Below are 55,240 nucleotides of genomic sequence, written 5' to 3'. Positions count from 1 at the left end.
ACGATCTTAATGGGGCTAATTGGGAAAACTGTTGCAGCAAATATATGCAACAATCTCCTGAAACACCGAAAACACAAGATGAGTCTTTTCTCTTCTTCTTGTCGAGTGGCAGCATGGATTTTAGCTAAAAATTATGAAGTGAGATGCTGCTNGCTCTGGAGAGAGTGTGAAGTAAGAGACTTCAAAAGCTGTGATAAACTGTTGCAGCAAATATATGCAACAATCTCCTGAAACACCGAAAACACAAGATGAGTCTTTTCTCTTCTTCTTGTCGAGTGGCAGCATGGATTTTAGCTAAAAATTATGAAGTGAGATGCTGCTGTCTGATCGACCACACGCAGGATGAACAGCTTCTGTTTGAAAGCACGTTTTCTTCATAGGCAGATTCAATTTAAAAGGGACTTTTTTTTCAACAGTCAGAGCAGAGCTGGTTTGATTTAGACGTAATCATTTTTTCTTTCTCGCGTCAATTGTCCTTTTTGAAAAATCAACAACAAACAAAAACAAAGAGCTGAACATGTAAAATGTGTTCTCTTCCTTCGGTTTTATGACTTCTTCATTTCAGATGATAGATCAGGCAGGATTCAAAGTGGTCAGAGTCATTCAGATTCTCAGGCAATGTATTTATTTCTCACTGTGGAGGAGGGACTGGTGCTGAGGGGTGGAGCGTTTCACCGGGAAGAGGGGCGGAGGGCTCTGTGAGTTGCGATACAAGGGAAGAGCAAAAAAAAAGTAACGGATAGATTTTTTTTTTTTTTTTACCTCATTTGAGTGCTCATGTAAAATTATAGTTAACAGGGAAAATAATTCAAATAAAGCTAATACTAGTTATGACTCTGATGAAGATGCAGTTCACATCAAAACGTTAGTCGTTTGCGCCTTCAAGTGAATGGTGTGCTCCAGTATTTTCTTTGGGCGACGCGGCCCACTGAATTGAAAGCTGATACTCGTGTCAAAATGTTAGTACACGATCTTAATGGGGCTAATTGGGACTCACACAAAATATATTTATTCAAATATATGATAATGGCTATTCAGATCTGAGAGCTGAAAAAAACTCTGTTTGAAATAGCGCTGACAATTGATTTGTCAGTTGTCAGAAATTAATTCCTTCATTGATTAAGTAATTTAAGAAGCAAACAGTTGCTGCTTCCGGCTTCTCAAATTTAAGAATTTCCCATTTTTCCTTGTTGTATATCATTGTTTACTGATAGAAGATATTCGTTTGTGAAATTTAGGTCAAATAAAACAAGCTGTTTAAAGATGCCACCTTAGGATTTTTAATTTTTTATAATATTTCTATAGAATAAACAAATAATTGACTACTCACAGGAATAATTATCAGATTACTTAATAATTAAAATACTTGTTGTTAAACAGGCTGAAACTAATTCCTGCTTTCCATTAATGTTAGCTGGGATATTCAACTTGCATTTTTTGATCTATATTTTCCTTAATAAGTAATTATACATTAAGTTGCAGTTCTTTGTGCATTTCACAACTATCAACAAAACCTTGGCATGCACATATGACAGATTCAAATCTCACTGTGGTATTTGCTAAAGTAGTGAGTTTCGCTGTTTGCTGTCAAGAAAATTTGCCATTAAGTTTGGATGCCTGATAACAACATCCGTGCAGTAAGAAGCACACTATTTGCCTTTTTAGTTGTCTTAAATATGTAGCCTCAGTCTGACAGTCTGATAGGTTAACAGCCAGTAAATAAATAATCATTAAGTAAAACAAACCATATAATAAAAGGAAATTTTAAAAAGATTGAGATTAAAGCCTACTAAACAAGCTCATTGTGCTTTAAGTTTAAGCTCACCGTGGAGTACAGGAGTGGTGCTGGAGCTGGAGCTGGAGTGGGCAGCTGGGGTCGCGCCTGGCGGGCAGGGAGGTGAGGGGTGAGCTCCCTGAGGTGGTTGGGACTCAGGGGCCGGAGCAGAAACCGAGGCTGGAGGCGCGGGGCTGGGAGCCGGTTGTGGAGCTGGTGTGGTGGGAGCTTGCTGACTTGCGGTCGCGCCCTGGGGCGGCGGGGCTGAGGCAGCCTGGTTGGCATGAGGGCCCCCTGCCTGGCTGTGCTGCTGGTGCTGAATCTGCTGGAAGTGCTGCTGGCGGGCCCTCATCTCTGCGTATTTCAGCTGCTCCATGTGGAAGGACTGACGGTCAGCCAGCAGCTGCTGACGCTGGTACTCCAACTACACACACAAAGAAATAAAAGTTGAAGGTTTTGTAAGGCAAGGCAGGCAGCTTTATTCGTATAGCACATTTCAAGGTCAAATTCATTACTAAATGATTTAAAAATTCTAAAATAAAAATCACTATTAAAATAGCAAAAGTGCAGACGAGATAAAGTCAAGTTTTAAATATGTTTGCAGTTGAGTACGCAGTGTAAAAAAGGGAACGTTTTTAGCTTTGACTAAAAAGTGGTCAGTTTCGGGGCTTGTCTAACATAATCTGGGAGGTTGTTCCAGGTCTGTGCTGCATGATAAACAAACGTTGCTTCACCATGTTTAGCTCTGACTCTTGGGACGCTCAGTAGGTCGGCCCCAGATGTCCTGAGGGCCCTGGAAGGCTCATATGTCACAAGCATGTCAGAGATATAATTTGGCGTTGAGCCACAGAGTGATTTACAGACAAGCGGCGAGATTTTAAAATCAATGTACTGTATTTCAGTTGACTACTGTCTTGAGAGACAACATATCCCAGAATTCCTCACTCACAGCCTCCCTCTCTCTGTCCATGATGGTTTCCAGTTCTTCAAAGTGTCGCAGTTTTATCTCAAGCTTCTTCATTTGGGTCTCCACCAGCAGAGCCACCAGAGATTTGATCTTCCTCTCTTCCACTGCAGCCAGGTGCTTCCAAGAAAGTACAGAAGATATTTAGATTTGAGAAAATGTGGAGTCAAAAACAAGGGAAAAAAAGGTGAAGATGTATGTAAATTGAAGCCTGGTGAAAATGAACTTTACCTTGGCTTTGACAGCAGCAGCTGCGAGAGCAGACGCAGCAGCAGTGGCCAGGTTCCCCTCTCCCACGTCACGCTCCACCTTCGCCTTCCTCTCTAATTCACTCTCTGCTTCTCTCTGTCCTTCCTCTGTGCCCTCTTTCCCATCCTTCTCCTTCTCCCCATCGCCTAGGAGAGAAGAAACAAGTATGTTTTTTAACCTTTGACAATAACGCCGTATTCCCTCTATCTCACCAAGATATATTTTCATACCCATCTCTGACTCTGTTTTGTCCGCCTCCCTCTCTCCTTCTTGTTCTCGTCCTCTTTCTTCTTCCTTCTTCCCATTTTCTGCCTGCTTCTCCTCTTCCTCCGTCGCTCCATCTTTGCTGTCCTGTGCAGGAAAGCAAACGGGGCACAATGAGCTTTGCAGCAAATCACTCACAAATTAGAGATATACTGTTATCACAAACAGGCGTCATACCTTGGCCTCCCTCTTCTCTTCGCCTGATTGGCTGTCACTCTTACTTTCATCACTGCTTTCATCTAGAAAAAAGACAAGTCACTTTTTCTTTTTCTGTTTAAAGTGCAAAGGTATTTTGTTCTTGCAATTTTGCATACTGTATGTGTGTGTGTCCATTCTACCAGGTCTGTCTCCCTCCTCCAGGCCAGTGCCTGCAATGCCGCTACCCTCCAGGCCGTACAGCGGGTCCTGTCGGCCACTGACCCTTGCTGCCTCCTCCACCCGCCGCACATGAGCCTCAACAAGTGCTGCAGGAACCTCCTCCTTCATACGAGAAAACTCCTCTAAGAGGGAGAGAGAAAGATCGAAGTTATTGGTGTAATGTAACCTATAAATTTGAGGATGAATAATGAGTAATCAATAATGACCAGGAAGAATAAATTAAAATTTCAAAACAAAAATTGGAATCAATATAAGCTTTTTCTCACCCAGAGCAGATTTGGCTGCAGCTGAGGCCACACGCGGGTCGACGACAGAGGCAAGGAAGGCCACTGTGCTCATGACGGGGTTTCCTGCCTGACTGAAAGGGACCGGCTGGTAGGCCAGTGGTCCCAGGGACGAGGAGTGGTCCTCCAAATAAGGGTCTTCAATGGGCAGCCGCAGGAAGTGCAGGATGCACTCGTCCTGCGTACGGCTGCCCACATGTTCTGAAACCTTGTTCCAGTCATCCTTGTACATTTCCAACCCCTGGAGGACAAGAGGAATACATTTAGCTCAACATTTCTGCTATCTCATTTTCACATTTATGAAAGGAATTATCTGCATCATCACACAATAGATTTTAAGAATAATTTGTACCTCAAGTAGTAGTAGTGTTTCTTGTTCTGTCCACTCCCTCATAGAGCTCGCTGTACTCTTGCTCTGTACACAAATATCACCAACACTTTGTTAACACGGTAGCTCAATGTAACCAAAGCAAAAGAACAACTTAGTCATGCATCTTCTGAGGCTTGTACCTTTGCAGAGCCAGTCTTCTTGCTGTACATGTCAGTCCGCAGCCCAAAGTTCTGCAGGTCTGCTGGTTTCTCCTTCACTTTATCAGGGAAGGACATCATCTGCTGGGTAGCAGGGGTCTGCAGGTAAACAACGACAGAGAGACACGTGTAAAATAACCCAGAATACACGTGCATGTGTCTATTTGCCTGTGTGTCTGAGCATATGTGGACCTGGGACGTCTTGGGCTGAAGGGGCACCAGACTGGATGGAGTGTCTGCAAGGACATGGAAGTGAGAGGTGGGTGGGGGACCCATGGGTGTGGGTCGACTCTCGGAGTCCACCTGGTAGTTGATGAGACCCCACTGCTCCAGAAAGGCGTGGACTCTGCAGCAGAAGAAGAAGAAGCACAGAGTAGCGGTTTGACTAAAACAGGTGACTGTGTCAATACAGACAGTAAAACTCAGGATTGAGTAGCAATTTTTACATTCAGTTAGGACTGTCATGATAAGTTCTTTGTTGGATGATGAATTTTCCCAGAAATATTTGCAATTAACAATAATATTGCCATTTTAAGATAAAGAAATAAAACGTAAATACAAATCTATGTTTCTGTGTTTGTGGAGGAGCTTAGCATTGTTTTTTTGTTTTTCATTTGCATTGGGTTTTTTCTGTTCATTTAGCTTTGGCACTGCACCACAGTCTTATAATGGCCTGAAAAACCCTTAAGTTTATTCTGGCATCATGTTGGCTAAAATGTTGGTGACATTCTTACGTCAAAAAATGCATGTAAACACAAGGATAATATCATACAATACATGGGCATGTCCTCGATAAATTTTGCTCACATCAATAAGTCTATAACGTCGTTATCTGACAGGCTTACATTCATCCTCCACTTACCTCATGATTGCACACACATCTCCTGCCAGGTTCCTGCGGCAGGCGGTGGAGGTCAGGTACTCCTGAGGGTTTAGTCGGTAGGTGTCAATCATGAAGTTCCTGTACGCCAGGTAACTGAAAGAAGGAGGCACATAGGAAACTGAGATATTTCATCTTGTTATTGTTCTGTGTGTGATTTCTTTTTCATTGTGTGTCAGATTAATAAAACATCTAATGTTTTATGTGCAGTTCAAATACTTACATCTCCGGGGTTTTGGATTTGTTCTTTCCATTGAAAAACTCTGGCAAGGCTCTGCGCTCAATGGCATGAACACTGGGAGAAAATAATTTTGACATTTTGAGGATTTACAGCTGCGATACATCTGAGTGTCCCACTTTTCACTTTATGAATCATGTCTTATGTAAAATGCTCTCTACTGCTGAGACTACACTAGTTTTAATTTTAATTTCAAAATTTACCCCCATTGATTTCACAAAGGCTCCAATTAAAGATTATGTTTACTGTTGATTAAATATGTTAATTATTTTCCCTATTAATTAGTTGTTTGGTCTGTAAAATGTCAGGATATTTTGAAAAATGTTTTGGTTTACAGTTAAAAAATAGAAAATACTCACATAGAAGAAGCTGGAATCAGATCATTTTGATTTTGTTTTCTTAAAAAATTACACAAATCGATTATAAAATTAGCTGGCATTTAATTTAGTAGCTGACAACAAATGAATAAACTGTTGCAGCTCTAGATTTCACCAAGTGGGTCTCCGTTTTTTCGTACTTTTCCCGTGACTGAATTTTAAAAATACATCACTGTAATGACATCTCTGAAATCTGATTACTTAAAAACAATTTTCAAAAACATTTTTTCTTCTTACCTGTTGTAGTCAAACCAGGCAGCGTAGCTCGGTATAATAATGTGGTGAGTCTGCTCGGTCACGTTGTCTTCATGAAGGTCCGAGCCTTTGACCGGTTCACCCTTCACACTCGGAGAGCCCTCCTCCTCCTCCTGTGTGAACACACACACACACACACACTCTCATGATGATGTTTATGTGTGCGGTCCTCACTGTCCCCATGTTTTCTTGCTCTTTTATTATCTGCTTTACCTTGCCTGTTGTTTCCATGGACTCATCTTCCTGCTCATCTGTTAAAAGCACAAAAGAATGCTAAGTGAATACAAATCGGTAGAGCGCAGAAGCCTTACAGTCAGAAAATTACTTTTGGTTTAAAGAATACACTGAATATAAAAACAAGTGTCAACAGATTAACACCTGAAATTAACATAGAATGTATTTACTGTTTAGAAAGTCTACTTTTCTTCCATGTTTGAAAAGACAACAGTTGTGTGGAAAACAATGTGCCTTTAAATGGAAAAAAAAGCAATCCATGATGAAGTGACGACCAAAACCTGATATTATAAACAAGTCAGACTCTTGATTTCCCACTGTTCAGCATCAGCACCGCACAGATCATGTTTCTCTTCCTCGAGTCAAAAGGCCATTGTGCAATCTACAATTATGTCTTATGTACCATATCTATCCATTATGGTAATACTGTATACATGCATGCTTCTCCCTCCACTTTAAAGCCTCTTGATTCAGTGTATCAGGGGTGATACATTTCTCACTCACCGTCGAGTCTTATATGAAAAGCTGGGATGGTCTTTCATAACAAACAGACGGGTGTAATATTGCATGTTGTGTATTTATGAGGCTTTACTGCAAACACTGCCTTGTTACCGCTGCGCTCTGGTTGCATTTTAAGTTACATTCTCTAATTCCACTTGAACACTTTAAATGTTTGTACTAACGTACTTGAATTCACACTTGCAATTGCCTTTTTTAATTGTATTTATGTGTTATGTGTGTCTGTCAATATGATTAAACTGTATGTTATTTTGTATACAGGTGTTTCTTGAAAAAGAGACTCGGATCTCAACAAGACTACCTGTTTAAATACAAGATTAAATAAATAAAATAAAGGGGCTGTTTTCTTGCAAATGTAGGTGACAGTGGACATGTTGGAGGAACACATGAAAACGTCCTGCTCACCCATATCTGTTCCTCCTTTGACTGGAGTTGAATCAGTGTCTTTCTTGGTGTTATCTGAAATGGAAAGCACAATTTCAGACAATAATAGACATCAACGACTTTAAAGTCTTAAAGGTGACAACTGAGCCTAACGTTAATGGTCATATTTGATTATTTATTTGTATATTTTGAACATCTGAGTACTTGTCTTCGGTGGATTTCCCTCTTCAGATGCTGGAACAGGTGACGCTTCATCCAAGTCTTTACTGAGATCCTCTTGTTCCTCCTCCCTTTGGCCCCGTTTAGACTTGGTGTACGGGGTTGTCGGCCTGTCCGCATACACAAAAAGGACATTATTTAACGATAATGCATAATGTCTCTGATAGAACTGGTTCTACAAAACATCGTTCTTTAATAGCTGATGAGTGTGACACAATTGCATAAAGAGGTGTGGTCACTGACGCTTTTTTGGTATTCTTCTTCTTGCTCTCCTGAGGTGGAGGGGTGGGGGAGGGCGACGGCGACCTCTTCCTCTTCTTGGCACTGCCTGGTTTCTTGTCCCTCCGCTCGTCAGGTGTGGTCACCTCATCTGTAAGGGTCTTGGCTGAGATCCTCTTCCTCTTAGGGCAGCCCTCGCCCACTTCATAGTCTTCCTCATTCATCCACTCATTATACTGGTCCAGGTCTAAAATCCACTTGGCATGGACCTATGAACAGAGAGCATTAAATGTAAGCGACACTGAAATAGTTTTAGTGAACATGTCAGCTGCCTGAGTGAAATGTCACAAACGTATTACACAGTTTAACCCAGCAGTGTTGCACACTTTCAGCAACATCCTCTAGAAACCATCTATTTCATCATGACATCATTTAACCTTCTACACATGGATTCAGATGCCTTGTCTGGAAACTGAATTACAAATTATTTAAATGGACCCACAGCAGAAATGATGTTGCTTAATTATCACTGGGGTGTTTTCTGGGTGCTATGTTGATTTTGTGGCAGAAAAAATACTGTTAAGCAATGATCACTGGATTAAAATAGAAAATAAATAATTTCAATTGATTCTTGAATGATTTATGTTCACGTAAAAACAATTTTACAAAGACTTAAATAATAATATGTAAGCACACTACAGGAACAGTTACTAAAAAAGGACAAATGCAGTTCATCTTAATTATGTCATTCTGAAGCTGTGGTCTGGGGACACATTTTGACTGTGTGTAAACAGAGACGGAGTTCTCAACAGAAAATGAACCCAGTGTGCTGATTTTTGTGTGAACGCAGCTCAAAACATTTGAATGCTTCACTGCTTTTACTATCATGTCCTAGTGAGCGCTGAACGCCCTGAGCAAGTGGTGCTCTGAATACACAACCAGAGCTTCTAACACTGCTTTGAATTTATGGTTCAGCCAAGTGCCACAGTAAGCTCTTTTGCTCCAAGTGCCAATTTGCGACAGCACTTCATTTTTGGATGTTTTGCACAGAGAGAAAAATATGACACGAGTGCTGTTGCCAAACTACAGAGCTATCATCTCTGTGTACACAGTCCCCCCCGGCAGGTTTGTGCAATGAAGAGAAGGCTGAGACATATAAAATTAACTCCCATCATTACAGACTCAAGAGCTACATTTTATATTCTAGCCAACATAAAGACATTTAGCAAAAATGGTGCACATAAAATGATGCAGAGGCATCTTTAATGTTCGATCTAATGTAATGATGCATCATGCACCCATAAAAGAACAGTACATTTGATTTGAATATGTCACTCATAAAGGGCAGGGTTATAATATATAACTACATCACATAAACATCTGTATCTGGTGTAGCTGAACAGTGTGAAAAAGGTGACATATATTTACATAAACTAAAGGCAGGTAAGCAGACATGAAAGAATGATTTGTTACAAATGTTAAGATTTAGAGAGAATAAAGGACACAAGTCGGTAAAACTGAAAATGAATGACAGAAAAATAGAAAAAAAAAACAAAACACAAATAACGACGAAGAAGTTTCTAGAAATGAAATACCTTCCTGGGCTTTTCTGGGCTAGGAGGATCCTCCACAGCTGCCTCGATCTCACTGGCTGGGATCCAGGTATCATAACTACACAGTGAGAAAAGCAAGGTCAAAGGTCAAAGGTCAAGGCAGAGGAAATATTACAAGGTTGGTTTTGTTAAAAAGTCTCAGGTAGACATGTTTAACTTAAGCTTGTAGAATTCAGGCCAAAAAAGATTAGCAGATCCACTCTTCACTGACTTCATTTTCCTCTGAACTGTCTTTTAGTTCCTTGTTCTTTTATGCACCAAATTGTTTTTTGTTGCTGTTTGTTTTGTTTAAAATAATGTTTTTCTGACTTGTCTGTTTTATTCTGCCACCTTGTAACCCTGTTTTGAAAAATGCTTTATAAATCTTATGATTTCATAGGTTTCAAAAGATCCTGCCAAAGAACTACAGTTGAAAATAAGCCAGCTGGCTAACACTGGCACATTTGCAAAAATGTTTATTAATGTGTGTTGTCCATATAAATAAAATAACTGAAATGAAAAATAAATGAAATAGAAACTCCTGTTAATATCATTACAACTGTATTGGACCTCCACAGTTACATGAGGAATCAGTTTTCAGTTTTGTGTTATTGTTTATATCTCTGCAAACTCAGCACCAACCTGTCAGGAAAATATCCCCAGTGGAGCAGCACTTGCTTATCTCTCTTCATCACAGGACGCACCCACTCCTCTGGAACAAAAAGAGATAAGGACACCAGCACAAAGCCAGTAAGTGCAGCAGAATTCACAATAAATAAACACAAAAACTGTGTTTGAACAGAACATGTGAAGCCTCACCTTCCTCCAGGCTGGTGGGAATAGGGACGACAACATGGGAGCTGGAGGCCTTGTCCTCAGTTACTGAGCCCTGCAACCGAGACAGTCGCAGAAAGTGCGGGTTAAGCTTACAACATGGAAATACTTTTTAATCTGACTAAGGGCCTCACACATGCAGGTGAGCTTCCTTTCTGTAATAGTGAGACATTTATCAAAACAAAACAAAAAACACACCTGATGTCTTTTGATGATGTCTTTCAATTTCCCAAGCAGCTTTGGCTCTATGTCAGAGCTCAGGTAGATGACAGGTCGGCTCAGGCAGTTGTTCTGAAATGAAGAAAAGCAGTGTGAATGAATGAAACTCATAAATTCAAATAGGCAGGTACAAAAATATAAATCTACATAAATATCATATCGTATAATCTCAGTTAAAACAAGAAATGTGTCTGTGCTGTTGAGCTCTTCAGATGAGGAGAGCTCGATGATCTTGTAGTGTAACTGCAGGACTAATTAAGTAGGATTACTGTTCGAGTCACATGACTGTGTGCCCTTCATTATTTCTATCTAAAGCTCAGGCAGCCTGATTCTCAGACACTTCACAAATATGATGTAATAACCATAGGAGACATGCAACCTCTCTGATAGAGTATTTTCTTTGCAATCATTTAGCTCTGGTGCCTGCGGCAGCAAACAATCAACAGAAATCTTTCAAACTGACTCCTGCCGGAGCTCACAGTCAAGCCGTTAAAAACAAAAATAAACACTGCTTTTAAACCTCGTCATACTGAAGCTGAAAACATTTACAACTACAATAAAGGACAAGCTCTGACACGAACTCACCTGCACTAAGGACTTCTCGATCGTCATGAACATCTCCACATTTCGGTCCATCCTCGATGGATTCTGGAAGTCAAACCTGCGCCTACCAGGAAATTAGACTGGAGTTACACATGAAGCGGCATCCTAGCCAAAATACAACTGGGAGAACTAAGATAGCATTTATTTTCAGTTTGTCTGTTTGGCCTACATTTAAACCAGCTAGAAAGAAAGTCCTACCATCCCTGGTCACTCTTGAACTTGTAGGCAGCAGCCAGGATGTGGCACAGAGCCCCTCCTGACTTGAAGTCCAGAAAACATTTCATCTGCAGGCACAAAACAAAACAGTTTTAAAATACATCAGTGGGGTAAAATCATCTGTATGCGTGTGCATGACAGAGATAAAGGTGACATACCGGCAGCTTGGTGAGCGGAGGGTTGCTGACATGTCGACCAAACACCTCCTCCTGGAACTGCAGCAGCTGGACCACCAGGCTGGACAGAGACTTGTTGGTGGGGGGTTCGGCCTGGATGTACTGAGAGGACAGCACAAAGAGCCAGTCAGAGATACATAAAAATAAACCTGGTGCTGAAATAAGGGACTGTTAGTTATCTATGAGAAGGGGTGGTTTCAAAGTGGGGGAGGTGGGTCAAATATTTCTCAAGCACTGGGGAGATACTTATGTTTTTTTTATTTTAGGTTAGGGGGTGTGCATACATCTTTAACTTGTTTTTTTTTTAGAAAACATTGAAAAATAGCTAATATCACACCATTTATAACAGATTGCCCCAGGAGTGAGTCCTAAAACCTGGAAATTAGTAAGCATTTTGGCACCCCCAGTTCCCCCATCCTGAAGCCCATTGGTTTTTGGTAAGATGCCTTCAATAAGGACTCTGCGCCACAGAGCTAACTTTTGCATTGGGCGACTAAAAAAAAAAAGTAATCCCTGAGGCACTTTATAACACAAATGAACATGAATATTCAACTTAAAAACAATATGTGGGACAAATCCATCAGATTCCATCAAATAAACAAAAAAAAATATAAATTAAAAAAATCTCAGCTTAAAATAGGGATATCTGATTCAAAATCAATTTATTCTGTCTAATTTACAATGCTGCCAAAACATGCATGAACTAACCAGCATGCTTAACAAAAGTGAAAAAACAAGGGATTTTTTTTAACTTCAGAGTTTAATCTTCAACTTTTCACTTTAAATCATCAAAGGGTGATTTTTAAAGAATGCATTCATGGTAAAGGGAGGGTCATGCGTTCTTAAAGTTACTCAGGGAGTCTCAACAAAAAAATATATATATATATATAAATATATATATACACACACATATATATATATGGTTTCAGTAAGGACAAAAAATAATAATAATATTAATAAATAAACAACCCAGACTCTGATAAATAAAGAACAGTCCCTAAATCCGACGTTTGGTCAGATACGCCGAAAAATGGAGGGAACGTCCTTATTTGTGTCATTATTCAGAGAAATTTAACCCTTATGCTTTGTGATATCTGATATGGGGTTGTTAACTCGTGTGTTTAATCATCTTTAATGGCATGTTTTAACAGAAATAATGCATTTATTTGGTGAAATAATGAGTCTGGACGGCAGCACGCCGCTCAGTGTTATCCTAGACGGGCCATGGCTTCAGTCCGCGCGCCACACAGCCAACATCTGGATCCGAGCTGCATTCACCGTTAGCCGTTTAGCTAACTAGCTAGCTAGCTGGCTGCCCGGCCGGCTTAAGTCACCCGTTTTGCACAAAATCATCCCCGCAGCAGGGGTCGCATGCTGATTCTGCATCCGTTTAGCGACGATAACGTCTGGGGACACCGCCATTCACGGCTGCATGTGCTGTAGCTGTGGGCTCAGCATCCTTTTGTATCCGGCTCGAGTGAATCAAACAGCTGGACGTTGAGCAGCACCCTCCCTCCTCTCTTTGTCACTGCCTCTGCCCAATAGGTAACTGCCCACGTTTCAGGCTGAAAAATGTACGCTCAGCGTGTATGGATACAAAACATGCGGTCAGTACCTTTTTGTAATTCTTTCCCAGCCAGACGCGGACATTATCAAACTGAGAAACGGTGTCAGACGCTTCGAAATATTTTACATTCGGGCCGCCGTCTTTCTTCCGCACCGCCATCTTTGACTGCAGACAACTAGTCGACGTCGCCTGCCGACCAGCGGCCAGACTGCGGTACTGCAGCTGCCGGCGGCGGTAACAACAAGCAGCGTGCAGCAGGTGGAGTACTCATACAGGGAATCATCTTTAACATACTCCATGGTACTTCATCAGCCCCGAAGTTTCTTCTTCTTTTTTTTTTTTTTTACCAGTGTATTTAAATTGTATTTGAAATCCCTAAAACTTATAAAAGGACCAAAAACAACAAAACATATATGATATCTTGAAATACTTTCCCACTGGAGTAAATAAGTACGTTTAGAGTGAATTTACCCCCTTGTATGATAATCTGTTCATTATTTATGTATCCTAATTTTATTTGTTGTATTTTAAATAATTGAATTTATTACTGAAACATTTGAACAGGACTGAAACAATTTGCACTGTACTTAAATGTTTACTTTTTTTTATTTATTCACCTTTTTTTTTTTAAAGCGCTGTTCCCTTTGACACTTATAAAAATAAAAAATAAAAACTACAGACAGAGAAGCAGCAGCATGCACCAGTGGTGGAAAACATTTTTAAAATTATTTAGGCCTACCTAAAAGCATAACTAACCAAACCTTATTCTAAGAATTTAAAGTCCTCCCTTAATATTATCATGTTTTTTAACAGTTGGCAAAAACATGTTCTTCAAGTGTCTAGAACAAAAGTAGCCTACTCATCATGCACAACGGCTTCTGTCATATTGACAGGGGCATAGCGCCAAATTCTGTGCCCTATGCATAATAATGATAATTTTATTTAAATGGCACCTTTAAAAACAGAGTAACAACATGCTTTGACAAGCAAAGCAAAGCAGAAATGGGATACTTAGCAGGTAATTCAACAACAGGAAGCCAAACAGACTTACTGAGCACAAGCGAGACAGAACAAGGGTGGAGTTGGGATAAACATTAAGAGGACACACAATGCAAGATGCAGAACGCAAAATGTCAATACAAAATAATACAAATAAAAGTATTCAGCCAATTTAAACTTAATTAGAAAAAAAAACTTTAAACAAAACTAAACTAACCCCCACACCCTCCTTTTGTGGCCCTGGGTTAATTCCTACTTTTCGCTCCACTACAGCACCTCTGCATTATGGATCATCATTACTGGTGCATGAACATGTAAACAGTAGGGTAGTTAAATGTTGGTCAAGGAGGGGGATGCAGGGGACACGTACCCCTCATTATTTAGAGCATGTGCAAGTATGTATATGACAAAAACATGTTTAGAAAGAGAAAAAAAACTCCTAAATGATAACCTCAAAGGGAACTGCTTTACATACATTATATTCAATATAATAACTTTGAAGAAAAAAAGCTGTACCCCCATAATGAGTGGATCTAGTGAAATACTTTTATACAACACTAATACAAACTGGAATTTCAGCAGACATGAGAGTACAGAAATAACTGAGCAAAATTTAACCGTCAGACTGTTTTCATGTCTCTGACCTTTTTACTGGTTCTCAGTTAGTCAGAGGCTCAAATTAACCTTCATTAACAAAGGAAAAAGAGCATGTGTGTGTGTGTGTGTGTCTGTGTGTGTGTCTTACATGATCCAGGCTAATTTGTGAAGGTCCAGAGACAACACTGAAGAGAGTAGTGCTTGAACTCGTATTCCTCAGGCTGTCTGTGTGTTTGTATTTGCTTACGAACGTGTGTGTGTGTGTGTGTGTATCTGCGTAATGATGTGTGTGTCTGTGTGTGGAGCACCCATCTGTGCTGAAGGAGAGAGAGTGAAGCCTATTGATTATTTTAATCCTCCTATTTGTGAGTCTGTGATCCTCTCGGCTCAGCCTTCCACAGGGGGATTGCTAATGGGGCTGAACACTTCCCTCCTCAGCCCTCTCTCCCTGTCCAATTAACTTAACACTGGAATCTGCAAGGGGGAGCACTGGGACTCAGAGGGTGGTGGTGGTAGTGGTGTGTGTGGCCACACTGCTGAGATACAACCCCACCAACACCCCACCCCCACCCCCCAGTTCAACATCTCCCTAACCTCTTCTTTGCACCACGTACAGGAAGAACTTCCTCACCCGGAATAGCATTACCTCTCACCTTTAATTAAAGATCCATCTGCTTGTTTTATTCTGATCAGATGAGACCTCCCTTCAGCCAGTGTTTCATTTTCACAGTGTGGCTCTGCAGAGGGGAGAAGCAGTTGCAGGTGAAAAAGTAAGTCTCGTAATGGGAAAGCTACATTTCAAAGAAGCGGCTATTACTGTCATTTTGTCCAATTACTGTTTGTGTTAAGCTGCACTTGAAGCTGAAATTTAGAGAGCCAAAACTTTTATAATGGACTTGTTAACAAAGGTCTACATAAGGCTCCTACTTTTACTTTAACATTCATAATTGGCACAAGTCAGAAATGATATTTCAGTTTAGCTCACACCTTTGTGTTCCTTAGTTGATGCAGTGAGGAGGTGGTCAGGTGAGTAGAAATTCCTCGGAAAAGGTCCAGCTCCCAGGAAGTGCACCAGGATTTCAAGCCAATTTTCATGGTGGCCTTAAAAGTGGATTTACAACTCATTAGTACCGTATGTCATGTGATGCCACTGGACCTATGTATTAGGTCCAGATGTATCAAGAGAACAGTGTTTGAGTTGGGTACCTGTATTCCCATGAAAGTTTTTCAGTGGAGCATAAAGCCAAAAAAACTCTCTTTCCGCAGTATGAAAATACTGCTGCTTCTGCATCATTGGGCCTACAGAGCAAGTGCAAAGAGACTCCCCCTGGCTACTTCCGGTTTTGCGCTCCGCTGACCTGAATGGGGATTTAATGACTTCATTTCGCAGCTCTTCTAGACTTTCTAAATATTATCAGACCAAACGAATTAGATCCAGAGAGTGAAATGAGTCAAAAAAAAATGTATCCGCTGATTTACAGACGCTTCCTCTGCCATGTAATTCAATGGGAAAAGACTTTGGGCACAATAGCATCACGTGACGGATTGAGCAGTTGTAATTCTACCATTTGGCCACTACAAAAATTAGTTTCAAAGCACATCCATCGACGTCAATACCATGGATGTATTATAGGGAAGTCTGGATACAGCCATGGGAGCGGGGCCCCATTCATTCCTAAGAGAGCTGCTCTTTGGCGCAGGAAGCATAGAAAGCTCTTTTTCCAGGTGAAGAATTGTGTAAAATACCCAAATCTACTGGCCCATAGAGCATGCGTAGTAGAGGTACACAGCAGACTTAGGGTGTGATGTTTAAATTTGCTCTTATTTTAAGTTATATATCAAGCTTTTTTTCCTGTTTAGATAACGATAACGATACACTGTAACAGCACCTTTAACAGTATTGTACTCATCGCTTTAATTTCTTGTTTATTGACAGAAAATCTTCTGAATACAATTACATTGAACCATCCCTCAATCCTGACTCTGATTCTCATTTACTGTCAACACCTTTAGTATTACTGCAGAAAATGCATCATGGCCTTAAGTAGTGTTCTGGCCAACACTCCCGGTTGAGAGTGGCGATAATTACGACTGGTTCCTCACAGTCAGTTATCAACAGTTATCTCACCTACAAAAGGAGTTGCAACACATTTCATTCTGATAGGTGGAGTAGGCCATTCTGTCACGTAAAAATATCTGTTACAATAGACCACAACCTGTATAAAGATAGTTAAATGGGGAGTAGGTTGTTCTGATAGGTGGAGTAGGGGTCAACCTGAATAAGAAGTATACTCTCCTGTGGTAGGTTTGTACACTCTCCATATATCCAAAAGTGCATAATCTGAGACTAAATTCCACTGGGCAAAAATTTGAATAGACCAAAACCTGTATAAATGTAGTTAAATGGGGATTAGTTCATCATGATAGGTGGAGTAGGTCATTCTGTATGGTACAAATATCTATTAGAATAGATCACAACCTGTATAAATGTATTTAAATGAGAAGTGAATTATTCTGTCAGGTACAAACATGTATTAGAATAGACCACAACCTGTATAAATGTAGCTTGATGGGGAGATTTGGACAGGTGGCGTACGTCATTCTGATAGGTACAAATATCTATTAGAACAGACCACAACTTGTATAAATGTATTTAAATGGGGAGTAGGTCATTCTGTCAGATACAAATATCTACTTGAATAGACCAAAACCTGTATAAGTATAGTTAAACGGGGAGTAGGGCATTCTGATACGTGGAGTAAGACATTCTGTCAAACTGATAATAAAACCAGAAACATAGAGATTGCGTCAATATCCGCAGAGTCACAGTGATTTTATGCAGTTTAAGATAATACGGCTCCACTTAAGATCAGATCCATCCAGCTCACAAAGTGCCAAAAAGCCATCCTCTCCCAAGAAGTGATATGGCCCAGACTGCTGGGTTACTGATATGGGATATGAGATATTTTGTCATCATCACTTGTGCTTATAAAACCATACAGTCATCAATTATTGTGAAAGCCTCTAAAGAACCTCACGTGCTCTCTCACCTCCACCAGCTCTTTTTCTAATTAATGTCTCATTACTGCAACCAGAAGTTGTTAGATATAATCTATACAACTTAATTTTTCTCTGTTGAATGCTATTGTGGCCCACAAATATATAAAATAACATCCAAAACATTAGATTTTTACCATTTTTTTACCATTAAGCATGTTTTATAGCTACTGAAATCCCACTATATAAACAAAAACAGCAACAAATACAGAAATTCTAAATAAGAGCTGTAATGGTTCATGTGGAAAATAATAAAGGAAAAAAAAGAGATTGAACAGGAAGTTTTCAGGCTGAAAAAATGCGAGTCAGAATTGCATTTGGCAAAGTTGAATGATTCTTATTTAAAAATTAAAGCTTCTGAATATAGTCGGAGAAGGCAATTGAGTGAGCCATTGCTCTGTATTACATAATTTTAAAAAATGAGGTTATGCATGCAAAGGAAGAAGGTCCAAATAATTTTTAAGTTTTACTCGAAGTGTATAATTCACTATTTGACTTTGTTTTTATTTAATTGTGCTCAGTGTGATTACAATACAAAAAGCAAGAAGAAATCAGACAAAACATCTGTTGTTGTTTTTCCAGAATGGCTCTGAAATGTCATCTATTTTATGTGTTAAAGATGTGTTTAAAATTACTATATATCCAGCTAACCTATCACTGTGGCATATAATATATCTACATGACTGAGAAGGGAATTGATTGGGTACTCAGGTTGCTTTTTCCTTTTCTTAGCCTTCTCCTGCCTTTTTTGCATCTTTGCATTAATGTGTTCAGATGGCAGGGGGCATATGAATTTTAATGTAATGTTAATTGTAAATGTGATCACCTTAACAAAAATAACAGTAATCAAGAAATAATGTCCACAAAGTCCGACGACTTTCTTTATCAATGGAGGAAATAAAGATATGGCAGGTAATGTTGGCTTGCGTTTCAAGTACTAAGATGTTTGTCAGCTGCTTAAATAGCTTAATTTTGATCTATAATACATTTGACAAATACTAATAAAAGCTTGAGTTCTTTCAAATAAAAAAAAAACAAAAAAAAAAACAAACCTGAGCAGTGAAAACTTATCACGATAGATATCAACGGCTGCTTACTTCAAAGTAGAAAGAGAACACGAAGAAAGCACTTGTTTTACAGCAAAATAATCCTGATTTCTCCTGTATCTTTTTTTTTTATTGTGTTTTATGGTTTTCAAGGGCAGAGAAAAAACTATGCTGATTTCATACATAACAAATACACACAACTCAGCTTGCAAAGTACAGCAACGACAATGAATCCACACTGCTCATGAACAAAGGTAACAGCGCCAGAAAACACACAGTAGGATGCAGCATGGCACAGAGGTTATGTAAAGCCACTCAGGAGGAATTTCGGTGTACAATACATACAAACGTCGGGAGAGTTTTTCAGTCACAGCACAAAATTGATCAAAAAAGTTCACATTCACATCTCATCAGGTTACAGTCATGCTATCAGGCCTCTAAGCTGGATCAGTCGTTGAGCCAGTATGAAGCTCTTTCTTTTTCCGTGGCACTAAAACTACAACAGATGTGCTGATATTAAATTGTACCCGTCTAAGCATTATATCATGAAAAAAATAGAATTGTTTAATATATTAATTCGTTTACATCAACATATTTAGAATTTTTCTGAATGCAACTTTTCAACAACACGAGACATGCTTCTGTTTGTTCCCACAGGTGTTATCCACCATACAGGATGAACCTTGGTCTCCACTTTGGGGGCTTTTATTTACAGCGGTGAGGTACATCCAGTGACATACAAAGATTCACAATCAATGTCAGTTAGCATCTGCATTTTCTTAAATATTTTGCGCGGACTGGTTTTCATCAGAAATCCTCGTCAGATTGCTGTTTGCATGAGCTTGTTCATAAACGCCTGGATTCAACAAGTGTCTCATGCATAAAAAATAAAAAATTAAAAAGATAGTGTAAGGCACAGAAAACCTATAGGTATGGCAGTAAAACATCAACATCAGTCACCTCCATCTGAAAAACATCCTCATTTGAATATATTCACAGTAAAACTAAAGGAATTGTTTGAAAAAACATGCTTATTTGTTTTCTCGCAGAGAGCTCGATGAGAAGATTGATACCACTGTTATATTGGTTTAGTTAATATGAAGCTACAGCCAGCAACCAGTTAGCTTAGCTTAGCATAAAGACTGGAAATGGGGATATAGTTAGCCCGGCTCTGTCAAAAATATGCCAACTAGAAAAATACATAAATTCTCACATATAACCGACAAGGTACAGTATGTTATTTAGTGAGTTTTAAAGGTTCTGGTACGTAGACTGTGTTACCTCTTGACAGAGCCAGGCTAGCTGTAAGGTGGAGTCAGCTAATTAGGAGAAATACTGCTCATATTTGGAAAAAAAAAATCATAAAACCCAAGCGAATACACCTTCTGCAGCAGTGCTCATTCAAAAGTTCAGGTAATATCTCAAATGCTATTTATATTTCATTACTATTCATGGCGTAGCTCCATCCATTGGTGAGAGTGAGGACATGAGAGCGGCAGAATAGCCAGCATCATTTTTTGGAGTGAGCGACTTTGTTTGTTTCCCATTGACGGACCCGTGTATGGACACCAGATTTTTTTTTGTCAGTGCACATTCAGAGCCGACAGCTAATGTAAGCAGAGGAAATATTCACTGAATTTGACAAAAAGTTTATTGGATTAGAATCGCAGACCTTTGCACCTTTAAACTGCCACTATGCTTTCACAATAGTGATTGTCAAAAATCAAATATTTTCAGAAACCTCCTTCTCCCACACCTTTCTGACATCAGATCAGGGTTTCCGATCCCACCTTTTCACCCATCTCACTTCGTGACAGGTGAGCTGTGAGAGCAGCCAAAGTTTTTTAAAAAAATTAGTTTGCAACACAGCTATTTCACTATGAATGTCTTCCAGGAAAAAGTGTGTGATAATGCGTGCCATTAACTCCATATTTAAATACCTTCCACCCCCCACCCCACCCTAACACTGCTGGCCTACTCGGCCTTACAATACATTGTATGAACCACATCTTTTCTAGAATAGCCATGAAATTATCTTTGGGTCCTGAAACTGAAACCAATGCACAAGTGCCTTAAAGCTGCACTCTTTCTAATGGCCAACAGGGGGCTACTACACTGGTTTCAAAAAGAAGACCAATTGTATAGAAGTCTAAGAGTAAATGACCCTACTTCTCATTTGATTTATTACCTTAGGAAACCCTTTTGTAAATGAGTTTATGGTCTCAATTGCTAGTTTCAAGTCCTCTTCAGTAATGAATGACATTCGTTTTGTAAATTATGATTCCATTTAGAATAAAATAAACAATAAACAGGGCATGATTTAGGGCGGAGCTACGTTGTGATAGACAAGCTGAGGCTACTTCCACTTCTGAACAAGTAGTCAACAGATATTAGAGTGGTATCAATCTTCTGATCTATCTCTAGGCTTACTCTCTGTCTCTACGCAAGACAGCAAATAAGTGTCAAACTATTTCAGAAAAGTCATGCATACAAACCATGGATGCCAGGTGTGAGTGTGACTGAACAGATGAGGCAGTAGAGGAGGCCTCAGCTCATTAGCAGGACATGATGAGGCTCTGCCATGAGCTCTGGCTCAGGGAAAATCTCAAAGCTAAACCTCAGTATCGATATACTGTGTGTGTTAAGGGACTGTTACCGACAACATGACACCTCCCTTCTTAACAGGAGCCGGAGAGTGCACAAGTCAAACTAACAGCAATGTGATGCTTTTACGCCTCAACACAAACTGAGTACACACACATGTATGCTCGCACACGGGCATGAACACAGACATACAACACACTGGATTATGTTCACGATGTTGGCTGTATTATCAGCTGAGATCAATATATTCATGACTTTTTTTCGCTTGGAAATCCATCTCACAGTGAAGGCGAGAGGCTGCAGCCAAGTACACACACTTCGATTTACAGTCTACATTCAGAGATCATTGCAGTCGATTTCAGACCGATGGCTGAAACAGTCATCTTGTCTCAGTGTAACAACCGATGGGAGGAGTTCAATTCATGTGGGCATGCCTTCGTGTGTGTGTGTGTGTGTGTGTGTGTGTGGATACAAGCCAATGTTTGCATGTGAAACAGACGTGAATCATGTGTGCTAGCCATGCTTACACATACTGTACATGGCACAGAAACATGATTACAGAAGTGTGTGTATCAGAAGTAAATGTTAACTGGTAATATATACAATACTATATTCATTTTTACACAAATTCTCTATTTGTTAATTGTGATCATGTTATTACATGTTTTGTGTACTGACCAGCTGAAATGACAAATTACATCATGGAGGCATGGCGGTGTTAGATGCAGAAAAGAGAGGAAACTTTTTGCTTGATTACACAGAGAGAGAGAGAGTATATAAATGTGAGGATACTGTCAGTCAGGGTAGATGAGAAAGCCAGAGAAGGTGCTGTATTTGTTGGTGTTTCCACCGTGAACTTTGCCCCCATCAAGCTGTACGCACACTTCGTCCCCCACATCCAGGTGCAGGATGACACTGTTGGAGGCATAGTCGTAGTTCTGATCTGCATCTTGAGCAATTGCGCTGGCCCTCACCTGAAAGAGAGACAAAAAAAGATGGTAATGGACCGTTAAGAAAAGCACAAAGAAGGGCACACAATCGAAAGAGTGCTTCCGTAGCCAAGTGATTACATTGCATGCCATAACCACAACATTGTTCAATTCCAGCATTAGGACTTTTGTAGCATGTCATACCTCTCTCTCTCTCTCGCTCGCTCGCTCTCGCTCATTGTCAGTGTGTTCTGCTATATTTGTCTTGGCATTTTAATTTTTTCGTAACAGACAGCGAAGAGATAAGACCCTGAATATATAACAAGGGCTTCTGGAGATGCTGCTACTCACAGTCAGCCCTAAGTACCAGGTAGCCTATCACATGAGTTGCTACTAAGTGCTAATATTAAAGTGCTAATATTAAAGGGAAAGTTCACCACAAAATCAAAATTACATTTTTTTTAAATTATTATTAAATAACACTAAACTATTTAACCTAATTTAAAAATGTGCTTTTGTTTGTTATGGCGCTTCAAGGCAAGATAACACAGCCTACAACTACATAACACAAATAATACCAGAACTAGGCATTTAACTGATAGGCCTATTAAGTTAATATTTACTCTGACAGTGAAATAAGCTAAAAAAATTCATTAAAAATGATAAATAACAATCAAATAGCCTACATACATACAAGGAAGCACCATTTTAAGTACAGGTTTTTAAGATTCTGTGATCGTGGATATTATGTACGCCCATAACGTTATCTTGAAAATGAGCAATTTTCACCAGCTAGTTCCCAATCTTTTTTTATCAGTGAAAACTGATTTCTTAGTCTCATCCATGGATCTCCACAAGCCTCTGCTTCCACAAACCTCTCTGCTCTTATTTTAGTGTCTGGTCCTCTCTTGGAGCCCCAAAACACTAATCATCACCTGCACAGGAGGCATGTTCACCACAGCCATCTAAATGTTAATTAGTGAGGTCAGGAAAAAGGCATGGCAGAAACATGGATTTCTGTGTACTTAACATAAATCTAGAAATCTATTATTATACAATCCAGCGATCTAATCTAGATTGATTAAAAACCCTAATACAGACTGGCATTTTCCTTTAAATCCAGTGTTTTATATTACCAGCTGATGATTTTAACAGGTTTATCTTTTTCATTTTATCACTGTATCCCACACAAAACCTGTCTGTTTCAGAGCTATGTTCAGCCTAAATAATCAAGCCCAACGCTTGAAGAAATTCCTTTATTACAAGCTAAGGTCAACTGAAGTCTTCTCAGAGCGTCAAAATACATTTGTGACATGATCTGCAACATGAGCCTTCTCCTACCGAATGTTCAGGACACCCCCAAAACTGTCACATGTTAAATAGAGATTGTGTAACATTTCTCCTCATTAATGAGAGTCGGGATGGGTTGATGGCGACACAGCTCATACATTATTCATGACATTACACCAACTATAAGGTCTGCATTTAAAAAAAGAAAAAGAAAAAAAATGACGGAAACCTGAACTGATTTAAGCACAGGGAATTTTGAGGAATTACAGCCCAGCCCACCCCAAATCTGGCAGGTTGGGTTGGCCCACTCGGATTGGGGCAGAGAATCAAAGCTCTAGTCTGTTCACGTTATCTGGATGTAACTGGTGCCATTTTATTTCCTGCTTCATTCTGTGATCTTGGTGTAATGTCATCAGTACAGATGCCTTCCTCTCCACTGGGCAGATAGATGAGATGTGCAGTGATCTTTGGCCTCAAACCTCCATCTGAGAGCTCAACCTTTCTTAGCTGCCATCAATTTTTCTAGCGGATTGTCACTCACACCTGATCCACCTGTTGCTGAGGAGAGGCTGATAGGGACTGTGAGAAAGGCATCAGGGAGGACATCAGTTCATTTGTCCAGCAATTACAGTGAAGAGAATGAATGCACAGACATGAACATGTTGGCTGCTGATATGTGGACATTTGTTGTAGCTGAACTACAATAACACAACAGTTTCTGACAAATTTTGACTATTTTTTCACAGGTATTCAGTTTTGGAAGGTTGGCATATATTTTACCGTTTAATTTGGTGGAGCTGTTGGCAAACCATTGCCTATATCATACTTATTTGGTAATTCTGTCCACCTGATGAATGTAAGACCACTATTCACTTTACTCTGAGCTCGCTTTTCAGCTCTTTTTTACACAGGAACTCAAATGCACTGAAATTCATGTGGCTGGACCGTCTACCACAACAATGAACAGAGAAGCTCGGATTACAAAATACACAGTAGGGATTGTGTGCGGGCCAAAAGTCCAATATTCACTCATATGTAAGCTTGCTTTTTGGTCTGAACCAGTTTTTAAGAAAAAAAAACTGTTAAAAAAGAAAGAATAAAAAAATGCTTTGCCGAAATCAGGGGAACCGCGGTCAGGTAATGATTCTCAGTTGGTTCATCACTAATAGTGACCTTTATCACATAACACAAAGTCATCTGATGAGTTGATATTATAAAAACATTAATTATAGAAGCTTTAGATTTGCTGAAACTAATTTGCATTTATAGCGAGTGAGTCTAGGAACTCTATGTGATATTTAGAGCATATCTATGATTCAGAGGTTGTCGGTGGCTAACAACTACTTAGTACTTACAGCACTAATGATACCAACAATGCTGACATAGGTAGCCTAAGTATAAAAACCGTGAGCAAGAGTCTGATATTATCTGTAAATGTTATATAAGCACAGTGCAGAGCAGCAGCAATTAACTGGCCAATGGGATACACACACAGAGACCTGCATGCACTAACATCCATGTGGCTGAACCGTCTACCACAACAAAAAACAGAGAAGCTGGGATTACAAAACAGAAGAATTGTGACTTGATTCCCTGTTCAGGTTGCCATTTCTCCACTGTATAGGCCTACATAAAAATAGTGGTTTGCCACTATAGTAATGTTCTGAATATCTTATAGAGCTTTTTTAAGCTGAACTCTAATACGCACGTTAAAACAAGGTTGACACAAAGGCACTTTTATATTTTTGATTTCATAGAAACATAAAGTAACTGAAATAATTCTTTTAATGAGAAAAGGAAAAAAGTAATCCTATATAATGCTTAACATGGACAACATGCATCAGCAAGGACAAAGACACCTGAACACCACTGGGAGCTGAGATTACCAAACAATGTAATCAAAACCTGAATGACACAGTTACAACAAGAGCTTGACTGATGAGCTTCATAAAACTGCCATCAACACCTGCAGTCCAGCAACTACTGATATTCAAAACCAACACACTAAAGATGCATCATCTGGTGTGAAGACCACCAGAACCTGGAGCCTGACACAATTTTACCAAGTAATATGGTCTGATGAGTCATTTCTCACACTTTTATCTACAGTTGGACAGGTTTATATATGTGGATATGATTAAACATGATGCTGGGTCTAATAGTATGACCAGCCATTCAAGAGGAAGTCTTTACATTGGAAGATTACTGTACATATTTGCACAGCAGTTAACACATATGTGATACCACTGAGCACCCACATAATCCTAGATCATAACGCTCCCCCACATGTTGCTATAAAGGAGCAGTTGCTTTATGACCTGAATGAAGGCAAACACCTGCAGTTGTCCTGCAGTAATGGGAACAACAAGTTTTGACATTGGTCCAGTATAGAGTGGTGAAGGGATGACGTAGTATTTTTGTAGGCCAGCCAGGAAGTTAGCATTGCACTGGTTCCCTCGTCAAAAACCTTGCAGGATTTTTGAATGGAATTTCGGCTATCACCAAAAATAAGCTCTGTGACGAGCACAAGTTTATGATATTTACACGTTTTGTTCAGCATGATAATCTTCACAGATGAACACCACTTTTGTGTGTTTTGAAGCTTAAATTAAATCACCAGAAGCAAAAAGCGAACTACATCGCGCTCGCACATTTTAAACGTTGCCACTACAAACACTGTAAAAACATGTTTAAACAAGATCGAAAAATATTATAAACAGATAAATGTACAAGTTAGAGTGCAAGTCTGTAAAGCTGTTACGGTGGACAAGTGGGTTTCTGTGTCCAGTGTGATGACGTCTAGCATCCCCACTGTAGTCCCCATTTTAGCCACTTGTTAGCAACTGCCTTTTTTTAAGACGAGTAAAACCTTAAAAGTTCAAAAATCGGGTTTAAGCGGACGCATTTAATGTTACAGAACAAATCGTCTAAATATCTTTGGCCTGTGTTAACCACAGACCTTATTTAGGGCATTTTACCTAAAACCCATTCAAAAAACCCATAGACCTTTGGATGAGGGAACCGGGAGTGCCAAGAGGCTTGCCAGTGGATTTCCGCGTTTTAGGACTCATTACTTCACCAATCTATTGAGTGAGACTGCTGCAGCTGCCAGCCAAGGAATAGACTGACATGTAACCAGTCGGGGCATGTTTGCAGTGTTAATTTAAGTCCATTAAAACTGCTGTTTGACAGCATTATAGAAAGAGGCCCTACAGAGATACAACTTTTTGTTGTTAGATTGTTTTTGTTCAACCAGAAACAGCACTAAAATTGCTAATGCCACACCAACCAAAAAAAACTCTGTGAATTACAGGTTCTTTTCAAGCAAGCCACAGTTGGTGAAACACACTGAGAAGACAAACCAAGGTTGCTTTTGAGTTTTGTTTATTTGTGTGACCTTTAATGAAGTGTGTTTTATGAGGATAAAATAACTGATAAAATTTTAACGCTCCAGTATGTGGGATTTAGTGGCATCAAGTGGTGAAGTTGCAGATTGCAACCAACTAAAAGTAAGTAAGTACAAGTAAATGTAAGGTGGCTGATGTAAAAATGCAAAAAACATGAATGGCCTATTCTAACATCAGTGCATTCTGGGCTACTGTAAAAACAACATGGCAGACTCTGCGGAGGCGGACCTGTTTTGTATGTAGATATAAAAGGCTCATTCTCAGGTTTAAAAAAAGAAAACAATGATTCTTAGTTTCAAGTGTTCATATGTACTAATGAAAGAAAAATCGTTTTAAATATTACGTACCATCTATGCAAATAGAAAGCCCTAAATTCTAAATGGTAGACCTAGAGTATGGTGGGTCTTAATTGGCTTTTTGTTTTGCAGTGCAGCCACACACTTTTTACTAGCATTAAAACCTCTGACACCTGAGAAAATTGGTTTGATTTATTCAAAAACGTGAAAAAACATGATGAGCAACTTATCAAGAAATGTCCCACAAAATGAAAAAAAATAGTGAAAGGTTGCCAGGAAATGTTCTGAACATTAGCTGGGAGGCATTATTAGTTATGAATCAAAAAAAAAGGGAAAAAATGTCCAGAACACTATGTTTCTAATTCCCTTGATAATATATTTAAAATTATGTTACAGGAAAAAAAATCATTATATTAAATATATATTATAATATATTATAATATATATTTTATATCTTTATATTGTTAGTTTTTATTATTATTATTTTTAGGTATTTTTCTTCTAACGTTTTACTAATTTCTTGTTAATTAATTAATTAATTTTTTGGCCAATTCTTGTTAAGTTGCTTGTTACCCTCCTTCAATGTTTTTAAAGAAATTAAGCTAATTTACTCATGTTCCAAAGGGGTTTAACAAAATCGATCATTCTCATTAAGAAAAGGTTATCTTTGTAAGAACGCTTTCCATAATGTTGTCAGACACTTGGGAAAACAATCTGAGCCTGTCAGTGGCAAAAACAAACACATTTAGTCGACTTAAAATGAACATGCATAATTGCGCCGAGTGGTTACATTGCAGCCTGCTTCACGGCTGTGTGGCTTCAGCTGTCTTGCCCAGTACTGGACCAATTTTAAAAGCCGCTTTTCCCATTAGCCATGTAGAAACAAACATACAGGCAAATAGGTTGAAAATACTGGCGTTACCCTTTAAGATCCAAGTTGTTTTTGCAGCCAATAAGCAAATCTGCTTATAATAAATTGGACAATTATTGGGTAAGTAACCAACTATTCAAGCAGAAGATCCATTTAATAGTGGAAAATAAAGTACACAAGCACATAAATATTAATGAATGCAAATATGAGACCCTCACTCCATCCCTGTCTGCAGCTCTGGGTCTCACTAAGGATATGGTCCATCATCTCCACCAGTAATCAAGCATCCCTGACCCTCTTGTGATCACTAAGACAAATCAAACAAGACTAAACTACCCATTTCTCCTCATCCTCCATCCAATGACAACGTTTTTTCACCCATTTCATCAATTCAACTCAATATATTTCTCCATACAAGCATTTCTCCCATGTAGAGAGGGTGAACATTTTTCTTCCCTTCCTCGAGACGGAAATGAATCGATACATTTCCTTTGTTTTAATGCAACTCACATCACTCCATTAATTGTTGTCCCTCCCTCCACACCTCGCACCCCCTTCCATCACCCCTCTCCCATTCGCTTCCCCATCACTATCTCTTCATTCTGGACCCATCTATCCATCTTTTTGTGTTCGTACACTCCAATGAGATGCAGGTCACGCACACATTTTCTCTCCCCCGCCATGGCAGTGTTGGCGGGAGCAGCGACTAAGTGTGTCCCTGTCCGGTCTAAATCGGATTGATTAACGGCGTGCTGCTGTGGCAGGTCCCCTGAGGACCCTCCCCCCCCTCCATTCCTCCCTTCTTCTCCTTCCCCCTTCACAGCATCCCTCACCCCTCCCTACTTCCAGATGCGTCAGGGCGGGCTGTACACGGCTGCAGGCTTCAGTAATTGGTAGTCGGATAGCTATGGCAGCTCCCTGCCTAATAGGTCCAACTCCTCAATAACTCCATACAATCACAATAAATGGGGGCACAGGATAGGCTACAGTGGTCAAATGGGCCCATGAAACACTAGCAGGAGGTCAGGATAACATCCTACACAAACACACACACACACACACACACACACTCCATCTTGATCGCTCTCTACATCTCGATAGGAGCAGCTCTTTTTTTTTTTTTTTTTTTTTTATGAATCTCGAGTGAACACCTGAGAAAACCATGCAGCATATGAGACGTTTTGTTATTTTATACTGTTGGACTGTTTTGCTCTGAAGGGACCGAACAGCTCCCATGAGGAGACCTAATAGGTTTTTCGGAAAAATATAACAGTAAAGAGAATCTGACATCTTGTACGTCCAACATCTGTCTACATGGTTGAACGGCAGGATTCCCCTGACAGAATTTTCAACGGAGTTAAAGGCTGACAGGCTGCTGTAGCTTGCTACGAATACACAATATAAGATTACAATTAAAACTGGTGTACATCTCTGTATGTGCCTGGACAACATTATTACAATCCTTCCTATTAAAATATCTGGTTCAACTGCATGTAGCACATTTAAAAGTCTGCTGCCTACCTGTATCACCCATGTTTAAGGGTCATACTGTAAGTTGCATCAGTGATATGCACACCACACCGAAGGGACAAAATGTTATTTATAGTATCTTATGGTTGACTTCCTTATGAAATACATAATTTAACTTAACCTCGACTCAGACAGTGCAGATGCTGACATTTAATGTGTTATGTTTATGATTAATTCATGGTCACATTGCCATCCTACACATTATAACCCCGTGGATAAGTTATTTTGTACATTTTATGTACAGATTTTTAGGAGTTTTACATTTAAAATATTAGCAGTCATCATCAGTATTATTGCCACAATAGAATGTGATTAAATAATCATGAAATAAGTCATATTCAGTAAATCAAAAAATAAGAGATGTTAAACTATATGTTTATATTAAGCATTAACCACTGCATGAAAAATTCAAATAACAGTAGACAGTGTGTTAAATGGATTGTCAGTGGTGGAAAATAGGTACATTTCCTCAGTCACAGAATTTTGATGTACATACTCGAGTATTTTGATTTGAGGCCACTTATACTACATTTAAAAGGGAAATACTGTACCTTTCACTCCTGAATATTATAGATGTTATATCATTTATTAGGATCACATTCCTGTAGGATGCATACTTTAACTGTGATACTTTAAGTAACACTGTAAAATCTGTCAAATTGATCTTGCTTAAACAAAACTGACAAAACCAATTTCCTTAAAAAAACAAATAAAAAAAATACTGTAATTATTTTTAAGGTATTTATTTTATACATGCTTTTCAGTTAATACTTGTTCCAAGTGTGCTGATAACTCATCTGATAAAGGACTTTTACTTGTAACCAGGGCCATCATATTAGTAGTTGTTCGTAATTACCCAGGGTCCCAATCGGTTGGAGGCGGCGGGGGCTTAAACAGCCTGGAATGAAAAGTTTAGTTTTATTTGCATTTTTAAAAATTTCTAAGTAACTTGTGCCATAACTAAACTAAAATTGGCTGTTTATGCTGCTGCAGAGTACAAATGAACACCGTCATGTCTTTACCCAATAAAGGGAAATTGGGCTCCAGAAAAGAAAAGAAAAGAAAAGAAAAAAAAGAAAAAACTGACAGAAAAAACATCAAAAGCTGCATGAGAGAGACATGAATCAAGAGAGAAAGGGCCGGGGGCCCACTGAGACTAGTATGCATGCATGGGGCCCAGAATTTAGTGGTACACCCCTGCTTGTAATTGATCATTTTTAGTATGTTGCACTGTTGCATTTTATTAAACCAAGCATTTGAATACTTCCTCCTCCACTATGGAGAATATTTTAATTTCTTGGACCGACCCCAACTGTTGACATTGCTGAGCTTTGTGACACTGAAACCAGCACAGATGAATCTGCAGGTTCGGCTGTCAGGAACAATCACACTGAAACCCTGTTCTCTTTAAGTGCGCAGGAGGTGCTGGGGAGCGAAAACAAGAGGGAAAGGCAAATCAGGATTATTGTCAACAGCGGCAGAGATTGATAGCGACGAGGGAGTGAATTTCTGTCTGTTGGCCCAACGCTGTTCTGACTTGATCTGCTGCTGTTGGGGAGAAGGGAGACCCGCGGGACAAAAGAGAAGATTACACTGCCTCCACTTTTCATTAGGGGGCAACATTAAATGGGAAGAGAGAGACTGAGAATGGTGGGAGAGAGGGGAGAAATTGACAGCATGGAAATAATTCACAGATGGTGCTAAATGCTCAATAAAATCTACATTCTCAGCTGTGAGCCACTGATTTGTGTGACATATTTAAGGGCTGACACATACTGTATTTCAAATTTATTTAGCCAAAGATTTTCATCATTTTTATGTATATCGACCCAATATCAAAGTGTGTGTTCATAATGTTTATGTCTGAGCTTTGTCTTTGAGAAAAATGATGGAAGGAGGGCATGAAGAGAAAAGAGGAATACGTGGTGAAAAGGAAGGCAGAAATTTGGATAAGAACACACAGACGGGCGAGCAGCTGCATGCACTTTTAACAGTCTGAGCACAGGATTCGGGTAAAGGAAGCCAGAGTTGAGACGGGCTTTGAGTGATGGGGAGGGAGCTTGTTGGATAACAAACTGATCAAGCATGCTTGCTTCAGAGGAGGGGGTGGGGATATAAATGAGGTTGGGGAGGCGGGCTGTCCACGTAGTGTGTTATTTTTTTCAGTTTTGTTTTGTTTCGCAGTGGTGCCTTGATCCTCTGGTAATAAAACTGACAGGATTCATTCACTGTGATGTACAGACCTCTCAGCGCGGAGCGAGGCGATTGAGACGGGGTCTCTTAAACTTACATGAGGGACCTCTGAGGGTGAACTGGGAGAGAGAAGAAGGGCAATTGAAATGGCCCTCTTTTTTGTGAAAGCTGCGGTGTTCTCTGCGCCTCCACCCATGTGTACCAGCCTGAGGTGTCCTGTTTCTATTATGCAGGGGACCATGTAACCCCTCTCCTGCACCACACACTCACACACTAATTGGCACACTAAATGTTAATATTTTGCCATGACACTCAAGACCTAAGGTGTCAAGATGTTGATTACAAAGTCTCTAATTGGCTCTAGACTGAAACCTTTGAGGGTAGAGATGCCTTAATTGGATATAAACGGGTTCTGTGGACGGTCTACCTGCAGAGCATCAGAGCCTGAGCTGTGGAATTAGATTATAGTATTCCTTTATGACATTGTTTACTGTCTCGTATTAGCGTGTGTTTTACAAAGTTTTCGCACAGGGACTCAAACAGCAAAACACTATATAAATCCTGTTCACGGGTTATAACTAAATAATTCTGCTATACCTTTTTTATTTTAATAATCCAATGTATAGGTTATTTTTGTAATGCTACTATTATCAAACACTGCAAAACACTGCTGTTCATGAAAGAGACAAAATCCTGCTTCCTTGATGAGGAGGAATGATATTATAATGGGCAGGCAAAAGGGAAGCACAACAAAGGCACGGCGAAACACAGTAAGAACCAGTCAAGATGTTTCAGCCGGCAGAATATAATGGCCTCAGCCATTATAACAGAAACATACATAGTCAAATAATGGCTGTGTGCATGAACATGTGCATAAAAGTGTGTGTTCTCACAGAAAAAGAACAAGAAGCGAAAACAAGGGCAAGCTGCAGGCTATATGAGAGGACCCGTCCTTTTTGCTCTACAAGAAATGGTTACTGAAAGGTTGGACTTTTATCCTCCATCACAAAATGTCCCCCAGTATAATGTGAGGAACACGAAAGCAATGCACCACACAGAAAATCAGAGTTGAATATTAATTATTCTGGCTAAACAAGCAATCGTTGGGGAGAAAAATCTGTCTAATGAAGTGCCACATGAGGCTCATATTGACACCTTATCTGACGTACTGTAATCAGCGGCTTGCACCGCTCACAGTAACCACTTCACACCTACCTACTGGAGCTGTCCCTGTCCTCTAATTGAGTCCAAGCTTGTCATCACTACAACTTTTAAGTGGTTAATCTAATTATCTAATTTGCTTCTAGATCTCATTAGCTTATTTTCTTATGAATACAGGCATAAACCCTCAGTTTGTATCACTGCTTTTGCTTGAGAGCCAGCCTAAAAGACATTAACTGATAAGACATAAGCCCATTCATTATAATAAAAACCAACATATGCACCTTAAACAGAATCTGCACATGGATTATTCTAACCTGGACACCTTTAATGCACCTTCAGTCCAAAGTCTAATTCTCCACTTTTAATTTCACTTCCCCTCCAACCTTTACACCTTACATTGTTAAGGCTGAGCCTCATGTCAGAGAATTTTGTTAGGCTTTAATAAGGCACAGCTTTGCCCACCAGTCTCTTCCTCCAGTAAGATCCAACCTAATGCCACTGCCACATAATGAGGTCACGGTGTGTCAATAGCAGATGAGATGCTGAAATGCTTCTACCAGGGGCGGATTTAGGGTCAGTGAAGATGCGAGGCTAAGCCCTACAACATTTGTATTTTGGGGCTATAAAAATGCTTATTAACAGAATTAATTTCTGCCTATTATTATTATTATTAATCATAATCTATACAATTTAATGCAACTTATCAGCCACAAATTATACATTTAGAAAGATTATAATGTACTTTTTTGTTGACACTGTCATAGAGATGGGGGAGGGGGCAGTATATCCTGCCCCTGGAAATTTTAACATCAAAAACCTAATTTCCTGCGTTGTGGTGAATTTTTAAGCATCAGTTTGTGCATTTTCTACATCAACATACGATGGAAATGTCACAGTTCTTTCTGCAAACCTTTACAGTGGATTCTTCTTTAGATTACAATTGTTGCTTTTCAGGTTTCATATTGCCACCACTGAGGCATTGTTGTGTCTGTGTCACAACAATTTTGAGTTTGGGGGGTGATTTTTTCAAAGTTTTTTTTTATAATACCGTTTTCTAATAATTGTGAGTTTTTTTTCCTTTAAAAAAATACGCTTCAGTTTTGTAAGTGTTTTAAAAAATAATTTGGGAAGATTTGTGTGGTTTGTTTAATAATATGGAGTTTGGTGGTGTTTTTTCCTTGATTAGTTTTATTTTTTGTGTGTTTTTTAAAAATCCTTTTAATAACAGGTTGTTTTTTTTAGGTGTTTAACCCTTTTTAACTTTTAATACTTAAAGTACATTTTTATATATGTATTATATTTTTTATATTTTCCTTATTGAACTTACTTTTACTTAAATAAAATTTTCAATTAAGGACTTTTACTACCACACTGATGTCACCAACAGTATACTCTGTGTGTGTGTGTGTGTGTGTGTGTGTGTGTGTGTGTTTACACTATAGACTGACCAACTGTTCAACTGTCCAGTTTCTCCCATACTAGACCAGCTATAAATATTCACACCTTCTCTCCATGCTCATCACTGTAAAGGGCAAAGTACATATTGGTGGTGAATTATATATCCATTGAAAAGGTCATCTACCTCAACACCAATCTTTTGATGAGTTATGGGACATGATGAGTGAGGAGGATTCCTTGCCTTGACTGAATCATCTATGCAAACTTGATGCAAACTTGCACATCGGCTACGCATTTCTCAAGCTAACAGCTGACAACACGAGCCTGATTTGTTTCATACATGTCCGTCATAGCTTTGTCTCCTCAACTCCTCCATTAGGACAGAGGACACTCTCATGTCTCCTTTTCCCTCATCTGCCTCTGTCCACTCTCCTGTGAATATCTATCCATCCATCCCTCTCTTTCTGTCAGCCCACTTGTCTGTGTCCTGTCTGTCCCTGTGGTGATCCCTCCTCAGGATGTGTCTTATTCTCAGCTCCCTTTGACAAGACATTGATTAACACCACATATATCAGTCTGACAATTGTTATACACATACACACACACACACACACACACACACACACACACACTGCAAACACTATCACAGACATACCACACTTTAAGTTGACATTTTGGGAAATACACTTATTATTCACGATCAATGTTACTCTCATGTCTCTATGGTAAATATGAAGCCGGAGCCAGCAGCTTAGCATGACAGTTTGGCACATTTACTTTTGTAGTTTACTTTTTATATTGATCCGTGTAGTTCTTTTCTTTTTTATTGATATGTACTTACAATTATATTGCCATGTGCTTTTTTGAGACTGATGCTTCCTATTTGCACTATTCCCTTGCTGGTGTAATGTTGCAAATTTACCCTCTGTGGGACAAATAAAAGATGATCTTATCTCATCTCATGATATATGAAGCCTAAATGCAATCGCAAGGTAAAAAGCTAATGTTAAGTTGTAAACAAAATACACCATGGTAGCATGACTTAACGTCATTGCCACAATAAGGCTGCAAAGCCATGGTTGGCATTATGTAATTCTTTGTTTCATTCAGTCACTTGTTAGTGTTCACCTTTTTGAAGACACTTCAAAAGTTTAAAATTCATAAGTGGTGTGTTTACTGATGGATTTTACATATTGGAACAAAACATGAAAGTGTCTTCGCTTGTGTTAACCACAGACCTTATTTCAGGCATCTAACCAATAGCCCAATGACTTTGAGGGGAGGGAATCGTGAGTGCCACATGCTAACTCATCTCCAAGTTTAAGAAGAATCCTGCAGCGCTCTATAGACCCCCATGTTAAAATGGCCATCTTTATATAAGAACCATGTTGACAGCCTCGTACAAAAACTCTAACCGCTGAATAATTAAGGGTGGGCCCATGGTGAATTAAAGGGTATTTCCCAACATTTTACACAATTCTTTCAACGCAGGTTGTGACTAATGAGCTCCATTCATTAATCCCTCAGTGTGACAGTGTTGTCTCAAACCAATGTAATTCTATCTAAACTAATCAAACACCCATTCAGAAAGATGGTTACAGTAACAATGAGAGAGTAATGTCTTTAAGAGACTCGAAATTGACAAACTTTTTCGGTGTTATCCTCAAGGTTTTTCCTCATTGACCTAGCTGGTTCACTCTGCTACAAGAGCACTTGTCTACTCAGAGAAAAAAACATCAGGTGCAATGAAACTGTGAGGGCAAGATCAGCACTGAATTGGGTTAAATAATTTAGTTGATGGAAAAGATAATTAATGGGGAAGGAGTCAATAGCCAGTGTGGACAGTGAACGTGTGTGTGTCTGTGTGTGTGTGTGTGTGTGTGTGTGTGTCTGTGTGTGTGTGAGGAGGGGAGGAGGGGCACAGGTGGAGGGGAGAAGATCTCATCTAAAGGCTATGAAAGATTTAACAGCAGGAGAAGACAGGAATGACAATGTCTGTGAAGGCACGCAACAAACCAAGTCCCCCAATTATACCTGGCATTTAACTGTCTGTCCTCTTTACTCTGCACTTTATGCACATCCCGTCAACTCAATGAAATAGAAAATAACTGTTTATATGGACTAGACAAGTCACCAAAAAGATCTATAACACAATGATGTGTGTATATGGGAAGTTAATAAAACTAAAGCAGTATGGAAAATGTATGTACTGAACCTAACATTTTTATTCAATGATAATAATAATAATAGCTCATGTTAGTTTGCAGAATATCTCAAAACAAATTTCATTGAAATGTGTTAACAGGTTTTTAAGATATCCTGCTAATTAACAAACAAACTGAACCAGGGGTGCATGGGTAGCACTGAAGTAAAGTTGCAGTAAACCACTGAAACAAACGCAGGTGTGATTTTATGTTGCAGGCTCTATGACATTGTTGGAGGTGCTGTCAGAGCTAGTGTTACTGAATTGAGTTGAATGGTGGGAAAGCCAAGAAGGCCAGCTGCATGACCTTATAGCAAAACTAGTGTCTCCCACTGATGGGGCTAAGGTTTGCATAAACCTCCCTGTAAAGCTAATCATTCGTTGATAACAACCAGCAGGTTTTGCCATGTATCCAGCTATAACTTCATTTAAGCTAACAGTAGGATGGGCAACAGCAAGTGATAAGGACAGCAGAAAACAGGCATTCAAAAATGAAGGAAACCTAAAATAAGCAACCAGGGCAGCACCTTTTCGACTGCTTGTTAATGCAAATACCTAATCAGCCAATCACATTGCAGCAACTTAATGATTTAGGCTTATAGACATGGTCAAGACAATCTGCCAAGGTTCAAATTGAGCATCAGAATAGGGAAGAAAGGTTATTTAAGTGACTCTGAACATGGCATGGTTGTTGGTGCCAGAAAAGAGCAACTACTGATCTACTGGGATTTTTATGCACAAACATCATCAGAATGGTCCGGAAAAGAAAATATCCAATGAGCAGCAGAAAACACCTCATTGATGCCTGAGGTCAGAGGAGAATGGCCAGACTGGTTTGAGCTAATAGAAAGGCAACAGTAACTTAAGTAACCACTCATTACAACCGAGGTATGCAGAAGAGCATCTCTGAATGCACAACATGTTGAACCTTGAAGCTAATGGTCTGCACAGACTCTGGCGCCACATGACGTCAATAGCGCAAGACAGCTGTAGCTGTATCTCAAATATTTAAACTGCATTTCTGTCTTTTCATCTTTATATACAGTCACGGAGGTGCTGGTCTTCAGGACTTTCTGCCAGAAAATCGATGCACTATAAAGAGCGACAAAGATCGCATCAGTAGGAAGTTGTGGCGGATGAATGGGTTAAGCACAGGACTTTCACTCAGGAGACTAGTAAAAGTCCAGAGTCAGTGTTGGTTTATTATTTGTTGGTTTTAACAACACATGCAGTATGATGATGTTGCTACAAGGCCCAGAAAGGACGTCAAACTGATGTCAAGGGAAAGTTGCAGTTCACGTTCACTTTGAAACTGCTTTTGAAACATAACATGTGGTCTTGACTGGACATTCATCTCAACATTTGCTGGAGAATTTTGCATGTTCACATAATAACAAACAACTTAAAACTGTACTTTTTTTTAATGAAATGAATAGGGAGGGTTTCAATGCAAGCTTCTGAGCTGTCCCCTGTTGATTTTTTGCTTACTGTAAACAAAGTCTTTTAAGATGTGAGCATATCAGAAAACAGCAGCCCAGCAGGGTGATGGTCTGCTCAGCAGCAAATTGCCGTCCGCCCATGTAAAGTGCAAATTACATGTATAAAAATTGCTGTTACTCCAGCAAACACTCAGCCTACTTTGCATTGCAACAAAGCAAAGCATGTGTTGTGTTTTTTTTCTTCTTCAGTGGTTATCCCCAGGACGTCACTCTTCTGTTCAGCAGCGCACGTGTCAGAATCAGGGCTCCTCAACAGAGTGAGGGCTTAGTACTTCAAGCTTGTCATGGATCTCCAGATGGAAGCATTCAAGGCTTTTTTCCAGGCATTTGTACTTGTTTATTTATTAGTGTTAAAGTCAGAGTTCCTCAGAGGACAGTAGCCAGCTGTTGCATTTTGGCGTTGTTCCACTGAGACACAGAGGATTGTTATCCTCTTGATCGCTTGGCTGTCACACTCTCTCTCTCTCCGTCTCTCTATCTTTCTCCCTTTGTGCAAGTTGTACAATTAATTACAGTTTTCACTTTCTATGTAAAGCTGTTCTTAGTCCCGCCTCTGTCTCCACTTTCATCCTGCTTTTACATCCCTTTCTTTGTCCTCCAAACTAAATCAGTGACTTGGAAAAAAAACTTTTCAAACTTTTTCTGATTAAACAGAGAATTGAAAGTCCTCTGCTATGATCAAGTTAAGATACGGCATGACTCATTTTTATGTTAATTCTGCTTTAAATAAACAGCATTAGGGTGCTTTTTGGTATATTTGGTGGAAACTTTGCTTTAGACTTTTCTTTGTCTTGAACTTCATTTTCAGTACAAAGCACTAACAAAACGAGTGCAATACAATGCAGTTCAATTTAATGACTTGCAGTAAAACTACCTCTGTGATGCTTTTAATTATCTGTTTTTGTTGAGCCTGTGTCAGAGAGGTGCTGCTGAAGACATTTTGCCTCACCAGGAGAAGAAAATCAGAAAGCAAATAATTGCCAAAAGTGAATTACATCTATATTCTAGTGAATAAGCCATAGCATCTGTAGTAGTTATGTTGTCCGTTGGGAGAAAAGGAAAAAGTTGTGTGACAATATTTTAAAGAACCAAAGTCTGTAGAGACAGGAGGTTGAGAAGGACAGAAAGGTCAACTTTAAAATCTGACATGTGGCTGTTGTTTGCTTCCCATTACCTACCAACAGTAAGCATTGGTCTCTTTTGACCCTGACTATGAATAAAAAGTTATTTTAACCCAACTTAGGAACTTTCCCAAAACTTTGTCTAAACCTAATCAAACAGTAACTACTGTACTATCCAAAAGAAAACAGCTTTATTTTTCAGTGTTAATGTTTTGTAGCTGCTTGGAAGTAGCATTTGTACGGGTTATCCCTGCATTGGAAAAGTGTTCCTGTTGTTGTCCCAACGGCTGTTGGTGGCTAACGTAGAGAGATACTAAATTAACTGATTTTTCCTAATTTTGGTTGGTTAATATCTATGGACTGAAAGTTTGTGTCAAAATGTGTAATTTTTCAGTGGAACCCTTCACAAGCAAACACTCTTACAGACACACTCACCTGTCCGTTCTTCTTCAGATCAGCCCACATGCTCGTCCCATCGCCTCCTCTCATCAGGACATGGTAGGTGAAGTAGTAGATGCCAGGCAGGGGGCAGGTGAACTTGCCGGTGCTCGGTTCATAGTAGTTTCCTACGTTGGTCACCACGTCATCGAACTTCAGTACTTCACTCCCTTCATGTTGTTTCCGGAGGCCTGCGTAGAATGCAATTTTTGGACTGTAGAAGGATGGGCCATATCCACCGGGTCCAGGCCCAGGTGGACCAGGTGGGCCGGGCTTACCAGGCTCTCCAGGGGGCCCTTTAGGACCTGGAGGACCAGGAAGTCCAGGGCTCCCTCTGAATCCCTGTTTGCCCCTGCGGTTTGAGAAGTCTGGGGGCTGAGGGGAGACGGCTGTCAGCTCTCCCTGTGGGGGGGTGAAAGTGTCACACACCATCTTGCAGCTCCCGAGCATCTCGTAATGCGTGCCCCCTCCTCCGGACCCTCCCCCTTTGGTGGTGTGGACCAATAGGGGAATGGCCACCAGCAGGACCAGGACCATGGCCACGCCAACTCCAGCCCCGATGACACGTTTCTTGCGGCTGAGCCGGGAGGCGGCCAGCGTGAGAAAGTCCTCCTCCCCCTTGGCTGGAATGGTTGTGCCGGCCAGGCTGAAAGCTGAAGAAAGTCACTACTGGATCGAGAAGGTGGAGGAGGAAAATATGTGACTGTGTGGAGCAGAGAAAGGAAAATGGGGGCTTTTCTAGGAGGGGGACAGGCAAGTCTAATACAGGAGAAAAACAGGAGTCAGGGGGAGGATAGATTTTTCCATTTCCTGGTGTTCAGTTTGTTTTGTATCCTTTTATTTTTTAGTGTCCTCCGGTTCAAAAGCTATCTAAAGATAATACACCATTTTGCAAGACAAAAATAACAAATATTTTATATGTATTTGTCAAAAGTGAGCATCACCATTGAGATGTTGGATTTTCGGCAGCTGCCTTTTTTTTTTTAATTTTTTATCCAGCTCTGTGGTTGTGGAGGCTCCAGTGAAAAGCTTTCAGTTGCTCAAGCAGAGAGCTGTCAGGTGGGGTCTACAGTATTCCCACTGGAGTTCATCTCACCCACCACATACGGGGAAGGGCGCTTGTCTGTCCAGGAATGATGAGAGAAGAGCGAGGAAACTGCTAAATCTTTTCTCTTTCCTTTCTTCTTGTGTTTTTGTTGATGGGCTCACACAATTCTTTGTATATGTTGTTATAAGAGCCTGGATAAGATTTATCTCAGCAGTCTACTCCTCCATCCAAAGTACAGATTTGTTACAGGTCGTAAAAAGGCAAATTCTGAGGAAAGGGCAGACCAAATAGTATTGAACGTGGAAACTCTTGTTTTAAAGGCAGCTTGGACGAAGCAGAGAACATTTTATCAGAGGAGATCACTGAATCTGCTGCAATCTAGAAGGAAAAAAAGACACAGAATTATAAAAGAACTAATGAAACCAAATCAATATGCTGTTACACTATCAACTTTTAACAAAAAGAAACATATAAGACATTTAACAAATAGAACTTAATTTTGTAATTAATATTTAAAATTATATTCAGCAATTAATAATTAAAAATAATCAAAACGTGGTACAGAGTTTATTCATAAGTAGGCTATGTCATTTAAACATGTGCGTGATCACTGATAAATGTGAAGACATGAAAGCTCAGTAATTAAATAATCAAACTAAGTGAGGTCAGAGTCACATGCTGATTTTATTACAGGCCTAAATTCATCACTGTCTACAAACTCGACTTTTTAGCAGCACAAATACAGCACAGTAATTCTAACAGTCTAGTTATAGTAATTTTCTTTAATTAAAAAATGGTCACTCTATTTCAAACACTCGTCTAACTTTAATGAGAGCAAGAGTAATTAAGGATTTAACGAGTAAACTTTAGAGAAAGTTAGATGAGCTTACCAATTTTTTTCCCTCTCTTTTCTGCGCGGGTCTCTGTGTTTTTTCTTTCACGCTGCGGGTTCAGATGGAAACGTCGCAGACAAAAATTGCTCCAGGACCGTAATGAAATCCGTCCAAGACTGAGCGCTTTCACTGTCGCATCGGATGAAGTTACGCGGCAGGTGTGAAACTCAGGAGTCACACTAACACTGAAACTTACAGCATCTCATCCAGGACTCCTGCATGGTGGCCGGACCGCAGCGCTCACGGGCAGCCCGCGCGGACACACGGAGCGAGAGAATAAAGAAATACAAAAAGAGTTTTTCAAAAAATGCAATTTAAAGTCGCGCAGCGCTCCCGCACATAAAATCACACATTGCGACGAGTTACTTTTACAGACTTTCGCTCTGCAGAAATCCCTCTGCAGTGCGACTTTATTTGCAGCGCAACAGTTCACTCACTTGTTGTATTTTCCGTCCTGCTTCTCTCTCCTCAGCATCTGCCTACTACTGCTCCCCCGCCCTAACACACACACACACACACACACACACACACACACACACACAGACACTGAGATTCACCCTCCCATCCTGCATCTGACCTTTTCACAAATCAAAATGACTACATCTGTTTAATAGTTTAATCAAAGGTTGTCTTATCCCGTTCAAATATTGAAGATTTATTTGCACCACACTTAGACATACAACCAAAAACACATCTGATATTTATGTGACATCACACCTGTCAGTCATTGTAATATGGATCGTTTGGGTTTGTTTTTTTTCCTATGTAATATTTCCCTCTAAATGTATGTTGGGCTTGCCATATCAATTCTTCATCGAGGGCCATGCCTCAGACTGCACAGTATGTAAAACTATAGCCTTGCTTCGCCACATAAAGATTTTAAAGTAAGATGTTGCTACTTCTATGTTTGGTCAAACAGCAGGTGTGAAGAGGCTGAAGTGTGAGTACAAAACGTGGGCTCCAGATGTGAGACTGACACGCATCACGCAGGATGTTGAAGTGAAAAGGATAAGGTGAAAGGAGGAGAGTGGTGTTCTCAGGGTTGTTGTCGATGTCTGTGTTTCTGTAGCTTTCAGACCTCGTTAGAGATGAAAGATGTATCGCTGCTGACAACCCCCCTCCTCCATCTCCTACTAGTCTCTTTCTTTTCCTTTCTTTCTCCCTGACCTTACATTTATAGCATTTATTAATTAATTCATTCTCAAATTGAATTTTTTTTATATGGGGTGCTAATGTCTGATATAGAGCAGGGGTTCCTCTGAAATATAAGATTTTTTCAGGTGTTTCTTTCTATCGGATCACACTCAGTTATATCAGAAACACCTGAGTATTTTGCTTACATTTTACCAAGAAATATTAGTCTGGGGGCATTTACACAAGACAAAGGTAAGTGAAGCATTTAGGCAGACCCCCAGTCCACTAAGGCACCAGTATGTACTGTCAGTTCTGCTCCTTATTTATTCATCTCCCAACTTTACTGAGCAGGAGAGTGTAGCAGATATTGAATATGGATCAATAGATCACTCCGCAGAATGCGTACTGTCAGCCGACTGAGCCCTCAGGCAGATGCCAAGCCTCTAGTCACATTTGCATTTGGAGACAGAAAATAACTACTGCTTGTCAGAAACGGGGAAACTGTGTGGTTTCTATATTTTACAAAATTGGCAAATCACACGAAGAGGCTAAAGAATTGACTGCATTTTGTGCTTTTACAGCATGCTCTCTGCTTACATCCACGGCATGCCTGGCCGTGCTTTTTTTTAATGTGCCTTTATGGCATGTGTGTGAGTGCCTTTATGCATACATATGTGCACACATAGACATATAATTTACATGTGGGCTCTGACACACTGGTGACACACTCAGAGGCTCCCTGCATTTAAATTATTATTGCCAAGAAGGGAGGACAATTTAGAGAGAATGAGGTTTTTAGAGCCCTATGAAATATTAACTAAGCCGATGAATATATCAGCTGTGAAGCGATAATGTCTGTCTCTGACTCTGTTTCCTCATGATATATGATATCATGTTCTTGTCTGTACTATATCATCCTCTCCTGTGTTCAATTGAAGCTCGGGTTTACAGGAGGAAACAGTTTGATCTTCTCTTTAGATTTATAAAATACTGAATTTTATCTGACAAATTATCACTGGTTATTAACACACTTACATGTTATATCTTCTTCCTTGTCCTTGACTTTAATGTCTCTTTTCTGACCTCCAGGTGCCTGAGCTGTGGAGATTTGATTGATATAAAGGCTTTACAGCAACAACAGACTGGAAGGTCTGAAGACCGGGGGGTTACAGGGTTAAGTCTCAGGTGGGACATGACTGCTGTTGTTAACACAAAGGTCCGCTGACTCAACCCCGTCAATAAGCTGGCGCAGGAGAAAAACTGAAGTCAACTGCTGGATCACACGATAGCTGCTTGTAGCACAGAATGCCCTTTTCCAGGTGAGAAGATCACAAGAGTGGCCTTGAAGACCAGTATAATGTATACAGCCCGAAATCTCAAATTGAGGAGGGGCTGCATGTGAAGTTGTCTGATCAAATAAAGGACAGACAGAACCGCACCTCCACCAGGGATATTCAACTTGCTTTGCTTGGCGGCCACTTTTGCAAAATAACAGAGGGCCAGGGGCCAGTCACAGCATCCCCATGTTTCTAGGATTTATGGACATTTTTAGGATATTAGGACATTTCTAGGATATAAGGACATTTCTAGGATTTTAGGACATTTCTAGGTTATTAAGACATTTCTAGCATTTATTTATGTTTCCAGGATTGCAGGATGTTTCTCTGACTTTTGGACATTTCTAGGATTTCAGAACATTTCTAGGATTTTAGGATGTTTTGAGGATTTTAGGACATTAGCAGCTTAGCTAGAATCTCTTTTGGTGGGTGCAGGTCCTTCACTGGCAATTCTTTTTTTTTTTTTTAATAAACATACTCTATTTTATGCACTCTGGCACCTTATGTATATTTAAAGTACAAAACAATTCCCAGTGTGAATACCTTTGTTTTTATTGTGAATTAGAAAATGGTTAGGGGGCCAGATTTGGCCCAAGGGCTGTAAGATGAGTATCACTGACCTACATCGATGGAAAAAATATCATTTTAAATGGTGTATGTATATCTCTACATGTATACATGTATCTACATGGACTTGTATAAAGTAAGCATTGATATCAGTGCAGCGCAGTGTTCGTATTATTTCCTACAAAAAGTGATAGTTATATAGTTAGATAGTACCAAAGTTTGTGTATATCCCATGTAATTATGAGCCAGTAATTGGAGCATAAGCCATCTTGGAAGGCCAAGATCACGGGACCAATGTGCTGACGGGAGTAAAGAAGGAAGCTGTCCTGAGCGGTCCAGTAAGCAGGCAGTTTGGGGCAGTAGATGGGTCACAAAACACAGGAATTTCTCACAGGACTTTTACCCACAAAGACCTGTGTTCAAAACCATACTAACTTGGAGTGAACGTTAAGTTACATAACGTTATTTGTGGGTGCTAATTTGTAGGATATCATACAAACCATTGTGCGATATCATGGACCACTGTATGAGCATCCATTGTTGATATGCATTGAAAAGAAATGCTGCTTAAAATAATTTGCTTACAGTAACCAAGTTGTCCCCTTCCAGTGTTCGTTTTAGGTCTTTTCATACATAGCAACATTCAGAATGAAAGAATTAAAACTGTGGTGATTATTTTTTTTCTTTTTTCTTTACTGCTGCGTACTTTGTCTTGTAGAAACCCAGTTCAAGTTGGCTACCTGAGGCTGGTGCTGAGTGCACACTGAAATTATGTTAGTATAAGGAAATTAATTATCTCTACATGAAAAACATTATTACCTAAAAGCTTATGACAAACTGCCAAAATTGAGACAATGCGGTGCAGCAATGACACTTTGCGTTCCTTGTAGTCTACTCAACCGACTTCATCAAGTCTATTGATAAAACCTGATGCCGTAATGTCTTCTTGAGCAGGCGTCTGTTGGGGGGAAAATGCGGAAGATGAAAAGTGAACCTGACTGTTTCATTACTTTATTATTTTATATACATGTTTATAAATAATAATCATCTGCTCATAGTGATCAATTTGACCTCGTCAGACGTGATCACTCTGAGAGGTTTTCACAGTATATAACAGAACTACAAGGACACGCAAAGAATGCAGACCTCCACCAAGACTGAACACCCTATCTCGCAATGTTGACGAAAAAGTAAATTTGCGTATCTGCTTTAAGATTGTGGCTGCTCCAAAACTGAAACTATACCAACATACAAAAAAAAAAAAAATGAACCGAAAACATAAATTCCTTAGTCAAAACACAGTTTGAGTAATTGTGATGTTGTTTAATTTATTTTCCTATTATTTTTATAATTGTTGTTGTTGCCGTTTTGTGAAAGTGTTTTATGTACATAATTATTTTGCTAAAAAGCCTGAAGGTCCACTAACAAGGTTTTTTCCAGAATTTTCGGCTGCATCTTATGACCTTCCTATAAGTTGGCATGAGGACAGGGATGCATAATTACGATATGCATTATTCCAAATATAAGACATCTTAGATGAAAGTCTTTCGTTACATAAAAGCACTCCTGGAGCTAATGCTTGATCTAATGACTGATCCTGGTGAAGGTCCCAAACATGGTAGTTTAAACACAGGTCTCTACAGGCCAAAAGGCTACTGCGTTACTGGATTTATGGTCATTAAAAACAGATTCTTCTTGTTAGAATGAGTCATTCAAGCTGATACACTCTGGTTTTCCAGGCAGCCACACCATGACATAGATAATGCTGAACAGAGGTGATTTACCAGCAGGACAGTCACTTTCTGTTGAGAACAATCAGTAAAACCAATCAGGTCATGAGCAGAGCGTCCACATCTGATCAGAGAGATTGCCATGGTATTAACAAGCTCATTCAAGGTGGAGGTGCTATCAACACAATGAGAAATACAAGCAAAGTAAATGGCTGTGGAAAGGGCTTAACCTGACCTGCAATCACACAGGTCAGAAAGTGAGCAAGAAGGAGAGAGCGGAAGCCTGAGAAGGATGGGGAACGGAGAGGCAGCAAGGGTAATGGAAATGTAAGGGTCATAGCATCACACTGTATAGAATAACATAGGAGTGTTAAGTGTGTGTGTGTGTGTGTGTGCACATCTGCCCAATAGAAAGTGTGATTTCAATTTTCAATTTTTCTGCATGAGGTGGCAAGACTGTCCTCACCAGAAGTTGTTTCTTCAAATACAACCTATGTTTACATTTACCTGACAAGGACCTCTTGTGGCCCGTCAAATGAACAGACTTTTGTACAGCAAGAAAAGGGCAGAGGAGGGAAAGTGACATTGGGGGAACACCTATTACGACCTACTTCAGCTTGTTCATCAGCAAATATAGTGTGTCTCCAACAATATATGTGACTTTCAGTCAAGCATCAGTCAGCTTTTGTTTAAATATGTGATCTTGGAGGTAAGGAATATACAATCACTAATTAATAGCTGGTAAATTTGCAAGTCCACTAAAAGGTGTTTACAGTGGGACCGTTGGAGAAGAAGTCGGAGATCATGTTACTAGAATGCTGTTTGTGTCCCCTTTAAGCTTACAAAGATGTTAAAAGACTTTTGTATGAATATGGATTCAGGTAAAACAACCGGTTTGGTGCTGATTATCTTGAATACATTTGATACTGTGGACCATGCAATACTTTCTAACAGACCTGAAAAAGTGGGTGGGCTGGTACATGTATCTCGAAGAAATGAGTGATGATAAATCAAGGGGATCATCATGACATGTGGAAGCCCTCAGGGTTCTATTCTTGTGCCACTGATATTCAACCTGTACATGCTTCCTTTAGATCAAATTATATGTAGACAACACAAAGATTTACCTCGCTCTTCAGATAACTATGGTCCCTGAGATTCATTCTGTTACTGCTTTGAGCAAGGACATACCTGGATGCAATTAAAATTCCTTCAATTATCAAAACATAATTGAAGATATTATATGTGGCAACAAGGGAGAAAAAAAAAGATATTGCTCGTCTTGATTGGGGAGCTATTAAGATGTTAGAAAGCTTGTTATTTTAATAGATTTGGATCTCTGAGCTTCACATCAAGGCAAAAACTATCATCTCAAACAAATAGCAACAATATACATCTGCTGCTCAGACAAAGATTTAGAGAAACTCTATTTCCAGCAGGGTGGACTATCATAGCAGACTTCAGCTCAATCAGAACTCTGCTGCCAGAGTTAACAAAGAAAAACTAAGAACTGAGCAAATTACTCCTGTTCCTACATCTTAACACCGGTTTCCAGTTTCGCGAGTCAGAAACAAGCAGGATGAAGCTGTTCTTTAGCTACTGTGCTGCACACAGGTAGAATCTACTTTATGATTGTCTCGATGCACACCAACCCCTCGTCACTTTCAAATACAAATTAAAACCTCTGCTTTCTCCTGTTTCTCTGATTGATTGGTTTCTATTTATTCTCCTTTTTACATCTGAAGCAACATAGTGCTTATCAGTGTACTGGGACTGTTTTTTTGGTATTTACTTATTTTTGTCTTTTTGAAAATTTCCATTTACCGATAGGGAACATAGGTTTCTTTTTCTCTTGACTTCAATTCTTCCCTTACTATGCCCAAATATTTCGTGCATAAACTTAACTCGCCCTTACTGTGGAAGTGGCAGATTAAAAACAACAAACGTTTTCGTCAATATATTCGCATTTAATGGTTTGTGAGATGTCTATGAATTAGCACCCCACGAATGATGTTACACACTTAATGTGCGTGCTCTATGTAAGAGCTCTATGTAATTTTACATAGGTTAGGTTTAGGCAAGTAAACTTCCATAGGTTAGGTTTAGAAAATACATATGGTGAAAATATATCTTGAAATAACTGGAGGTTCACTTGCTTTCACATCGTTCTGAACACTGGTCCCCTGTGTTGTTTGACTCATCTACCACCCCAACCTGCCTCCTTCGGTCTATATACTACATCCTTCTTGCTTTACTCCTCTCAGCACATTAGTCACATGTTCACAGCTTTCCCTTTTACATGGAATATACACCAGTTATTGGCTCACAATTAAATGGGTGGTATACAGATTGTGGTGGGCCGCACTTCATAGGCATATGTACGGTTTAATTAAGTAACTGCTCAGTAGCCTTCCATCATATTGCATGATCTTCCTCAGCAGAAGTTTGCTCATTTGAAACAGTAGTTGACAAAACAACCTCACCACAAGGTACAGTTACAAGCTCCGGGGAAGCTACAACATAAAACATGTTGAGATGGCTTTTTCAGCAACCTATTTTGTCATTATATACAAATATAGTATCCTTTCCATTCATTCATTAGCCATAATCACTTATCCTCTCAGCTGTCATTGGGCGAGAGGCGGGGTACACCTTGGACAGGTCACCAAACTATCACAGGGCTGACACATAGAGACAGATAACCATCCATACTCACATTCACCCATCTGTGGGAGGAAGCCAGAGAAACCCGGAGAAAACCCACACTGACACAGGGAGAACATGCAAACTCCACAAAGATGCCCCTGCCCCAGCCCAGGTTTGAACCTGGGACCCTGTTGCTGCGAGGCTACAGTGTGTACACCACTGTGCCGCCAGATTTAGTATCCATGAGGGGAAGATCTACATAAATGTGTTTTAGTTTACGTTATCTGACTGGTCAATGGAACAATTATTTTCAAAATCACTATTAAAATAAAGATTTGCGTGAAAAGCATTTGCTACTGAGATCCAAACATCTTGTAAAAGAAACTCACTGACTTATATTTTCTGATTTATTTGTGGATTCACTTCAGTGTCGTTAGAATTTTAGATGAAGTGAATCCTAAGGCATTTCTGCATTGTCTTCATCTTTCAACAATGTGTCCCTGGTTTCAGATGCTCTACAATGGATATTTCCACAATCAGAAAACACTTTGAGAATCCTCACCCTCTCTAAGGGCCAGTTTACAGTTCAGTTTAAGGTGAAGACCAGAATTATGATTGGGCTTTGGTCAGGGTTAAGTGCTCGGGTTAGTTTAGGCCTGGGGACTGAACGCTTCTGGGGACATTCCCTGTAAGTGTGTAAAGGGAAAAAAATGTGTATGTGCACGCAGCCTCTCCTCTCATACATCTACCTCTGTCTGTGTGCAGATCTGATTATGGTCCTTGATTGCGAGTGACAGTGTGCAGATTGAGTTGCACAGCCTCTCTAATTCTCTCTATTAATGAGTTGCGCTCCACACTGCTGCCCCGGACCCCATCTATTAATCACAATTTGTCATCTGTCTTGTGCTCTCCACACCCACCCTCCCCTCTCCCCTTCTCTCCTCCCTCCTCCCCTCCAAACCACACTATCCCTCCTCTACCTGTCCCTTACCTTCCAGTCACTGATTCCATCTCATCCCTTTATCTCCTCCACAGATTCAACACTCGTCTCTCAATTTGCTGTCTTTTTGTGTTGTTCTGTGCTCTGCACCTGTTCCATTTCCTGCCGTTTTTTCTTGCATCTCCATCTTCTGCTCCTGCACTCCTTTTTTTCCCCCTCTTGCACTTGTGTCTTGCTCTCTTTCCACGGCATGGTCAAGCATACTGAGTGGTTTTTTCCCCCTGAAAATCCACATTTTAATTCTGCCAGCACTCCAAGGTTAAGTAAGCCCTCTCACATCGGTAAATAATGATTTATCGCTCAAATTCATATCTGTATCGGTGCTCTGTAATTAGATATTTTGCCACAGACATATGGCTTTTTTACAAAATAAAATTTAAAAAAATGCTGAACAGCTTATTTAAAAACCAACTTCTTGTCATCCTCAGATGCCTCAGTTCTTATTTGTGACTATAAGGTGTGACACATTTGTAGTTTTGATGGTGCCATGACTAACGCAGTATATGAAAAGCAGCACTTTCTTGTACAGTTACAGTGACATGTCAGGAAGTTGAAAGACAATCAGCGAGGACAGACAGAGATGCATAATAAGGGTACCATTCATTACTCATGGATCTAATGTAGCTTCTGAATCCCTATTGAGCAACTGTGTCAGAAATCCTCCACCCCACACTGAACATTAATTAAAGCTCTTGTCTGTCCCAACAACCTGCTGCTCTCACCAGGAAATCTGTGTTCTGGATCTCGTCAACATGGGAAACACAAAGTGAGACCGCACTGGGTGAACGACACACGCACGCAAGTCTGGAACAGATGTGACGCAGTGTTGTAAACGTAATGTATTGAAACAAATGCTGTGACATTTTTATACAAACAAAAGTCTTTTTTTGATGTTGTCTGCTGACAATAATAGAGCTGTTTAAAATTTGTGTCCAGGAAAAAGATTGAGTATTAATTTTCTGATGGAAGAAAGAAAACATCCAGGACTTCTGAGTTGCTGCTGAGGCAACTCATATACTACATGCTGTTATGTCACTCAAAACCCTAAAGTAGATCTGGAGATCTTGACTCTTTACATTTTTAAACAACTACACAAACAACTAATTATGCTAGGGGTGCATGAAACCTCTAATTGCGATCTTGACATTCTTTGTTTAGATGTCCTCCTTTCATTTCTGTCTTCGAACAGGGGCTATATTAGTAAAACAGAAAAAGAGATCATCTGATGAAATAATACCTGTTAGAATAATTAGGCAAGTCATAGTATTGTCATCGTTATTGTACTAAAAGTTAGAACAGGAATTTACTGAGAGTGTCTGCAAGACAACAAACTCTTATGTGTTATACTACAAGTGTTACTTGGAAAAGTACAATAACCAACACTGCTGATTAGGCAGATCAAATTAGAAAGAGGGTGATACTGGAGGTGTGGTGAGATGTGCAGTGTGCGTGTTAGCAGGTTTGACACGTAGACTGTCGAGAGACAAGAGCAGTGTGAGGAGGATGTGAATTATAAAGGGCTGTTGTGCAAATAAGGATTTTTTTTTCTGATTGCAAATATTTGGAAATATTGCAGCAGCTCCTCATTATGTTTTCATATTATTTATATCTGAGCAGGTTTTTGGTTAAATGGACCTGCACTTGTATAGTGCTTTTCTGGTCATTTAACCACTCAAAGCGCTTTCACACTACAAGTCACCTTCATCCATTCACAGACACTCATTCGTACACTGGTGGCCAAGGCTACCGTACAGGTGCTACCTGCTACTCAGTTTTTAACCATTCACACACATTTTGCCAAAGCATACTTTGACATGTTAACTGGAGGAGCCAGAGATCGTGCTGCCAACCTTTCTATTAGAAGACAGCACACTTCAGCACCTTTAGTGCCACAGCCGCCCTGCACTCCTAAAACCAACCAGGCTGTTTTCATGCACTGTACATACGTCTACCAATGAAAACAAAGGTAATGCAACACAATTTGTGTATAATCTATGTAATCATGAGCCAGTAATTTGTGTATAACCTACATAATCAGGAAGGCTGTGATCATGAAGAAGGAAGTAGTTTGCATAAAAGGGGAAGGCTGGGGTGGTGGATGAGTCAACACAGGACTTTACCCCAGAGGATGGTGTTTGGAACTGTGCTAAACCAAGCGAACTTTAAATTATTTACATTAGATATAATATGAACCGTTGTATGGGCATTTGTGTAACATATACAAAAATAATATACATTGAACCAATGGACACCTCAGAAACTGAAGATGAAGAGCCATGAAAAACAGATGGAAAATGGATGAAAAGCTGATGACTGAAATGTGCAGAACTAAGACAACAGTAGTAAACTGAAACTGAGTGAATGTTGCAGAAACGTGAAAAAAAAGAAGAAAACAAAGACGAGTGTGAAAAGGAAACAACAAAAGTAACTAAAATACTTAACCAATCACTACATACAGAAATAAACAGCCTAATTATATGATATAACCAATTACTAGGGCAAGCAACGCCTGTGTTACTTTTGAATATTTCCTTAAATTCTCTTATTAATGGACATATTGCTATATTATTTTAGTGCTGACACAGAGTGGGACATCATTATCACTATGATGAAAAGTAAGTGGTGGAACAGTGAGACACAATGGATATGTTTTGATGGGCCTAATTATTGTAGCATCATTTTTTCTCTCTTTTTATAAATTGATAGAGTCACAAACTATTTTTTATTCAAATCTATATGTGTAGTATTATTGGTTACTGTTGGTTAAAAAAAAAGTTCACCAAAGAAAGTGAAAGTAAAAGTCAGTCCCAGGTTTACTCGTTTGGCGTTTTGGCCTTTCTACATTTGCATTGTTTTTGGTGCTGTGTTTGGATATCCGCTGTTTACGGTGTTGCACCTGGTGGATACCTTTTTGATACCAGTAAACTGCACACCCAGCCTTGCTCTGTATCACATTCAGCTATAGTGCATAGATGTAGATATTTGCAGTAAGATGTCCAGAGATGATATGGTGGAATTTAATCTGATATTCATTTGCAAGAGCCTGTCAGGAGACGCAGCCTTCTGTCACCAGAGATAGCATCTACGAAAACAGTCAACAGTTCATTTAAACCCACCAAATTGCCTGGACACCTACCCACACCCTCCCATTCCCACAAAAAAAAAGGAAAAAAGGAGTTGTGAATAATTTAGCAGTGCTGATCCTCTCGCTGCTCGGAGGTCACGGCCTCTCTAAACGATGACAGGAGATGGATCTGGCAACTCTGTCTGGTGGCTCCAAGCATGTCTTATTCCCTGGGATGGAGTGACAAACCTGGGCTGGTCTGGGACCCTTGTCTTTCTCCACACTGTAGCTGTCTCACAGCTTTTACTTTCACAGTTTACAAATACTTTTTTCTGTGGACCGTGAATCTTGCACAAATAAAATCAGTCCAGAGGAGTTGAGTTCAACACAGAGCAGGATGCAGTGGAAAAAAAAGAAAAAGAAATGGAACACAGCAACCCGTGACGAAGGACAGAAAGACAGCCGGGGTGGAAGAGAGAGCGAGGGATCATCCAGTAGGGATGACAGGGGCAACAGAGAGAGGAGAGAAAAGGAGGGAGAGATAGTGAAGCGAGACATCGATGACCTTCTTTTAGCTCTTAAACCATGCTGTTCATGCCATCGCATCACTCAGAGACAAGAACACCTCCTATACCCTGCTGCTGCGACATGAACATGACAGGGGCTGTCTGATATACTGGACAATGCTCTCTAATACACACACACACACACACACACACACACTTTTCCATCTGAGGCTTTGTGTGATTACATCTACAGTAAAACATCAGCTTTTCTTGTATTCCTAATTTGACCTGCCACATTAGAACAGGTTCATCCGCAACATAATATAAAGACTCCCTAAAAAATGTTACACACATTACCTAATCTGGCTTTAATTGGCCTCTATATTTTCAACACTTGAAAAAAATACACCAACAGGTATACTACTGGAGAAATTATTTAATCCAAACTATTTAATCAGGTTTGAAAGAATAAAATGTATTTTTTTAAATTTTGAAATGAATACAGATATTCTATTTTTTGTCCTTGAGAGTTTTCCCTTAAAAAAAGAATCCTAAGCAAACATGGTATAATGCTTTGTCAGAGCATTAATGTTTGTAGATTTTTCCATGAAAAAAAGCACGTTTCTGAGGTTTAGTTTGTCAATTATGACAGCAGTTTCTATATTTGGGATTAAGAGGTTTCATTAAAAAAAAAACAAAAAAAAACTTCAGGACTGAAACATCCACTGGGAGTCATGTTGGCACTACAGAGTGCTGCAGGGGTGACCTTTTACTGTAGGCCAAGCTGCAAGTTAGCATTGCGCCCCTCGTTCCCTCAATAATTCAGTTTTTTTCCATTGAATTTTGGATTATTCTAGAAGATAAACTCTGTGTCCAACAAACATTTATAATACTTACACATTACTCACACAACCCTAACCCTAGCCTACAAAGGAAGACCACTTTTATGCTTAAACTTAAATGCAACTGGGAGAAGTGAAAAGCTATTGCTAGGCCACAAACGAACTACACTGTGGTCACATGATTTAACATCATCATCGCTACAAGGCCACCACGTTCTCTTTCCATGTCATTATATATCGCTGCTCTGTCAGTGGACTTTACGTCTAAATATTACATTTAATTATTCTCCTGCATCTGCTGTTGACGTTCTGGGATGTGGCAATGAAAGCCATGGTTATGTCTAGGCAATTAAAGCACATGGAAACTAATGCCAGGACATCAACAAAAGCACATGGTAAGGATTAGGCAACAAAAGCAGGGGTGGTTAGGTTTAGGTAACAGAAGCATGTGGTTTGGCTCTACACAAGTAAAGGAAGCAAATACTGCTCCCGTGTGAAAGTGCAGGATAAGCTGGACCCATCCACCACCCCTCCCATCTGCCCTATAGGGACCCTCCAGCTCCAAATAATAAGTCAGTACCAGTAACGTTTTAACCTGACGCCGCATAACAGCATACCATATGGCCGCGACAGCTTATGTTAACCACAGACCTTATTTTAGGCATCTAACCAAAAACCTATTAAAACAAACTATTGACTTTGAGATGAGTGAACAATAGTGGCTCTATCCTGCTCCTTGTTTGGTTTGTGGAAGTTTACACTCCAGCAAAACTTGTTAAGTGAGACAGTTTTGTTGTCTCTAGCTGTGCAGAAAAGTTTCTTTTGTAAAAGTGAAAATACACAAAATAAGCATAAATC

The 55,240-nt window shown here is 39.7% G+C and overlaps 2 protein-coding genes across 4 annotated transcripts; both read right to left on the bottom strand.

Annotated features, from left to right (window-relative positions):
• Positions 1 to 158: 158 nt before the first annotated feature.
• smarcc2 (SWI/SNF related, matrix associated, actin dependent regulator of chromatin, subfamily c, member 2) lies at positions 159 to 13,140 on the bottom strand. Of its 3 annotated transcripts, none has more exons than XM_042503747.1 (26): positions 13,022 to 13,140; positions 11,389 to 11,508; positions 11,213 to 11,298; positions 10,997 to 11,078; positions 10,391 to 10,483; positions 10,178 to 10,247; positions 10,001 to 10,070; positions 9,362 to 9,437; positions 7,791 to 8,035; positions 7,533 to 7,657; positions 7,350 to 7,403; positions 6,405 to 6,442; positions 6,174 to 6,304; positions 5,545 to 5,616; positions 5,304 to 5,417; positions 4,634 to 4,787; positions 4,424 to 4,540; positions 4,266 to 4,328; positions 3,896 to 4,154; positions 3,590 to 3,751; positions 3,429 to 3,490; positions 3,218 to 3,338; positions 2,970 to 3,133; positions 2,724 to 2,858; positions 1,826 to 2,198; positions 159 to 696 (listed from the first exon to the last, which is right to left on the bottom strand). In XM_042503747.1, exons 1-26 carry the CDS (start codon positions 13,130 to 13,132, stop codon positions 632 to 634), a joined length of 3,162 nt encoding a protein of 1,053 aa, XP_042359681.1. In that variant the 5' UTR covers positions 13,133 to 13,140; the 3' UTR covers positions 159 to 631. The 3 variants fall into 3 exon arrangements, with proteins under 3 accessions (XP_042359681.1, XP_042359687.1, XP_042359673.1); XM_042503753.1 differs by having other exon boundaries at positions 10,997 to 11,072; XM_042503739.1 differs by having other exon boundaries at positions 4,424 to 4,787.
• Positions 13,141 to 21,979: 8,839 nt separating this feature from the next.
• On the bottom strand, positions 21,980 to 40,276 carry LOC121955674 (complement C1q-like protein 4). The gene is made up of 2 exons (XM_042503727.1): positions 39,613 to 40,276; positions 21,980 to 22,250 (listed from the first exon to the last, which is right to left on the bottom strand). The coding sequence occupies exons 1-2, from the start codon at positions 40,150 to 40,152 to the stop codon at positions 22,071 to 22,073; spliced, it is 720 nt and encodes a 239-aa protein (XP_042359661.1). The 5' UTR covers positions 40,153 to 40,276; the 3' UTR covers positions 21,980 to 22,070.
• Between the last annotated feature and the right edge of the window lie 14,964 nt (positions 40,277 to 55,240).

Source organism: Plectropomus leopardus, chromosome 2, assembly GCF_008729295.1.
Source record: "Plectropomus leopardus isolate mb chromosome 2, YSFRI_Pleo_2.0, whole genome shotgun sequence".
Classification (NCBI taxonomy): domain Eukaryota; kingdom Metazoa; phylum Chordata; class Actinopteri; order Perciformes; family Serranidae; genus Plectropomus; species Plectropomus leopardus.
This window is presented reverse-complemented; position numbering and strand designations above follow the sequence as displayed.

Excerpts from the sequence above, each read along its gene's own strand:
- LOC121955674 (XM_042503727.1), bottom strand. The coding sequence starts at position 40,152 with ATGGTCCTGGTCCTGCTGGTGGCCATTCCCCTATTGGTCCACACCACC. Across the intron at positions 22,251-39,612 it reads ATCTGAAGAAGAACGGACAG|GTGAGGGCCAGCGCAATTGC; the intron begins GTGAGTGTGTCT and ends TCTCTCTTTCAG.
- smarcc2 (XM_042503739.1), bottom strand. The coding sequence starts at position 13,132 with ATGGCGGTGCGGAAGAAAGACGGCGGCCCGAATGTAAAATATTTCGAA. Across the intron at positions 10,248-10,390 it reads ACATCATCAAAAGACATCAG|GGCTCAGTAACTGAGGACAA; the intron begins GTGTGTTTTTTG and ends TCTCGGTTGCAG. Across the intron at positions 5,418-5,544 it reads AAATCCAAAACCCCGGAGAT|TTACCTGGCGTACAGGAACT; the intron begins GTAAGTATTTGA and ends TCCTTCTTTCAG.